Genomic DNA, 71,103 nt, shown 5'->3' on the forward strand with positions numbered 1-71,103 from the left:
CCAATGTAAACATGTACTATGTACACAAACCTTGATGACGTAGTTCACAAAATAAGTGTTTGGGACCTTTTTGCTATATATCTTGCTGCGAGTGGCCAATCATTTATACATGTTCAGAAACACGACTTATGGACTGTGTTTGTTTTTACTTGTGTGTCTCCTGCTGGTTATCTGAGTATTGGCTTTGACCTTTGATCTCTTTGCCATTAAACAAGATCATAGGAGGTTTTTGACTGCTGGTTTTGTCTCTGCAATTTCCATAATTGATACGTGTTTTGTGACTGTTTGTCTACTCTTTTTGTCAGTTAATGAATTATTATTATTCCCAAGATAGACAGATATGGGGGTTATATAGTAGTTGCGTCTATCCCGTCCGTTCCCATCGCGTCCCTGAAAAACCTGTATTGTTGCATTTTACTCAATTGCTTCTTTTTGACGTTTTAATTGATCTAACAAAAGTTGTTTCCCTTGACGTAGTAAAACAAAAGAAAAATAAGAAACAGTATTGCACCTACGCTCAGGAGTGTTAGTCAGTTTTAAGACGCGCATGCTTATGATGTTAATTACAAAAAAACGACATTCATCCAACTCTGTTTGCAGGTGACGTATGTGGGTATTAATGACGTCTGTGATTTGACAAGAAACTAAAAGGACATGTGAACTTCAGAAACTAGGCATTGACAAGTTCTCACGAATCATTGTCCACAACAAATCACTAGCAGTTTATGCCGAACACAGTGAGGTGTTCTGCTTAGTACCATTGGCAATTTTGGTTGTGTTTGGAACATCTTAGGAATTCTGACAATCCCTGAATTCAAAATGCTGATCAATATGGCCTGCACTGTCGGTCACATTAATCGTATTACAGAATATATGTTTATCATCGTGCCTCCTTTCCCCTTTTTATCATATTGGATTATGGAATCTTGATGAATACAAAACGGTGTAGGCGACTATAAAATATTTGCTAGATTTTCATCTACGCTCGACCTCTTTTTTCCACCACCAATTAAGTTTTATTGACTCGAATAAAAAATATGTTGAACTAGGGCTTGTATATATGCGTATTGGTCCGGTACTATTCGGGAAAGGCGTTTATTCAAACCTACGATGTCGTGTTCGTGATTCGTCTAGAAACACATGTGTATGGTACCTTATGATAAAAGAGCATGAACACTTAATCAACGGTCAAAAAGACATCTAAGAAAAGTAAAAAATAAATTGTCACCCCCTGTGGAAACCGCATGAAATCTTTTCAATAAAACGTTAATACTTGTCGATGAATGAAAGGCTTATGCATACTAATTATAATAGCGAAACAATACCAAATAAACGGACAAATGAACGATATCTTAACCTTCTCTGCCCTCCGCTTTCTAATATGTTTTATAGGCATTTATCTTGACAAATCATACAATTGTTTACCCAATGCGTCATATTCATTCAATAAAGATACGGCCGAAATGACATTGGCATTTATTATCAATACCTAGGGGAAACATATCCAACTCGTTGATGTCTAACCCGTAATTCCTGCTTAAGTATATTAATAATGCCTTGTTCAAACTCTACTAATGAAAAGGATCAACGACTTGCATATGTACGTAGTCAAATAGCTGGAGCGTATTTCCTGCTCTAAGCTTCCTACAAAATGATTTGTGTCGTAATTTTTCAATTTAGTAATTTTTGTAGTTCTGCTGCTCTTCCCTGACCGAGCAAACGGGGCAATAAAGAAGAGTGAATGACAATGAGTTACGATCGTTTGTTTCATTACGTAGTTTTTATATTGCAGTATTCACGTGTCAATCTGTTATAATTCTAGTCTTTTTTTATTTTTCAAATGAAATCGTCTTAACGAATACATGTTTCAGCGTCTTTTAATGTCCTGTAAAATACTACGTTTTTATATTTAGTGCGCATTTTTATTTCTTTGTGTCAAAAGTAAACATCTCAAATTCGGTTTACTAATGTGAGAAATGAAAAAACGTATTCATTATATACAGTATTTAATGAATGTTAAACCAACAAAAGTATGAGAAAATTGTTTAATAATTTCTTGGTTAAAACAGTTGTTATTATTGAAAGAACATTAAAGAGTGTGGAAGTCATATATACAGTACCAAAATATTGTATTGGGCTTTCCGAATTTTAATGATTTAATTTAAGCATTTGAGTCAATAGTCAATCGAAATATTTCTTGTAGTATTAAATAACTTGAGTTATGTTAATATGTTCTTCTCTTTCCGTAAGGTAATAATTATTGTATGAATTTTATATTAATCTTAGTGTCAACACTTTTATCGGCATCGCTGCTTGATGTATCATAACTATGTTAAAAAGAAAAAAGGCAAACAAACCTAAAATCCCATCTTGAATCCATCTCTTTAGTATCTTCAATACCCTCCAAAATGTAACGTTCAGCTTCAAAAAGAACTATTTCATAAATACACCGTTCATCGAGTTCGAAGTTCCTAACTTGAAATACCAACGCTTTCCTCTCACAAGTCTATTTATTCTCTAATCTTCACACGGGTTTCACAATGCTCTACACCTTATTCGTGACCCGACACCTTTTCACACGTGACGAGGAATGCTTGGCGCTGGCAGTTGGCAACTCGTCGTCAAAGTGCCGGGCTTAGATCGCGTAATGAGAGATATCAGAAGATCACCGCGCAATCAATATGAACAATTGCTCTACGGCGTATGGAGGTGGAGCCCAAACATGCTTCTACAGAAACTACCTCTGGAAAGCCATCGGTGGTAAGCAATACTGTTCCAATAACAGGAGAGGAGAGGACCCTTTAATAACATGTGTTCTTGCTATTAGTATATCAATATGAATAATGCAAGTAGATATGTAGCTGTTTTGTCGTAAGCTGATGCATGTGTCAATATACCATCGTTAGCTGTTCTTGGTAAACGTTAACCTGTTAATCGATCATGATTATTATTATTATTATTATTATTATTATTATTATTATCAAACACTTTACTTCACAAACTAATTGAACATTGATATACATATTGCAGCGCATATTATTCCTTTTGTTTTGTTCCGTTATGTGAATATTGTTTATTTCCATCGTTATACTAATGGCGCATGTAACATACTGGGTGTTATTTTTTGAATGACACCTTGTTAAAATACCTAGACACATTTTTTCTACCATTATCTAGCTCCATCCTTACATGGTTGGGTATGTAAATCGATATACTCATGTAATTTATTACATAATGCAAACGATATTTATTTATAAAACATATCGTTTGCATTCTCCTAATTATGTGCATGTATGCACCATTTTAAATATGTGTATTTATGGTGTTTGTCCTCTTGGGTCGTATGGCTTATTGGATTTGAAAATGAGCCTTCTTTCATTGCAAAATAATCATTATCATATACTTAGCGTCCTCTTGTGTTGAAATGTGATTGTTGGTACAATTGTTTGCTATCTAAAAGAAAATCCAACTACATGTGTAATACTTATTTGGACTATGTTGCTTTTTTGTTGTCGAAATGATTATCAGACTTTGAGATCTCATAATCATGAATGCATTATGCAATGCTTATGAAATGAGATAATTGAAGAAGTGGCAGATAAGTATCAATGCCATCGAAGAACCCTCGTAGTAGGTTTTAACAGATAAAAAAAAACATATAATAAATATATATACGTCATTGCTATAAAACAATGTTGATTTTCAACAAGTGTAATTATGGATCCATTTTGTCTTGATTTGCCGTGACTCGGAATTTGTGTTTCCGCCACAATAAGTTTTGAATGCTACGGTACTTCTTTTACTGTTCATTAGGAGTTCAGTTCCACATCGGAGGGCAAGTGAAAGTTGGCACTAATTTACTGCGACATTTTCTCATGATTCTGTTCGCCATTCAATCCTACATCATGTTTATTGCATTACCAATGGTAAATCATGGGGAATTGCATTTTGCATTGGATTTCAGTATTCTGTGTGAACTATTTTAATACAAGAAGGGAGAATTAGGATTTATAGGTAGTTTGAGCTTTAATTGAGCTAGTATATTGTTATTTTTGTTCAACTTTAAGACTTGTTTAACTTATAAAAGGTTGCTTTAAAGTTTTAAAGAGAGGAAATAATACAAACCAACATTTGATATTCATGTACAAACACTATAATTGGGAATGAGTACATTTACAAAAATAATACACACAGTTTAATTAATAAATAAATAAATCATGTACACATGCGAGAACGAGATTTCTTGACCAGTAATGTTTCATTATTTTACGGTTGACCTCGGATTAGCCACGTTCACGAAACCTGTTCTTGGTTTTGCATCTGGACTGCTTGGTGAAGGAGCTGACAGTGATCTTGACCTTGTCCGCGAGCCCCCGTTGGAACTTCGCTGCGCTGCAGAATTGGTGTTGAACGGAGAAATAATATTAAAAGAGCTTAATCGTGCACCGATCTTCGATCCTTTACCATTTTCTGATTGCGGTTCATTCGAAATCCATGGGCTAAAATCTCGATTTCTGTCTTTCCTTGGCGCAGGTGTCAATTTTGGACCAGGTAATTTCATATTATGCGAGTCAAAGCCCGGTGTTATGATGTAATCGGTAGGAGACGTTTCCACAGGTGGGGATTTGAACCTGTCAAAATCCTTTAATCTTAAATGAGTATTGAACTTGCTTCTAACACCTTGAACATCATTATCTGTCTTCCCATCCATCAATTTAAGAATGCTATCTATGAAGCTGTGCGTTGGCAAATCAGCAGTATTCTGCAAAAGTCTCGAGACATTGTTTGAAACGTTGGAATTTTTGGCTGATTCGTCAAGACTTATGTGTGAGCTTAATTTTGACGAGCCTCCTGTTCCCGTTGTTTGGATAGTCTCAATTTGCAAAAGACTGGTTTCCTTGAGATGGTTCCTACTTACACCTACTCGACTTTCTTTGCCGTGACTAGAGATTTGCTGTGGTCGTGAGAACCTTCCTTGTGATTTTGATGTAATGGGCTGTAACGGAGACAGTTTTGACGGCTGAATGTGTGTGGGTTTACTTGTAAATGTAGGAGGAGTAGTAGAAGATGCAGTCATTTCCGTGCTTGTAGTGAAATCATGTAGGTCAAAATAATTTACAGTGGAAGTTCCCGATACTTCCCAAGTATGCTGCTGAGAGGTAAGGAAGCCTTCAAAGTAGTGGGGATTTGGTGGTAAAGGTTTTTTAAGCTGATCGTGAATAGCATTGAGGAGAGGAGATATTTCTCCAGTACAAAACATTCCAGTGAAATCGTCCATGTCCAATGATGAAAGCATAATGCCACCGGCGGCATTGTATCTCGCCCAGTTAACCTGGAATTAAGATTAATCGTCAGCCTTAAATTGATAAATCATATTTCTCTTTAAGGCAACTTCAACACTAATGTATTCCATTTAGTATAAAGTAGTGAAAGATAATGTGACTAGTTTGTACGAGACGTAGCAACAATTTGGAGAAAACCAACGCACACACAACAAGCAAGAAGCAGACAACGGACCAAAACAGTCCAATACAAGACAAATAAGTACCATGTTTAAATGTACTCAAAAGCAACACACAATCAAGTTAAGCAGATGCCTTCTTTTGATTATTTTTTTCTTGTTGTTGAAGTTGTTTTAGTTTCCTTATTCGTTGCATTCTTTGGCGAATTCTTTGGAGTTGTTGTTTTGTAAATCTTCTTCGGGGTTTAGGGGGTTTCTTTTGTTTGGTATTATCTTTATTTTGTGCAGTAGGGACTTTCGTTGTATCCTTTTTAATCTGTTCTGCATTTTCCGTTTTTATTTTATTGCTAGATGATGCTTTATTTGAATTTATTTTATTATTTATTTGAACGGAAGCCACTTTTGGTTTCACCGTAGAAGCGAAAGTAGGTTGAGTTGAGGTTGTAGGAGCAACAGTTGTAGTTTTCTCCTGAGTTTTGCTTTTCAATTGTTGTTTATTTTTTTGCTGCCTTTGCTTTCTCAATCGTCGCATTCTTTGAATCCTCATTATCCGTCTTCGCCTTTCATTTATTTGGGCGGGACTGTTCTTGGTCTTTGGCTGGGGTTTTTGAGTCGCCTTAGACGTTTTGTCAACAATTTCTACTTTAGCAGCTGGTGTTTTCGTTTGTATCTGTTTTATTGTAGTCATTGTGGTTGTTTTGATGTCTATTCTTTCTCCCGAGCCTAAATTCGTTTTCGCTTTTTTGTTGATTGCTTTTTGTTGTGGTTTTCCCTTTTTTGTAATAGTTTGCTCCGTGGACGTTTTGATACTTGTTTGCGTGGTAGCAATCGTTACCTTTGTTTTGTTGACCGTGGTTATTTGTGATTGCTCCTTAGTAGCAGCTTTTTGTTTTCGATTAGACTTCATCCTTTCGTTTCGTTTCCTCTGCAAAGCCATCTGCCTTCTTCGTTTAATCATTTGTATTCTTTGTTTTCGAGTTAGTTTTCTTCTACGAGGTACAGTATTTTTGGCCTTTGGCGTTGGACCCGCTTTGGCTGGTTTAAATGTTAAGGGAGTTGTTGTTTTAACTAGTGGTTTATTTATAGTTATTGGCGATTGTTTCGTCGTGGTTGTCTGTATTGATTTAGTAGACGGAGCAAGTGCTATTTGTGTTGATGGTAAAGCTGTTGTCATTGGAAGTGTAGGTCGTGTGGTTGTGAGAGATGTAGTTGGTTTTGTTGCTGGTTTTCTTAATCGACGCAAACGCCTCCTTCTGCCTTTCTTACGAGGAGGTTGAACCTTTTTCGTTTGCTTTGGAATGACTTTTTCAGTGTTTTGATTTTGGGGAACGCTTCTTTCTTTATTTAATTTTGGAACAACAGTTAGTTTTTCATCACTATTTTCAAAGTTAGCTATATCTTCAGTAGAGATATCCGTCACAAAGGTGGTTGTATCAAAATCATAAGGCATGGTCATTGTAACAGTATTATTTATTTGGACTCCGATTTCAAACTGTTTTATACGAACTCCCTCTCCCTTTGGCCATAAATTAGTCGGAGCTTTTTTTTCGTCGATTGCAGCTTTCAGCAACGGAAACGCTTCGTTCCCACATTTCTTTCTGAAGTCATCCGTGTCCAATGACCAGAGCATTATCCCGCCTGCCTGGTATGTTGTCGTCCAATTCACCTGGGATTAAAATGACACATAGACACTCACTATATATGCAACATACGTCGCATGTATTGATACACAGCAAGCGTATTCATACAGATTACTTCACAAACAGTAACATCATCATATGGTATACAAAAACATGCATTGAAACACTTTACCAACAAATATTGTTTTACATATTGCGTACTAATGACAATTAGTGCAACTAACAGCAAGCTAAAAATAAAACATGTTACTCTCGTACAAGGACCGAGGACAAATGTTACCACATGCCAAAGACCACAGTTAATACACAAAGAACATTGCAGAGAAATACTCATTAACATAATTTAAAATAGCTATGAGCCTTTGAATCAAACGACATTAAAGATAGATAAAATGAACGAATAGTCGGTGGCAAAAACTGTTTGAAACTTCTCTCATGTTATATGCATGTCTATTCACAGACTGTTGAATATCGGTGTTAGCTCGAATGATATTTCACCATGCGACCAAGGAAAGCATGTTTTTCAAGAGTATGGTAGCTACGAACGGCATAACCGGCATATTAAATTTGACTTTGCTATCATTAAGCAATACTGTCCGGACAGAAAACTATCAGATAGTGAAAATAGCAAAAAAACAAAATTCAAAGCTGTGAAAACAAAAACAGTTAAAATAAACATGACATTTCGCACAAAAGCATTCAAGAGAGACATAGTAAATGCTGCAATTGTTCAAGTAGGTCTCAATGTTATTGTTTAAATTGATATTGATATAACGGAATAATAAAAAAAAAGTCTAGATGCTATGTTACCTTTGCTCTGACACTGTCGGTGTCCTCCCCGGCAATCCACTGGTCCCCGCTGTACCAATAAGCAACCTGACTGACGGGGTCCCACACTCGCGGCGCGTCCATGTACTGGTTACATCGCTGAATATGGTGATTTAAGAAGAGTGAAAAATTGTTTGGTATTTTTTAGCATTAAAGATTTGGGTAATATTTCTCTAAAAATAAGCAATTAGCATACAAAAAACCTATTCGGTAATATGGTAATAAAATGAAAATCAGAAATAAGTTAACAGCTCTTCTCGAATATCTAAATGACACAGTCCATTTGAAATTGTATACATTTCTACACAAACGATTTTTCTTCAAACAGTTACAAGTCCGTGAAAAGATAAGTCGGTGTTAATAAAAAATAATCGGATTAGTGTACAGTAGAAAATCAGAAGTATAGGATGGCATCAGGTAATACGTATTTCTGACGTACATTATGTCGCTCTAATATCGAACAAACTAATATTCCCGCGTATCGGATAAAGCCTTTGGCTTACAGCAGATGTATAGGTGCATTTATATAACGCATTGTACTATAGCAGAACAGCGAGCAAAGGAGCAATCAGTGCATATCACAGTGGTTCTTAAGCTGCAATAAATGAAAACTACAGGGAAAAGCCCAATAGTCAATCATCAACAACTGGATAAGTTATCCAAAGTTATCTATTGGCGGGTTTAAACATAAGAGCAAACTTGATTGGTCACCTATCATTAAAGGATTCATTTGATCATTCTATTAATGGTTAAGCTAATTTTAAGGAAAACTAAAGAAGTAACCAGTTCTGTACAATGCATGCAGAAGCCTAAAACTTACCTCATAGTACGCTAACATGCCAGTCTGCCGTGTGAACTCGCCTTCTACCCCTGGGCCGGTGGTAGGCACGTTATACTCGTGGTGACGGGACCGGCGTAACGTGAACGTCCTGCCGTATGTTGACACGCCGAGGACCAGCTTGCTTGCGTCTGGTACCAGCGACATCCAATGTCTCATTGAAGCGTCCTGAAAAACATGGTTAGTGTGAAGTTGCTGTATATTTAGTGTTTATTGCTTCAAGGACGCCCACCTGAGCCTAGTTATTCGTGCACTGTACCTTCATTTATTGGGAATGGTGGACATACGTTTTAATACGTCTGTTTTCATATACATTGTATAAAAATTTAGTAACCAGACATTTTGGTCGCATCGAAGAAATCGTTCTAACATTATTTTGGATATTTCATATACTTTGGGAAATTTACTTTTGACGTTCTCTTGTAACTGGGATTTTTATAAACAACGTTTCATACTCTTTGGTCTTAAATAAATTTAGATATGAACGCAACCACATGTACATTGATTGTGTGTATTTCATGAAATGTGTAATTTGTTTTTCTTCTACAAAACAGAACATAGTGTTATATTTTAGGCGTTTTCATTTCGATCCTTTTTTCAACCTTGTCTACCCAATTAGTTTGCCAAGTATCTTGACGAAACTTACAATGTTTATGACTATCTCGAAAATGTTACCAGTTTAATCGTTTTACTAGCTTCTGAAAGTTGAGTATATTTAAAATTCGATCAAATTGACATAGCGTACCAGCTAACTGAACTATGAAGTGCTGAAACTAATGTTGTTATAACCTCATATGTTCTTGATTATAAAGTATCTTTGACGGGTATATATTGACTATATATCTTAGCGGTCTTTTTTCACACTGCAAGAGAGGTGAATTTTGCCTCGTGTTATACCTACAACTTATTACCTAAACTTCAAACACTTTTTTTAACGTTGAACCATCAGCTTTGTAAAACATTGTATCACAAGCATGTCATTATTCCTCAAATAATACTCTTTACCATGGAGACATGTTAACCTGCCTTTCTATACGACAAAGTACAGTATCATCTTGTTAACCGTCCCTTCAGTACTTTTAGTGCTTTGATTATGACTTAGTTCAGTATGTGACTTACTGAATCAATAAATATATTAGGCAACGATGGCATACTAATTGATGAACTTATGAGTTACATAGTCGCATTCGGAGCTCCTCGGTCATTTTTATCGAAAACAACCTCAGATTTATGCGGGTACATCAGTTTAAGTATTTCCTAAAAAATTTAATTATATCATTTTTTAAATGTAGTGTTTTAGAGTTGCATTTATTGATCTAAGTTTAAATTGATTGCCATTGAAGTGTTTTATTGCAAACATAATTAAGATATCCAAGATTTAAGTCATTGAGTTTAACTGCTAAATACAATTACTAAGCGATCTACTTGCAGAGGACATAAACGTACTACTTTTTGAGTATGTAAACCGTCCAAATACAACCGTCAGCCAATGAGGTTTTATTCAGTCAATAAGATGACTTCAAGTAATATTTTTATGATTAAGAAGGGCTCGTTTGCTAGCTTCAATGATAGCGCCCATTCTTAATCAATAAAATATAACTTCATTTCAACTATTACGAAGTTGATTTTATAATATCATAAAATTAAGTTTGATATCAATGCATTGTTAGTACATAGCAGTCAAAAGAAGCAAGCAGTAGAATCTGTTTCTACATTGAAATAAGTTGACTATTTCTTTTTACTTCGATGTTCAAATAAGCTTGTCAATTGTGTGTTTGTGTGTGTGTGTGTGTGTGTGTGCGTGTGCGTATGCTTGCGTGTGTGTACGCGTGCGTGTGCGTGTGAAGTGCGTGTGTGCTTGCGTGTGTGTGATCATTTATGTTTTATGATGTCTTGATCAACACTTGATACTATATCCTCCCTTGATAATAATTATGTATGTTTGTCTGGTCTTTACCATGAAATGATTATATTAAATTTGTAAATAGCCAAAGGCAAATTATGTCGCTTGCAAAAATTAAAACTTTGAATTGAAAAAAAAAAATATATTCATTGGCAGTAATGTTTAATTGTGGCGCCTGGTGGCCAGATATAGTTTGGGTATCATTTGAAACAGAAAAAATAAATTGACTCAGTCACGTAGGCCAATAATCAAAATTGAGTGCATAAAATGATTTGTTATGATTGGCTTGTTTAAATAATTGGCATAAATTGGCTGGTATGAAATCATGAACTTTAAATTTATAAGCAACAGCAGTGGTGCGGACCACACTGTACACAGTACCAGTACCCTTGGTGTAGTTGCCTATTCTTCACCAATAATTATTAAAGTTGCAGTTGTTTGGTTAATTTAAGCTGTATTGTTTTCTGTACTTAGAAGAATCATGACAGCAGTAAAATAAAACAAAATGTTTGTGTTTTAAAGCCATTAAACTGACAGTACAATTAGTTATGTTCAGCTCCAAACAGTTATTTTATTGTACTTAGCCAGTCAAGAACATTTGTACAGTCTCACAAAGTTCATTTTTTATTACATTCCACAATACTGAATAGTATTATTCATCGAGGTAACAACTTTAGTAGATGTTAAACTGACAGTTTCGTATAAGTCATACGTCGAATAGTTTATTTTAATACTGACTTTGGTAACATTCTTGTGAAATTTATTATTCGTATTTGAAAAGAATACTGAAATATGGAAAGAGTGTTTAACATCTACTGAAGATGTGACCTCGATGGATAATACTATCCAAAATGACAGTTTCGCAGACGTGTTACGTTGAATAGTTAATTTTAATAATAAGTTGCGAAACGTTCTTGTGAAATGTTTATTCGTATTTGCAAAAAAATACTGAAATATAGGAAGAGTGTAAAACTCATAATAAATATAACCCTACTGTGTGAAATTATTTAGTAATAAAAGGTGACTTATGCCTCACCCGTGAACATTACCAGTGTGCTATTATTTTACGACGATGTTATGTGGATAAAAGTGTTTTAAAGCAAGAGCAATATCATATTATTTTGCGGCATGTTTGTTGATTTGTGACATGTAGTTATATCTGAATTTCATTTGTCTGACCATTTAACGACCTTTAGGACTGGTTACCTACTTTTAGTTATAGTATTATTGGAATACTATTTTTGGCACGATTTATTACTTAAATGCATGACCATGGCTGGCCATGTCGACATGAATATATATATATATATATATATATATATATATATATATATATATATATATATATATATATATATACTATTTATCTACTTCAATTCTTCAAAAATTGTTATGCATTTTTATGATTTACTTCTCTCAGATTCTAAGAATTAGCTGTCTTGTGTGGGGGGGGAGGGGGTGCGTGCGGGCGTGCGTGCGTGTGTGCGTGTGGGTGCGTGTGGAACAGAAATATAAAAAAACAGAGATCTGATCTTTTTTAAGCAATCGTATATGACATTTTTTTTCAAGTCAGGTGTACAAATGTTTGATCATTCCAAGACAAAACTAATGTCAATACAATTCGTGAGAGTGCAGGTTTAAGACCGTTAAATTCTACGGATGTAATTAAGATCGATTGGAAGGCCCAAGAATAGGACCAAAACAAATGCGTGACTTTGTTGTCCCGCTTTATTTACCACGACTCAATTAAGCCATATGTGTAAGCTGACATACATTCATTTTAATTATTCAGAAGAAAGTTGTAAGTCATTAAAATGCCTACTTTGAAAACAAGAAACGCAAGAATCAACTTAAAATGGGTAAACAACAGATTTTTTTTCACCTGTCTAAAAAGGTCGTAAAAACGATCTCGCTACATTAAGAACTTAAAATAAAGTGCTAGCAGGAACTACCGTTAATTTTCGCCCTGGTTTTAAAACGTAAAAAATGATGGCTAATTGTTCTTTCGTTGGCTTGAATGTTTTAAAACAGAAAAGACACAAGTATGGTTTTGCGAATGGGAACTTACACTTGTAGTATATGAGCCGCATCGCGCGATTATGAGCCTTCATACATAGGTATAACAAATAATATAGTCATTTACAAAAAATGCCAAATATATTTATTTAATACATATGTTACTATATATAGTAACACATTTGTACAGGGATTTCGCGATTATTTGCATGACTCAGCGATTATCAGTTTTGCGGCCCGGGCCGAAATTCTATAAAATATGTTTCTGTTAGATTTTTGTTTTAACATTTTTTGACGGGAAAACAAATCTAGATATTACATTGTTTATATAAATTTGTATAACCTTATTTCAATACTAAACTCATGAAACTCCACAGAACGATTTCTGACAAGCACTGACTTACTTAAAGCTGCTTATCTCAAGAACGATTATCGGGTTGTTTTTTTTTAAAGAACAGTGTTTTAATTCATTTTTAGTCACACCAAACTTCACCGTAAAGTTGAATTTTGTATGAATAGGAAAACAACTTATGCAAAAGTTAATAGAACATGGTATGGAGAAAAGGGTAGTAAAATACGCCCAGAATGCACCATTTCGGACCAGAAATTGTACAAATGTTCTTGGGGGGAATAGCCCCAAACCCACCTGCCAACATCTTAAATAACAATAAATTCGGTTCTGAGCAGAGGGCGGTGCGCCAGTCAAAAGTTTACGCTCCGAAGTTACGCTCCCTCTGACGTCTTATTGTAGATCCGCCACTGATTATCTTATAGACAAGAGTTTTTTGTTAAACGAATATATAACAAAATATCATGAACATACCAAAAACATCTGTTTACAATTTCTTGTCGATTCAATCAATTTTGTACATACATTAAAAACAAATAATTGGCGATACGGAAGATTTATATGTGATAAAAAAAGAGATCAATAAAATGATTGTATTCGTTTGTCATCATAAATGAGCTGTTCAATGCTGAGTTGCATAGAACTGTTAAGAGCTGTTAATGTGTTTGTGGTCTGGAATGTCTTTGCAAATATTGCCTACGGCCACCATATTTCAAGTTTTGTCAAATAATAGAAGATTATCTGTTTTAATTGGGTTTATTTACGTTCAGGCTCAACTGTTTCATCGTTACTTCATCACGCATTCGGAACACCTCGGCCATTTTCCATCGAAAACAACTCGGATGTATGGCGGCTCATCGTTTAAAATAGTTCGTAAAAATTTAAATAATAGAATTAATCAATATTAAAGTGTTTGAACGTTTATTTTGTATTACTAAATTTAAATTGATTGCCAATGAAGTGTATTATTGCATAAATGATTTAGATTCCCAAGAGTAACATAATTAAATTTAACTTCTATATTTAAATTACGCGATCTACTTGCAGCGTAATTAAACTATTAAGATTTCTGACATTGTAAACCGTCCATATACATCCGAGGTTGTTTTCGATGGAAAATGACCGAGGATATCCGAATGCTTCTTCACAAGTTGTAAACAATTTAAGCGACCGGGCCTCAGTTTTACAAGTAACGTCATCCAACTGGTACTGGTGTCGTGTTTGAAAGGCCCAGAGAACCTTCCCCCTGGTGATGTTAAAACCCACAACCTCTGTGGTAAGAAGCGAACACATCTACTACCAGATCACATTTACCCTCCAAGATTACTCTCACATCCCGTATAAGTTATGTTGAAGTTAAATCGTCATCGCTCAGTTAAAGATTTAAGTGACAATGGCTGGTATTCAATGTTTATCTTAGTTGGATCTAATAACGATGTAGCTAATCGGATTACCTGTTTTCAATAACTGATCAACAGAGTGAATGAAGTCAAAGATGTACGACCATAAAATCATGAGGGTTCAAATACCGGTAAATGTTGAGAAGGAAATTACCATGTTGCCTTCAGTGGCGAAATTCATCATGGTGAGTAAAAAACAACAGTCACGCATGACTGGTATAGTTGTTCCAGTACCCATGGAAGTCTTAAGGGTTTCAATGAGAGCGACTTACCACATTGATTTCAGTAGCGGGCCCAAACTCGTCCTGTCGGGGATACAGCTGTGATGGGTGACCGGTATAGTTGTCCCAGGCCCCGTGTAGGTCATACGCAAACACGTTCAGGAAGTCTGTATACCTGAAGTGTGAGACAAAATGGAGGTGAGAATGGAGTACAGTGTGTGTGTGGGGGGGGGGGGGTATAATAGATGCATGTGAAAAATGAACTACAGTCGAACCCCGTTGGCTCAAACTCGTTTGGCTCGAAAGCTTGTTCGCTCGAACTGGATGTAAGGGACCGATTTTTTTATATTAAAAATAAGTACTACCACTTGGCTCGAGGCACGAGGTGTTTTCGCCGGTCCCTGGGAGTTCGAACCAACGAGGTTTGCTTGTAGTTTAATCTACAAAAATCACCTAACTTAGCTATAAGTATCCAGGCTGCCACTCACCTGGTGAGATTGTCCACCTCATAAGCGGTGTCTATGACGTCAATGCTGGCGGACACCCCGGCTGTGAGGAGCAGAGGCGGCAACCCTGACTTTTTGCTCTCAGCATCAAACGCCATCCGTACTTCCTGTAACGAGGAGCGTCTTATTCAGAATTTAGCTCAAATGTAATATGAGGAACAATAGCATGTGCAGTGAAACTACAGCATTATGGTTTCTATTTAGATGTATTTAAGAATTAAAGCTGCACTCTCACAGATTTATTGTTTTGACATTTGTTATTTATTTCTATTTTTAGTCTTGGTATGAGCTCATTTTGCCTAAATGTCTGGAAACCAGTGATATAATCTGCTGACAAAAGAGCATATCGCAGTTTCCTATTTACGTTTATGCTTTATAACTAAAAGCGGAAATAACGCTTTAAGAAAAATGAATAATTTCGGTTGTTTTCCAAACAATTGAGATCTGTTCTGTTGTAACTTATCTTGCATGACTGAATATTAGCGATTGATGCCCAAATCATCTAATTCTGCGACAATATATAAATAAAGGGTTCCAAACTGTTAATCTGTGAGAGTGCAGCTTTAAGATTTCTTGCTTAATCCAAAATCATATTTCCTATAAGTCTACAACCAACCGCTGGGGTCAGCCCGAGGATTTAAACAAATTCAAGAAAGACACCCAGCTGATGTTACATAGCGAAATATCTGAGATCTTCAGAGACTGGCATTTGTGTTAACCAAACACTGTATAAGTCTATAACTTTTATAGAAATTTTGAGCAAACTTTGAGTAAGAACCTTCGCCAAATGTCAAAGAGGTAAGACAATAAGAGAGTTTTAAACTTTTTTTTCTTTTTCTGACTTATCAATGAGCACCGCGTGAAGACCAATTTCGACACAAGGACTCTTATTGAATAGCTGTATTGGGTTTCCCCTATGTAGTTGATGCCACACACTATATATCTATACACCATTCGTCTATGCTTTAATGCCATCAATTTGCAATAGGAACTCCTCGGCCATTTTCCATCAAAAACAACCTCGGATGTATATGGTCGGTTTACAATGTCAGAATTCTTTACACAACTACGCTGAAAGTAGATCGCGTAGTAATTCCAACATAGCAGACTTCACCCTTGGGAATCTTAATGATTTATGCAATAATACACTTCAATTGCAATCAATTCAAACTTAGCAATACAAAATAAACGTTAAAACACTACCATTCATTAATTATATTATTAAGATACTACGAACTACTTCTACTGATGTACCGGCAAACGTTCGGGGTAGTTTCGATCAAAAATGGCCGTGGTGTTCCGAATGATCTATTTGTTTCAAGAATGTTTAAAATCAGTTTTTAGGAAAAAGCAATGAAGCTACAAGGGAAGATTTTAAGTAATGAGCAAAGTTTAAGGATCATTTAATGAAACAAAACAGGTTACGAAACAATACATCTTGCACGTGCTATTCATACAAGTGCAAGTAACAGTTGACATTAAAGGTGCTAGACAACCGATGGTCCAAAAATCGGCATAAGCGTTAAAGCTGCACTCTCACAGATATACCATTTTTACAACTTTTTTTTATTTTTTGTCTTGGAAAGAGCATTTGTTTGCATAAATATCTGCAAACCAATGATATAAGATTACTGACAAAAAATCAGATCGTAGATTTTCATATTTCCGTTCGAAAATTAATGTTTTATGGCTTAAACCGTTAACGGTTTTAAGAAAAATGCATAAAACCTCATTTTTGGAACTTAAATATAAAAATCTGCGATCTAATATTTTGTCAGCAGTCTTATATATCTGGTTTCCATGGATTTTCGCCAAAAATGGCTCGTTCCAAGACAAAAAAATAAAAAAAAGTTGTCAAAACGTTCAATCTGTTAGAGTGCAGTTATAATTCCACAAAACAAGCCTAGAAGTGTCAATCACAGCTAATATGAGGCCGATATCACATCATTTTACATTATTAAAATAATGTTTTGTCGCTGTCTCAGCTGAGTTTACACGTTTAAAAATAGCGCAAAATGGTTTCCCAATTTAAAGTGTGTACATTTAGCACGTGAATAATACAGACTCATATGACGACGTTATTTTGAATTAACTGGGATGTCCAATTTCTTATTAAGCTACACAAAAAAATGCGAAAGTAGTATATGTCAAAAGTGATGTGATACATCAGTAAGTAAGATTCAATGCGTTGTACCCAGTGCTATCAAATTTATGTAAGTTTTTTGACAATTTTCTCTCTTTTTTTGTTTTTGTATCATCCGGTCCTTTTAAAGACGATTTTTAACTGAAATATTTTCTAATTCATGCACTTTTACCGTCTACATAATATCACAGAAGTATTTTTAAATAATTTTCAGAATTTTGGTAAGTTAAACGTATTTTTTGGTAAACCTATCTTTAAACAGAGATTTTTTATTCCTTGCACTCTGACTGTCTGTACATTCTCACAGAAACATTTTACAACTAATTTACACATTTTTGGTATGTGGTTTTCAGTTTTGATATTTTTTTTGATAATCTAAGTTAAAAAAAATCTAAGCTAATGGAAACTACCGTTCGCCCTTAACGAGGCATCTCATACATTTTCTGACTAAAGTAGGTCACATTTTTGGTGGCATATGTTCTGCATAACACGCTTTTTAACTCTTGTACAAGGTACACATATTTTGATGACGTAGCACTCAATAAGCAGTACATGCTTTCACATATCCGTTTAAGTAGCGTTTCGGAACCTCTTTAGTGTTGACCAAGCACGATGTACGTACAGAAGGCGGTAACAATAATTAACCGAGAACACGGATAAAAAGTCAGAGGAAAATTAGTGCTTGGAAGAAGAGACCTTTTCCGCAAACTTCAGCTTAGTACACTGTGCTAAATGAAATAACTAACACATTTCTAGGTGAGATATACGGTGCAAATGAAAAATCGTTAGGTGTGAAAGGTAATAATAAAATTAGTCTAGACCAAGAATATCTCGACTTCACAAAGGCCTCCATATAGCAAAAGATCGTCTGTTCAGCAAAGGTGTCCATGTAGCAAAATGCTCCTGGAATCGTACGAGCGATTTCTACCCTGGGGTAGTAACACATTGCAGAATATCTCCCCTAAGGTACGATATTGCTCTTAGGATTATTAATGTAACGACCACCAGATGAACCTAAACAAGAACGTATAGAACTGTTTTATTGATTTGTGTTTTGATTTTGATTCAGGGTGTTAAACATAGTACTTACTTTTTATGTGTTTAATTGCGTTCTTTAAAAATGAATGGCAATAAATATCAAATCAAAAGCGATCTTTGTACCACGAACTCAAGGCTTTCTTTGTTTCACATTTAATTATGTCACAAGTGCGGAGACATGTTTAAATCACGAGAAAAGGTTTAATAACAGAGTCAGGTTTTTGAGTTGGTAAAATGAAAAAGTTTCCCAGTTGGTTAAACAAAATAGTTTAGCAGTTGGTAAAAAAGAATAGTTTAGCAGTTGGTAAAAAGTTTACCAATTGGTAAAAGAAAGTGTTAACCAGTTGGTACAAACCTTTACCAGTTGGTCAAAAATAAATAATTTACCAGTTGGTTGAAAATAGTTTACCAATAGGTACAAATACAAAGAGTAAAGTATAAATACAACTGAAACTTTAACACGTACAAAACGTGTTTCACCACGTTCCAAGTGTCTAGCACGATGTGTGTACTTCTACAAGATATATGTACTTCTAGTAATGCTTAACATGATTTACTTAAGGAATGAATGCGGGTTTGATGTCATTATCGGGGTATGAACGCAATTGGGCTGGTCAAAGTGTGTTGAGTCCGAAGGACTCCACGCGTACTTTGACCAGCCCAATTGCGTTCATATCCCCGATAATGACATCAACCCCGCAATTCATTACTTATATTTACACCATTGGTTCATTATTTCATTCAATAATTGTTAAAAAAATACTTCATTTAATTTAAGAAAACATTTCACTTGTTCTTTCTTACCCATTCTGTTAATAGAACGACCCGAGTATAACCGGAAACATTTTTTTCATATGACGTCACAATAACGCGGGAAAAGATCAACCACTTGAAATCACTTATAAACGTAAAATTGAAACACTTATGGCAACAATACATTTAAATTATAATAAATTAACACTTTCTAAAATGTTGATTTATATTTTACGGGACCTTCTGACACAATACAAACAATAACAAGATCAATATTTTGCATGTATATTGCTATGCGATGAATTGCGATCCGAACATATCCGAAGATGTTGCGTTTATCGATTGATAAACGCAATTGCCGAAAGGCAGTTCATTTAGGGAATGGAAGTTGAGGTGTAAATATTGGTTGGTATGCGTTCCGTGCTCTTCACCAAAACAACAATGGCAAAGCGCCATGTTTAACGCACGCTTTATATGGCAAGTGGGATTTGCAAATAGCATAACTCTAATGAGAAACAAGATCGTTCCATGGCGCTGTATAATGATAACGTATTAATGATAAGTGTATTGTGCTGTTGATGCGATTAGTAAGTTATACATTTTCTCGCCTACCTTCAATAAAAAAGAGTAATTCTGTCTGTCTCGCGGCCTGCCTCCTCTCCTCGTGGGATGCTGCCAGTCAATGGTCAGTCCATCAAACTTCCGGTCCCTAAGGAATTTTACGGCGGATCTGGCGAAGACCCTGCGGGAGCCCCGGCGGGAGGCGAGGCGGCTGAAGTCCTTGCTGCCCATCATCCAGCCGCCTACGCCAAGTAGCACCTTCATTTCCGGATTGAGTTCTTTAAGGTTAATCACCCTCTGGTACCTTAATTTAAATAATCATAATTGTGGTTTGTTTATGAACATTTTTTTACAATTATGAAGCTTTGTATTGGCGTAGCTTTGAACCAGCTCCAATCATTCAATGAAAATGAGATAAATATCAGTCGATCGACTGTTACTTACTCCTGAAGAGGCGAGCTAAAACCTTCCGCAAAGCATTCAGACATTTACATTTTGCACTGGTTGCTTGAAACCGCCGCTGGGAAGGTAAAAAAAAAGGATACCAAACGGTTGTAAATGCTTTTTGGCCAAAAATTGAATGGTAAAACTGTCAAAGTGAAGTTGGTAGGTGTGTATGATTTCGTTAAATTCGATGTATTGTTTGACAAAATGCGCAAGTCTCCATTTGTTTTAAATCGTTAGCGATATACGTTTTAAAGTTTGTAATCTTGTTAACACAGTCGGGTTTGTACGGTGACGTACAGGCGACATACGAGTTAGTTTTAAGGACTTACTTAGACGTTTTAACAAGATACGCAAGCCGTTTACACGAGATCAGAGGTGATATTCAATATGCGACTTAAGTCACTCTTATGTTCATACATCATTGACCTCATTCACTGTATAAGTCATTTATTTATAACACCACAAAGTCCGATTGGCTACACCATTCTTCCAAATAAGACCAATATTGATTACCAGCCAAGAAGTCGTTTTAACGAGTAAGTAAGTGGTTTTAAAGGCCTAGTTTAATCCTTAAGTGCCCCCCCCCCCCCCGCAAAAAAAAATCGTCTATAGTACACAACTTCTGTGTATTGATCTTTATCTAATTGCATAAATGTCTTATCAGATCTCTGATCTGAGTAACCTTCTGTGCATTTTTGGAGGTTTTATTAGAGAAATGGACCCTAAATGGCCCTGAGCCAATAAACAAATACACAGGAAATTGGCCCCTACTGTGACACCAGTGCAATTAGCAGGAGATGCACAGCAGGGGATTGTCATGCCAAATATTCCTTAAACAAGTTTCGTTAGTCGATATGACGCGATACTAAGTCGTTTTAACGAGTGACTTAGTCGTTTTAACGAGATACATTAGTTGTTTAATCAATGAACGTTAGTCGTTTTAAGGGGGTTAGTTAGTCATTTTAACATGTTACTAAATCCGATAAATAAGATACATAAGCCGGTTTTACCGAGATATAAAAACACACATGTCCATTTGGAACTCCTCTGCCATTTTTATCGAAAACAACCTCGGATGTATATACACGGTTTACATCAGTAACTCAGAAATCGGTATGTTTAAGTCCGCTGCAAGTAGATCGCGTAGTAATTTATTTTAGCAGTTAAACTTACTAACTTTACTCTTGGGAATCTTAATTATGTTTACAGTAATACACTTTACTGGCAATCAATTTAAACTAAGGTCAATAAATACAGGCTAAATCACTACTTTCAGTTAATGATATAATTAAAAAATTTACGGACTACTTCTATTGATGTACCGGCATACATCCGGGGATGTTTTCGATTTAAAATGACCGGGGAGCTCCGAATGCACATAATGCCACCTCTATGCCCATCGTAGATTTGGTTAAAATCTAATTTCGTATTTAAACTACAAAGCCGAACTGATTGTTTAAATGTGTCTCTCGCAGATGGCTGTTGTCAGATTTGTATGGTACATAATTAATGGGACGGGATTTAAATCATTTTTCAAAGAATAAGCCAATAAACTAGTATATGGAGTGATTTATGTAAATTGTGACACAAGTATGCCATTGTGGTGGCTAAATGTTTATCTTACGCCAACAAATCATTTTCTTTAAACAGAGCTACGAACTTATAAAGGGCATAAAACATTTAATGGTCGTACCTAAACCAGATGTTCCCAATGATTCTCAAAATATCTCTAAAGCACTGATGTTTGGGAGTGGGGGGAATAGCTATTGTTCAGAAACAAATATCCACCAAATGGCTGTTCACTGTGGTACGATATTTATGAATTCAATCATAAAAAATAAATACATTAACAAGTATAAACTATAGATATAGTGATAGAGGCAAATTGAAAATACGACTTGATATTGTTGATATGCTTTCAAAACGTTTGTCATCTTCCATGGGATCGTCCAATAGTTTCATGTTAAATTGAAGTCGACCAACAGTATGTATAACGGTGTTGGACGTCTTCATTGAATTACTAGCTAATATATGGGTAGAAAATAGTTATCATTGAATTACGAGCTCATATGTGGGAAAAATCGCTATCATTGAATTGCTAGCTTATACGAAGGTTGACAAATAGCTATCATAGAATTGCTAGCTCATATATGCTAAGAGAGATAGCTATCATTTAATTGCTAGCTCATATATGCTTAGAAAAATAGCTATCATTGAATTACTAGCTCATCTGTGTGTTGGAAAATAGCTATCATAGATTTGCTAGCTCATATATTGGTAGAAAAAGCTATCATAGAATTGCTAGTTCATATGTGGGTTGGAAAATAGCTATCATAGAATTGCTAGCTCATATGTGGGAAGAAAATAGCTATTATATAATTGCTAGCTCATAGATGGGTATAAAATAGCTATCATTCAATTGCTAGCTTATATGTGGTTAAGAAATAGCTATCATTGAATTGCTAGCTCAAATGTGGGTTTGAAAATAGCTATCATTGAATTACTAGCTCATCTGTGTGTTGGAAAATAGCTATCATATATTTGCTAACTCATATATGGGTAGAAAATAGCTATCATAGAATTGCTAGCTCATAAATTGGTAGAAAATAGCTATCATAGAATTGCTAGCTCATATGTGGGTAGAAAATAGCTATTATATAATTGCTAGCTCATATATGGGTAGAAAATAGCTATCATTCATTTGCTAGCTCATATGTGGCTAAGAAATAGCAATTATTCAATTGCTAGCTCATATGTGGGTTGGAAAATAGCTATCTTTGCATTGCTAGCTCAAATATACTTAGAAAATATTTATTATTGAATTGCTAGCTCATATATACTTAGAAAATATCTTTCATACAATTGCTAGCTCGTATATGCGTAGGAAATAGCTATCATTGAATTGCTAGCTCATATATGCTTAGAGAAAAAGCTATCACTGAATAGCTAGTTCATCTGTTGGTTGAAAAATAACTTTCACTGAATAGTTAGCTCATCTGTGGATTGAAAAATAGTTATCGTTGAATTACTTACTCACCTATAAGTATAAAAAAGCTTTTATTGAATTATTAGCTAATACGTGGGTTTAAAAACTCTTTTGAATTACTAGCTCATATGTGGGTTGTAAAATAGCTATCATTGAATAACTATCTCATTTGTTGGATAAAAATAAGCTAACATTAAATTACTAGCTTAGCTGTGGGTTTAAAATTGTCATCATTGAAATATTAGCTCATTCATGGGTTTAAAAACAGTTTTCATAGAATAGTACAAAAGTTTGATTTAATGGTTTAAAACGATTACATCAGTCCTGACTTAAGGGGTCGAACACTTTAATAAGGTTATAATCATCCACTGTACACACATGCCGTCCTTCCACCGCGTTCCTTCATCGTTCCACTCGGATGAATGCAGCTTGTTCCGCTGCAGTTTGGCGTAGACGTATATGAGGTGCGTGCACAGAGTTGGGTCCACGTCTTCCGGCAGGAACTTTCCGTCCCCCGGCCGGTACTGCGACCAGTTTGTGTAGACACACACGATCCGGAAACCAGAAGCGCCTATAAATAAAACAGATTGTAAAGTTTGAGTCGCATGCATAGTGCATAAAGCGGAATATCCCCCGGCCCCCGACCCCAATAGCATTATCACCCATCAAAATCAAGAGCGCTGCGGAATAAACACTAACGTTCGTCCGTAATTGTTACCATACATCGGGAATTTATACATCCTTGCCGTGCTTGAAAAAGGGGCATACCTAGAAATGTACTAAAGCCAGAAATATAGCCATTGCTGCATTCGAAAAAGGGGCATACCTAGAAATGTACTAAAGCCAGAAATATAGCCATTGCTGCATTCGAAAAAGGGGCATACCACGGAAGTTATTTAAACCAAAAGTGTGGCCCTTGCTGCATTCGAAAAAGGAGATACATATCAGAAGTTAATTAAACCAAAAGTATGGCCTTCGCTGCATTCGAAAAAGGGGCCATACACCAGAAGATATTAAAGCCAGAAGTATGAGCCGTGCCGTGCATATTGTCTTCGTTCAGTTATGAGCCAAGTTAAATCATGCCATAATTTTGACGATTTTTGACTCAAAGTCAGGGCTAAAGTCATTGCACAGCAACGACGACGTCGACAACGACAAGGACACCAAGGATATGACTATACTTACAACTTTTATCTCCGAAAACAGACGAGCATATAACAAGCTTGTCTCATGTATAAATATTATCGACATAAAATAATATGACTGGTCAAGTAGAAATCAGAATTATATGAAAGCGTCCTCGGGCCACATTCTGTAATATCTGGTAATGTATTATCTTCTTATATTTGCACCTCAACTTCAATTTCTTACATGAACTGCCTTTCGGCAATTAGTTTAAACATATTTATTTCGGCAATTGCTGTTATCATCCGATGAACGCAACATCTTCGGATATATTCGGATCGCGAATCATAACAATATGCATGAAAATTGGTTATCTTTTTATTGTTTGTATTTTGTCAGCAGCTTCCGTCAAATATAATCAACATTTTAGAAAGTGTTAATTTATGATGTTACGTTTTACGTTAAGTGCTTTCAAGTGGTTGATCTTTTCCCACGTCATTGTGACGTCATTTTATAAAATGTTTTTTTTCGGGGATATGAACGCAAATGGGCTGATCAAAGGATGCGTGGAGTCCACACACTTTGACCAGCCCAACTGCGTTCATACCTCGATAATGACATCAACCCCGCAATTCAGTCCTTAAAGAGGACTGAACAGTTATTCACAATACAAAGTGTAACAAAACAACGCATTATAAAATTTAATTGAGTGAAAAAGTGTGGGCTTTGATGCATTTACGTGCAGGTGAATATAAACAATTAGGATACAAATCTTCATATTACAGAATGAGCAGATAAAGTTAAAACCTGTGGGTTCTTTTTATAAATTACAACTTATTACAACATTAATGGGTTGTTGTTTTTCAGGTAGACTTCTTTGATAAATTTAATACGTGCAGTTTGCAAACTTTAACTATCAGAACATGTTTACAAAGGACTCGATCTCAGAAAATCCATTTCTCATCATTTTTTTCTCCAAAATTTAAAAAAAAAAGTTGACAACATTTTACAATTTATGTGCGTAAATTACAATCCATCGTGTGCCTGTCAAGCTAGAATTCTTTGAAGCATTGTAAAATCGCATAAAAGTCATTCGACATTAAGCGCACGCGTGAGCTATATGAATACGCATTAAGCTCGTAATAAAGTAATGTACATACAATTGCAATTAAATAACTTGATAAAGGAGTGACTGTTTTATGTCCAAAGTTGGCTCATTCCGTAAAAAAGCATAAAACTCATTCCGCATAAAACTCATTCCGCATAAAACTCATTCTGCATAAAACTCAATCCGTATAAAACTCAATCCGCATAAAACTCAATCCGCATAAAACTCATTCCGCATAAAACTCAATCCGCATAAAACTCATTCCGCATAAAACTCAAACGTGAGACATATGAGTACGCATTAAGCTCGTTATAAAGTAAGGAATAACAGTTGCTCCATACAATTGCAATTAAATAACTTTATAAAGTAGTGACTGTTGACCAAAAGTTGGCTCATTCCGTAAAGAAGCATAAAACTTAAACGTGAGCTATTTGAAGACGCATTTGGCTCGTGAAAGAATAAGATAAAACAGTTGCTATACAAACATACAATTAAAATTTAATAATGTAATAAAGAATTAACAGTTCTTAGTCCAAAGTTGGCTCATTCCGTAAAGAAGCATAAAACCCATTCCGCTTAAAAAAATCAAATGTGAACGATATAAATACCCATTTAGCTCTTAATTGAATAATGTATAACAGTAGTTGCTACATACAATTGCAATTTAATAACTTAAGAAAGGAGTAATTGTTCTACGGCCAAAGTTGGCTCATTCCGTAAAGATTTGGCTTTCATTGGCGAATATAGGTGATTTCTTATTCGTTTGTTTTGTTATTTATGTTGTAGACATATGTAGACACGGCTGTGACTCCGAACATTAAATGAATTTGCGGTTGTGTTCTTTCAATGAATACGTTGTAACTACATGTATGTAAAGTATCAATTAAAGGAAATTAAATTCTAATAATTTAAATGTCTGTTCAACAAAAACATTGTTGTAGTTGTTGTAGTTGTTGTTGTTAATGATGATTATGATGATGATGATGATGATGATGATGATGATGATGATGATGATGATGATGATGATGATGATGAACTGTTGTTTTTGTTTCTGTTGTTTTTTTGTAGTTGTTGTTGTTTTGTTGTTGTTGCTGTTGTTGTTGTTGTTGTTTATTGTTGTTGTTGTTGTTGCTGTTATTATTGTTGTTGTATTCGTGGACTATTCCAAAATATATTTAATTAAAACATTGCTCTAAATAACATCGACAGTAGACAATATCGCCTGATCAACATAAGAACAATCAGTTGTCTTCGTATTCGCGGACTATTCCAATGCAATATTTTACTAACATTGCCCCAAATAACATCGACAGTATTGTTGAAAAAATTCTCGCTGAGCATCTTAATTAAGATAAAAAAAAATAGAAGTGGGTCAAGTACTTTTGGGGTAATCAAATATATGATTCGAAGGACTTCTTTCAATTAAAGCAGAATAATAGGTCTTTAATACGCAGTGTTATTCCACGCCAGAAGCATTCATCATATAATATCCCTTCATTAACAATCGGTCAATTTAAAGGCGCATAACATAGGTAGATGCAAACAATATTTCTTTTGTTTTTACGCATCATCATGTTAAACTTATTTGACTTTAATAATAAACAGAAAAAAAAAAAATATTATTTAGGTAAAGACAAAAACTTGCTCTTTATGAATGTTCCTTTTAATTAAAAGCTACGTGGTCACAACTTCCGGAGTTAAAAAGCGCCAAAATATCGCTTATATTTCTGGTATCTTTACCTAAACCAAATGCCTTTTTTGTTTTAATAATTAAAAATCCAATGAGTTAAACACGATAATGCATCAAAATAAAGTGTTAAAAAATTGCATCGAACTATAGTGTGTGCCTTTAAAGTAAACACTAGTCCTTAAAAGCTTGCCCTCTGATTACCTAAGAGAAGACAAAATGTTGGAACCAGATATGAGACTACTTAATTAATGTTTATTACAGAAGATATCGTCAATCTTCATCGTATTTGGGTTCTTGGTGAAGGAATAACACAGAAAACTTGACCTCACATTGGGGAAAACTCATTTTGGCTTTTCGACTAGGTCTTTATAAGAAGACTTTGAACAGCTTTAAATCGAAAACTGTGCTTTAATCTATCTCAAAATGTTTCCTGCAGCAATTCAAAGATTTCAAATAAAAAAAACAGGTCATCCAGTGCCAGCATTTGAGATCACGATTTAAACATTCCAAGAACAGCTCGTTTCCCTTGGCGCAGATTACACCAAAGTGTTGCCAGTTTCTTGTTGATTAATCGCAGCAGCATGAGAAAACATTGTCTCGAGACCCATTCGGTACTGTTGATACATTGCTTTTGTTTGAACAATATTTATTCCAATTAACCATTTTCAATTTTTAGAATCAAAACATTTACTGTTGCAATAATACCTGAAAAAAATAGCCATGTGATATATGCACGAAACATCATAATAACGGCAGAACTGAAAAAAGGAAGCTTTAAAGCTGATTGCTTCTGTCACACTTTCAAACTAATTGTAAAGGCTGTTTGTTGAATGTTTGTGATACTTCATACACTTTCATCGCATAAGTTTTTGTTTTTTTCTGTTGTTTTTTATTATTTTATTTTTTTTTTTAAATTAACTTCTTTGCCTTTCAGGAGAAAATATTGAAAACCAAGAAAAGGAAAACTTAAAATGTACGGCAGAAACCATCGTTAATTTTTAACATGTTGGTTTCTTACCTTATGAATAGCACAGAAAGATTTTCAACACAAAAAGGGAAACGCATTTTTGCGTAATCAAGGTGAGGAATCACGTGATTTCAAAGGGGTTCTCACATAGGTCTCCACGGGTCACAACCGATGTAAACAAACCAGTAAGTGACGTAAATTTGTAAATAACGTTTTTGAAAAGATATTCCTTAGCCTTTAAAATACTATGCCACTTTTCTTTTCTTCTTGCCTAATAGCAACAACATGAGGCAACACTGTCCTGAGACCAATTCGTAACTGTTGATACATTGTTTGTGTTTAAACAATATTTATTTCAATGAATCATTTTCAATTTTCAATTATACGCCACAGTATGAGCATAATCAAAAGATTTACGTTGGCAATCGTACGTGGAAAAATAGCCATGTGATAAATGCACGAGACAAAAAATCACGGCAGAATGGAGAAGAAATTTTTGAAGCTTATTATATGTCCTGCTTCAACTACTCTTTCAAACTGTTGTTTTTTGGTGAAAAGGCTGTTGTGATTTGTAGAATATTTTACTTGTTATGATGAGGTGGATTAGTTGGAAATTGTATGACAAATTATGATAAAGTAAGTTATACATTAGCAGTAGACAAAACGGAAGTAACAGGATGAGGAATCACGTGCCTTCAAAGGGGTTCTTACATGAATCACCACGGGTCATAACCGATGTAAACAAACAAGTAAGTGACGTTAATTTCTAAATAACATTTTTTTACAGAAGATATATGAAAAGTCTTTATTGTCACGTGATTCCTCACCCTAAGGGGAAGATACAGGACGGGCGAAGGTGTGGAATGGTCAGGTCAGTGGCAAATGTTATGATTGAATGTATATAAAAACATCAGAAGCGTGTAGTACTGAACGTGGTTGAATATTGTTTTGTTCTTATGGTACGTAGCTTCTTTTGATCGAAACACTAGGAGTGAAATTGAAAAAGCCCTGAAAGCTGTTTAAACTTATTTATTAAACACTGATTGCGAAACACGTCATGTCCAATGTGTGTATACCACGTGATAAATTACGTCATAAATGCTTCATCAGAAAGCAAAGCTTTTGCTTCGAATTATGACATAAAGTAAAACAAAGATAACGTTTCTTTTTCTAAGCCATATTAAATGAAACAAAGGGCAGTCTATGGTATACACAAACTCAGAATTTCAACACTATATTAATTACTCTCGTTGGCACGATATTACGCGAGAGTGTGGTCCTGTGTTGGGGGGGGGGGGACCGGAGAGCCCTGTCCAGCTACGTGACCACAAACCAAACTCACATGACCCCATAGCAGATAATTTGTCGAGAAGATGATGTCTTTGACCATGATACATTGTGTTGGCACTGTAGGCTTGTTGCAGCAAGAAATGAATTTGATGCATTAAAAACAGGCAGGATATAACCCTGTGAATAGTTTTTTTTTAATATTCAAACATATCCATTAAGTCATGTAAATATATCAATGTGTCTTCTTACACTTTAAATTTAATTTACATAATTGTTCCCTTGACAGGACATTTATTTCGTTACAAATAAATATACGTATATTTAATATATAAATAAAAGAAAACTTAAAAGAAGAAGGTAATCATATGTTCTTTTCAAAAAAATGAATGCATTTAATACATGATATACGCATAAAAACAGTACCAATCATAAGGCAATGTTGTACGTTTATCTGGCTCGTTCGCCAGAGAATCATTTGTATCTTTAAAACATGAGCAGATTGTCCAATCAATTTGAACAAGTATTTGTAGACTAAAACATTTGCCAATTCATCTTATACGTAGCAGCTTATGTCATAATAAAGAACGTATTTGCAGATCGATCAATCAATTAAATTATACAAGTTTTTGTAGACAGAAATATTTGCTATTTCATATAATACGTAGCAGCTCATAATAAAAACATATTTGCAGATTGGTCAACCAATTTGTACAAGTATTTGTAGACTAAAATATCTGTAATTTCATCCAATCACATTAAACTTCAGCCATAATAAAAATAAATACTTGTTTTGTCATGATTCGGTAAATGGTTAAGTCATTCTAACATGCCATTCACAACGAAACCCAGTCAAAAACATGTAAAAACTGTCAATGAAATCAAATGTTCTTTATTTGTATTTTTGGGGTCAAGGGTAGTAAATGGTTATGGTTTGAATTTGATAATGCGTTTCAGAATATGGGGATATGCCCAGTTGTTAAAATGTGACTTTTATCTTTTTTAATGGCACAGCGGCAAGATCAGGATCAAGATGAAATCATGTTCAAACTGTTTACTGAAGAAAACCAATTAACGATGGCAAAATTAACAACAAGGGAAAGAACTATGAATCAGATGTTAATATGCACAGGTTATGTTACACTAATTAACCCAGTGATTTTTTTTGGAATTATTTTTACCACCTGTGCCTTGTAAATTGGGTGGGACTTTAGGAAAAAAATAAAAACAGGGCGAAATAGCTAATATATTGGAAAATATACATGTTTTAACCTTTTTTTGCATACATAATGCTGTGAAAGAGTAAGTCTTGTCAAGAATTCGTTTAAATTTCAAGAAATTCATTGCTTTTAATCATTTACGTAATCTGCATTTATCAAATTGGGAAAAAAAAAAATTGGGGGAAAATGGACAGTTTTTCGAAAGGGGAAACAGTCCTTAGAAGGCAGTTAATTGCACCAAAACAGTCACCAAAACCAATCACTATTTACTGGCGCAAGGCCAAGCAATTATGGTGGCTGATTTCTGCGATTTCATATGAGGCCTTCTCTCTCATCCAAAGAACCTTTCCAAGAATTTTAATAAAAAGAACCAATGCTTACTAAAAAGTGGGCCAAGCACCTTTACTGAAATAACAAATATAATTCGCTGGAGGTATTCCCATTAAAGAAGTGTAATATGCGTGTTGTGTTATTCCAGGTCAGTAGCATTCATCAGACATTACACTTCGTTATCAACAGGTCTATATTAGGTCTACAAGAGAAATTAGTCTTTATAAGATTTCCTTCAGTGGTGGTCTGATCAAGGTTGGAAGGGCAACTAAGTGGAAAAAGCTTTTACGTTGATGCTACCTTTGACTTCTAACACTAGTTTAAAGATGCACTCCTATCCCAACTAAGATTTACCACAGTTAAATCAATTGTTTTAATTTACCATAAACAAATGCATACTTGTCGAAAACAATGGTTCTAATGAAGGATACCAAGTTAAATTTGAAAGAAAGGTGCAGAAAACAGGTATTTCTACCTTATGACACGATAGAAGAGCACAGTAAAGTTTTTAGCATTCACCAGTCACTTAATATTTTTGCGTTTTCAGCTATTAAAAACACGGTGACAATCTTGTTATCAGTAATTAATAATTTTCCATAAATGCATTAGTTAATAAGTATTACAAGGTGTATCCTTCAAAACTTAAATTCACAGTGGGTCATTTTAACTGTGTCAATATTAAGGAACGTTGGAAGATATTATCACGATTTAAAAGTTCCAAGAAAAAAACTATGTTCCCTAGACACAAATTACAACGACGAGTCGGTTTCTATTAATTAATAACAGCTTGCGAAAACAAGTCATTTCTTCATTTCGAGCATTTTTGCTGCCGCGAAACAAAGAACCAAAAATGAAATATTCACAACAAACTGTGTCAAGATTCGACAGTTCAAAAAATATCTCGTTTCCCTTGCCACAGAATACAGCAAGGTGTGGCCAGATTCGTTTTAATAAATTATAGCACGACCACGCTTTATCTAGAGAGGAGAGTACTTTATCCAACAACAACAATATCAACAATAACAACAACAACAACAACAATAATAACAACAACAATAACAACAGCAATAAAACAATGACAAAATCAACAACAACAATAATAACCACAGCAATATCAACAACAACAACAGCAACAGCATCAATAATAAAAAACAAAAATGACAACAACATCATCAGCAGTAGCATCAACAAAGATGACATCTATTTTGTGTATCGGCGATTTTAAGTAGCAACAACCAAGAAATTGATGACATATTGTTTACATGCTTAGGAACTCAAATTTGATTTCTAGACTTCTAGAACAGTTTTGATGAACAATTAAAGTTCACCTACATTAACCACTAAGCAGTAACTTGTGGAAATGTTCAAGGAAATGTCATAACTAGCATAAATAAGTATACGCATTAATTGCCGATCATTTAATATGTTATTTATCATGCTCGTTTGTCTGAGACGCATCTTGTAAATATGAATATTAACAAAAGGACAGTCAAGTTGGAAATAATTTAAGGCAATTGCAAACTAAAGCATTCGTGATTTCACTATACAGAGTTTTAGGCCAAAATAAAAACATAATTGTATTGCAAATATACGGTTAATGGTTTTAATTAAAACATTGAAACTACAGACAAAAGCTTAGCTTTATCTTATTTTATGTCAGATAAAAAGGCTATGTATTTAAGGGCCAAACAGACCAACAAGCGATACGCGAGACAACCGCGCCATGGAATGAGTCACCTCTGTTTAAAGGGGTAAGACACCAGATGGTTAAAAAATCGGCAGATACCTTATTTAAACCAGCCTAGATAAGCCCAAAAAGAGCTAGAAAAATGAGCCCGATAGTACAGCATTTTACACGATTAAATAATATTTTGTCGCTGTCTCAGCTGAGTTTTCCCGTTTAAAAATAGCGTATTATGGATTACAGTTTAAAGTGTGTATATTTAGCATGTGAAAGTCACGTGATTAGTACGGATACAAATACCGACGCTATTTTTGAATTAAGTTGGATTAACGTGGTTAACAAACCCAGTATTTTTAATTGAAAAATACGCATACACTTCGAAAAATACACGTGTCGTTATCGATGTGATACATCAGTAAGTAAGTCCCAAAGCCTGGTACACAACGATAACAATTTTATGTAAGTTTTTGACAAACATTTTTTTGTTGCAATGATATCATCTGGTGACTAGTCCCTTTAAAGTGACTAAGTGTATTGATGTGTTAACATTTTAACTGAAACTGTAAAACATTGTTTAGGCGTTTCTAAATATGAAAAGATATCATGAAAAAAGTCGACCAACATTTTTCAAATTGTCGTCGTGGAGTTCTTAAAAAATGGCGCCAAAAATGGGACAGTCATGTGACAGGAATCTTTTTTTACCACACGCTTTACACTACCTGAGCTAGACTACCAAAAGCTTTCAACTTGTGTTATCCAAAACTTCTTCGATCCCTGAAAAACTAACCATGAAACTGTCGTAATGGCGATTGTAGCATTCTGATATTAGGGAACTTTGTAAGTAGTGTTCAGACAAAGGTTACTCCGTACGCTAGTAAAAATATAAGTACAGTATTGGTTACTAACAGAATTCATACGCCTTCTTTCCGGCATAAGAGCAGAGTCAAATTACCAAAATGCTTGGCATGTCTCTAAGGACCTTAATAGGATTGCCCATTTATATTTCACATTGCACTTATTTCCGGCAATATGATACGATTTCCCGTTTTCTCACAAGGGGGCCGTGTGGCACTGATTTGCGGGATATAATACAATAAACGTCATGATAGGAACAGATGAACATCATATCCGGAACAATGGTAATATTATATATACAAAATTGTATAGACATGTATAATTTTTATAATAATGCATTAGGAAATTAAAATGCATATACTGTGTAAAAATAGAACGGGGGATATAACATTGATGAAAAATATAAAAAATGTACATGTATATTCGAGAAAGGGACTTTTTTAAATTGATGCACAAGTTTTATTTTATTGGAATTAACGAAAACATAAGTTATCGAATGTTAAAATACATTTAATATATATATAAAAAAAAATATAAAAAAATATAAAAAAATAAAAAATAAAAAAATGACAATAGTACAATGATAATTACCCAGACTACTTAGTCCCAAGCTCAAATCAAATATAAATCAAGATAGAGACACAGAGTAAGGGTCCAACCAACCCTGAATGAGAAATACAAGAAGGACATCAGACCAAACACCATCACTATCGCTTTAAATATCAAGGGGGGGTAAACTTTTCTATATGCGCATAAACCTCACATTCGTCTTACCTCTTTACAATAACGAGAAAATTTAATATATACGCCTCATCAATTATTTTTTTGGTTTAACCATTCTGTGCAGAATCTTTGCAGACGTTTGATTTATAATGCATCAAACCACATCACTGCAGTTCCTCATTATATAATATTCCATCAATCACCGTATGAAGCTGTTAGGGTTTTGTTTTTTTAATTACTATTTAAGTATAATGTACATATATTATACACCTGATTGATGGCAATAAAAAAATCAACATGCTTGTTAGGCGATACCAAATTAATTTTTTGTTCTACGGATTATGGATCCGTAAAAATGGCTCGAAAGAGCAAACATATAAAACCATTTCTAATTAGCAGGAGCGGGGAAAGGCGAAAGCTATGAAATGTTAATCCGTCAACAAAATATAAATTTGGTGTGGCGTCAATATATGTCGAACCCCGTTGGATCGAACTTGCTTGGCTCGAACACTCGTTTTCTCGAACTGGATGTAAAGGACCGAATTCTTTATTCTGCATGTAAGCATTGCTGCTTCGCTCGAACTTTTTGGGGCTCGAGGTATTTTCGAGGTAAGTTCCATCGAGCCAACGGGGTTCGACTGTAATACGAATTAAGTATACACTTACCATGAATAAATGCAGCAAACAGCAGTGTTACTGTCAAAAGCATCTGTCAAAATAAATGAAATCATTTTATTAAGGTATTTGATATACAATTATAGTTTGTATTTTTTCTTGTTATATATCAACTGGTATTGGGCTTGTTATATATCAACTTTTAATGGGCTTGTTATATATCAACTGATATTGCGCATGACATACATCAACGGATATTGGGCTTGTTATATATCAACTGATATTGGGCTTGTTATATATCAACTGGTATTGGGCTTGTTATATATCAACATTTAATGGGCTTGTTATATATAAACTGATATTGCGCATGACATACATCAACGGATATTGGGCTTGTTATATGTCAACTGATATTGGGCTTGTTATATACCAACTGATATTGGGCTTGTTATATATCAACTGGTATTGGGCTTGTTATATGTCAACTGATATTGGGCTTGTTATATGTCAACTGATATTGGGCTTGTTATATACCAACTGATATTGGGCTTGTTATATATCAACTGGTATTGGGCTTGTTATATGTCAACTGATATTGGGCTTGTTATATGTCAACTGATATTGGGCTTGTTATATACCAACTGATATTGGGCTTGTTATATATCAACTGGTATTGGGCTTGTTATATATCAACTGGTATTGGGCTTGTTATAAACCAACTTATATTGGGCTTGTTATATACCAACTGATATTGGGCTTGTTAGATAACAACTGATATTGGGCTTGTTACATATCAACTGATATTGGGCTTGTTATATATCAACTGGTATTGGGCTTGTTATATATCAACTGATATTGGGCTTGTTATATATCAACTGATATTGGGCTTGTTACATATCAACTGATATTGGGCTTGTTATATATCAACTGATATTGGGCTTGTTATATATCAACTGATATTGGGCTTGTTATATGTCAACTGATATTGGGCTTGTTATATGTCAACTGATATTGGGCTTGTTATATAACAACTGGTATTGGGCTTGTTATATATCAACTGATATTGGGTTTGTTATATATCAACTGATATTGGGCTTGTTATATGTCAACTGATATTGGGCTTGCTATATATCAACTGATATTGGGCTTGTTATATATCAACTGATATTGGGCTTGTTATATATCAACTGATATTGGGCTTGTTATATGTCAACTGATATTGGGCTTGTTATATGGCAACTGATATTGGGCTTGTTATATATCAACTGATATTGGGCTTGTTATATATCAACTGATATTGGGCTTGTTATATATCAACTGATATTGGGCTTGTTATATATCAACTGATATTGGGCTTGTTATATGTCAACTGATATTGGGCTTGTTATATATCAACTGATATTGCGCATGACATATATCAACTGGTATAGGGCTTGTTATATATCAACTGATATTGGGCTTGTTATATACCAACTGATATTGGGTTTGGTATATATCAACTGATATTGGGCTTCTTTTATATCAACTGATATTGGGCTTGTTATATATCAACTGATATTGCGCATGACATATATCAACTGGTATAGGGCTTGTTATATATCAACTGATATTGGGCTTGTTATATACCAACTGATATTGGGCTTGTTATATAACAACTGATATTGGGCTTGTTATATACCAACTGATATTGGGTTTGTTATATAACAACTGATATTGGGCTTGTTATATATCAACTGATATTGGGCTTGATATATATCAACTGATATTGGGCTTGTTATATATCAACTGATATTGGGTTTGTTATATATCAACTGATAATGGGCTTGTTATATATCAACTGATATTGGGCTTGTTATATATCAACTGATATTGGGCTTGTTATATATCAACTGATATTGCGCATGACATATATCAACTGGTATAGGGTTTGTTATATATCAACTGATATTGGGCTTGTTATATACCAACTGATATTGGGCTTGTTATATAACAACTGGTATTGGGCTTGTTATATATCAACTGATATTGCGCATGACATATATCAACTGATATTGGGCTTGTTATATATCAACTGATATTGGGCTTGTTATATATCAACTGATATTGGGCTTGTTATATATCAACTGATATTGGGCTTGTTACATATCAACTGATATTGGGTTTGTTATATATCAACTGATATTGGGATTGTTATATATCAACTGGTATTGGGCTTGTTATATATCAACTGGTATTGGGCTTGTTATATATCAACTGATATTGGGCTTGTTAAGTATCAACTGATATTGGGCTTGTTATATATCAACTGGTATTGGGCGTGTAATATATCAACTGGTATTGGGTTTGTTATATATCAACTGATATTGGGCTTGTTATATATCAACTGATATTGGGCTTGTTACATATCAACTGATATTGGGTTTGTTATATATCAACTGATATTGGGATTGTTATATATCAACTGGTATTGGGCTTGTTATATATCAACTGAGATTGGGCTTGTTATATATCAACTGATATTGGGCTTGTTATATATCAACTGATATTGGGCTTGTTATATACCAACTGATATTGGGCTTGTTATATATCAACTGGTATTGGGCTTGTTATATACCAACTGATATTGGGCTTGTTATATATCAACTGGTATTGGGCTTGTTATATACCAACTGGTATTGGGCTTGTTATATATCAACTGATATTGGGCTTGTTATATACCAACTGATATTGGGCTTGTTATATAACAACTGATATTGGGCTTGTTATATATCAACTGATATTGGGTTTGTTATATATCAACTGATAATGGGCTTGTTATATATTAACTGATAATGGGCTTGTTATATATCAACTGATATTGGGCTTGTTATATATCAACTGATATTGGGCTTGTTAGATAACAACTGATATTGGGCTTGTTATATATCAACTGATATTGGGCTTGTTATATATCAACTGATATTGGGCTTGTTATATATCAACTGGTATTGGGCTTGTTATATATCAACTGGTATTGGGCTTGTTATATATCAACTGATATTGGGCTTGTTATATATCAACTGGTATTGGGCTTGTTATATATCAACTGATATTGGGCTTGTTATATATCAACTGGTATTGGGTTTGTTATATATCAACTGGTATTGGGCTTGTTATATATCAACTGATATTGGGCTTGTTATATATCAACTGGTATTGGGTTTGTTATATATCAACTGGTATTGGGCTTGTTATATACCAACTGATATTGGGCTTGTTATATATCAACTGGTATTGGGCTTGTTATATATCAACTGGTATTGGGCTTGTTATATATAAACTGGTATTGGGCGTGTTATATATCAACTGATATGGGGCTTGTTATATATCAGTGATATTGGGCTTGAAATGACATATTTTTGCAATCTTTCAAGGCCGAACATATATTTGTACATTATATTATTGTCGGTATTTTTTACATGTTCTTTTTTCAACTCATTAAATCTCTCAAAAGATAGAATGGGTCAGCAGACATCACATATTCAAAAAGTTAAACATCGAATACCTTAAACCATTAAATAATGGCCAAGTTAAATGTTCCTTATCTGATTTTATTCAACCTGGTCTATTGTTGTTTTTGTTTTTTTTATGTTTTTGATAAAGTCATAAAAAATAACAATACAATGAATACATTGTGCTTTATGATTCTGCCACGTTTTAAGTAAACCATAAAGCTGCACTCTCATAGATTTATCGTTTTGACAAACTTTTTTTAATTGTTTGTCTTTGAATGAGCCATTTTTTTGTATAAATGTCTGGTAACCAGTGATTTAAGACTGCTGACAAAAGATCAGATCGCAGTTAATCATTCTTAAGTTCGGACATTGATGTGTTATGGTTAAAAGCGTTACTAACGCTTTTTGATAAAATGAAATTATCGGCAGTTTACCAAACAAATTGAGATATGTTATAATGTGATCGATCAAATATGACACGTTTGATGGCATTGATACAAAAATCAGCCGATTCCGTGACAGAAAAAAAGTGTAAAAACTGACAATCTGTGAGGGTGCAGCTTTAATTTAATATAAACCAATAATCGTTGATCTTGTCCTATTATAATCACATTACGAGGAAGCTTATTTCATATAAACTGATAATGTAATTTTGTTGTGTGGTCGCCTTGTTGTATGTTGGTTTAACCAACTTTATCACAGTGTTTTTTTTATTTAAAATTATCTTCACGTTAATAAATTAGATTCTTTATGTAAAAAAAATAGTGCAACACATTTTGTCGACAAATCTAATATCGACATAAAGTGTTTAATCTAATTTGTCGACAAAAATCAATTCATTATTTCCAGCTCATAACTGACCGAATTATCATTTTTAGACAACATGTCATGTTATAACATGTCAAGTTGGCATAAAACAAGTCAACTAGATTGCATTATTTAATCATACGTGTTTCGATTGTTCAGAACTGTGTTAAGGTAACAACGTGTTTAACAACGTCGAATGGTTCATTATATTCTCATGTATTTTGATATAACAAGTACAAATGAAAAAGCTGTCTGTATACTGCAGGTCTCAAGTATGTCTAATTAACTGGCAAAGCAAGAAATATATGTAAGTTAACAACGATTACGTTAACAACGTCCTGAATAATCGGCCAAGTATGTACAATATACGCTTCCATAACATCTAACTCCATGTCCCTTTCAAAACTTAAGCAAGAAATATCCGCCAAGTTTAGAAATGGTCAATTTTGAACACGTAAAGAACATTATCCTGATACATTTTATATTTTCCAGGTTTTTGCAGGTTTACGACAAACCATTTAATAATCGAGCAAAACTGATTTGAATCTAATCTTGACGCGTTGTACTCATGTATTCAATTCCTAACTATACTAATAAGAAATATGTATTAAGAAAGTCCAGTTATGCGTTAAATTCTCCTTATACTGAAATGCTTATAGTTAAATCGTATTTTATTTTACATAATATACTCTAGTGATATAGTTCATTTCTAAAACCATATTATTATACAATTGGGTTGGGCCACAGATTATAACAACATTAGAAAATGGCCCTCCCCGTATACGCAAATGATTATTAGATAATATATAAGTTTCAATAACTGGTAAATAGTAAAGTATCATTTAAGGAAGTTCATTCAACTATATGTATTATACGTATTTATCATTAAAATTAGCAAATAAATAAACACCATTTTCTTGATGCCCTAAAAACCATTCAAACAGCATTGAAATGCTTATACGGTAATATAAACAGTTTAAATGTGATTTCAATTTATAATCAAAATCAAATCTAATTAAAAGTAAAATTTGTTACCTTTTTTATAACTTTTATCTCGTTAATCCATGAATCAAATAAACATGGTGTTCCCCTAGCAACTGTTATTATATAAAATGTTATATTCGCTTTATGACGGTTTAATAACTTGACGTGACAGCCTCTGTCATGCATGTCCAAACGTTTGTTAAACTTACGTTCAGGGCGTTGATTTGCATAAGTGACGTTACGTTAAAACAACAGAGGTTTTGTTGAAATTTCGTTACATTTGGTTTATGTTTAATTACATGTTTTGAATGCATGAAGCTTTTGTTTAAACATAAACTTAAGTAATTTAGTACAGTACGTTCATTAGGGAGGTCATTAATTATACATTTCATTATCAAATAATTAGTTTTGATTTCTTCTGACGTTTTCTTTGGGGAAGGTATTTCTTTATATATATAAAAGTTCAATTATTCGATCGGGAAGGAATAAATATTATGAACAAGTTATATAAAGAATAAAAACGTAATTAATCATACATTTAATTATCTTTTAATTAGCTTTGATATCTTCTGACTGTCTCTTTATGAAAGGTGCTTATAAATTATATATTCATAAAAGTCTACTTATTATATAGGGAAGGAATAAATGTTATGAAAACATAAAGAACAACAACCAAACCACAATATTGGGCTGATCGTTTAGAGCATTGTTAAAGTTTACAACGATTTTAACTGAGTCGTTGTTAACTCTCAAATCTTTAATACTCTTAAAGTCTCATGGACATCCATGTGGTATTGTACACACATATGAAGACAAGGGACTCAGCAATGCTTGTTTTACTTAAAAACTCGTATATCAGCACATCATAAAACAGTTCACATTTGAACGTTAACAACGACGTTTTTAACAACGCTGTTAACAACAACCAAACCACAATATTGGGCCGATTGTTCAGAGCATTGTTAAAGTTAACAACGATTTTAACTGAGTCGTTGTTAACTTTTAAATCTTTAATACTATTAAAGTTTCATGGACACACATGTGGTATTTTACACACATATATGGAAACAACAGATTCATAAATGCTTGTGTTACTTCATAAATAAGTTCACCTTTAAACGTTAACAACCTTGCTTTTAACAACGCTGTTAACTTTTACAAAAATCTTAGCGATCTGCCCAATGCATGTTACTGAATATGAATTCATTGCAACATCTCTCGCATTCACAAACTTACTCACCGTTGATTAATTAATTAGATTTTAATGTTGCACACTTACTTGATCAGAAAGTCATGAGTAACACCAGAAGATGGCTTATATTTGGTAGACCACAAAATTCACGAATTTCACTTACCGATTTTTGAAAGGTGTGTTCAGTCTCAGGACGTTTTGGTTAGTTATAAACTAGGTTTTGGTTTTAAATTGGTTTCACGAACTGTGTATTTGTTGCGACAGTTTCAAATGATTTGAAAACAAGTTTTATTGTTTGTTTTACGTAAACCGAAACTATTTTGTGAAACTATTGAAACCCCCTCGTCTTCTCGTTCCATCTGAAAACTAGCTAACTTTGAGAAATCCAAATGGCAGACATGATCAACACATGTTTTGAAACACCATTTAGTTAAAACTTGCAAACAAACATCTGCGTTGTATTGTTTGAAAAGAATCAGAAATAATGGCTACGTGCAGAAGCTCCATCATGCTGTTGAAGCTGTACACAAAACCATGTATTTGGAACTTCAAGCAAAACTTTCGAAAGAGGTTTCCAAACTGCCGAAATTATTTATTGGTCCCTATCTTTATTGCCCTATTGTTTGACTAAGTATCGATCAGCTCACAGATCAATGATTATTGATAAACTCATGTTAATGATTATTGATTATATCATATCAATGATAATTGATTATTTCAGACCAATGAATATTGATTTTCTCAGATCAATGATTATTGATAATCTCAGATCAATGATTATTGATTATCTAAGATCAATGATTATTGATTATATCAGATCGATGAATATTAATAATCTCAGATCAATGAATATTGACTATCTCAGATCGATGAATATTGAGTTTCTCAGATCGATGATTATTGATTATCTCAAGTCAATGAATATCGATAATCTTAGATCAATGATTATTGATTATCTCAAATCAATGAATATTGATTATCTCAGATCAATAAATATTGATAATCTTAGATCAATGAATATTGATTATCTCAGATCAATGAATACTGATTATCTCATATCAATGATTTTTGATGATCTCGTGTCAATGATTATTGATTATTTCAGATCAATGATTATTTCTAATCTCAGATGAATGTCATTCAGACATAAGCGCAAAAAAGGCTCATTCCAAGACAAAAAGAAAACAAAGTTGTCAAAACGACCAATCTGCGGGTGTGCAGCTTTTAACCAGGACATTAGTTATTGCATGGCATTAATCTTTACACATTTTGTCACTCTGTTCGTTTTGACTCAAATACAAACCCTTGTTTCCCGCCGTCTTTCTCTCTTTGCCTGCCTGTTTGTATTTATGTATGCGTCACCCAGTCAATTCATAGCTTATAACTCCAATATAATCAGTAGCTCAAGTTTTAACTAAGTTTATTCAAACATACATGTAGGCATAATGTTCATGAGTATACTTCTAAGAAAATATATTAATATATGTACGCAGTCGATCGATCAAAGAAATATTAATAATAAGCATATAAAGAAAATTGCAATTCGTAATCATTTATTACAAAATCAAATACGTATAATATATCGAGTCATAGCAATACGATACATGACAGTTTATCAAATATGTGACAGCGAGAGAACAGCGTTCATAAACGTTATATCTATATTTTAGTATAGCAATGTAACGTATTTCTCAAACTAAATGCATGATGAACATGGATTGGTATTTTCTATTCAGTTTAACGCTGCACTCTCACAGATTGTTTTGACAACTTTTTTGTTTTGGAATGAGCCAATTTCTGCGTAAATGTCTAGAAGTCAGTGATATAAGACTGCTGACAAAAGAGTAGATCGCCGTTTTCACAGTTACGATTACAATTGATGTTTTATAGCTAAAAGCGTTACTAACGCTTTAATCAAAATAAAAAGATCGGCAGTTTACCAAACAATTGAGATCTGTTCTATTGTGGGTGATCTTTTACGACTGAATTGAAGGCATTGATCTATGCCGAAATGAGCTGATTCTGAGACAGATTTAAAAAAAGGTTAAGCTGTCAAATAAGTGAGAGTGCAGCATCGAAAACATTTCCGGATTGCATTGATTGAACAAACTTAGTTCATTTGGTTTTATCCAGAAGTGTTCATTTAAATATATGTTTCTTAAGTCTTATACACAGGGAATTCAAGAACAAAATGAAATTCTTCAACATGTAATGCATAGCACACGATTCAATACGAATAGCATTGCGTGGGTTACGTGTACCTGATCCCCGTAAAAGACACCACGAGCATTTGAAAGAATTACGTCAGTATTACGTCATATAGACCTCCGTTGTGCCAGATCTCAGAGAGATTTCAAACAATGTCAATTATGTCTCCTTTATAAAGGGGGGGGGGGAATTGTTTCGCTCGAGTTGTCCGTCTGTCTGTCACAAATTGTGTCCGCTCTGTATCTCGTGAACTGCTTGAATTATTTTGAAATAACGATCCACAAATGTTCACAATATTTAGACAGTGTGTAGAGCACATGTTACAACCAGCTCGGTTGGAGGTCAAGGTCACACTTAGAGGTCAGAAGCCATATGACTTTATTTTGTGTCCGCTTCATATCGCTTGAACCGCTTGCAGGATTTTTGAAATTACTAGCCCGAAATGTTCACCATATTGAGACGATATGCAGAGCGCATGTTTCAACTAGCTCGGTTCAATGTCGCACTTAGAGGTCAACGGTCATATGACTACATTTCGTGTCCGTTCCATATTTCTTGAAAGTTTGAAGGATTTTGAAATAACTCGTCACAAATGTTCACCATTTTAAAACGATGGTCACGGCGCATGCTACATACAACTCGGGTCACGGTTCAAGAGAAAGATTACATGTAGAGGTCAAAGATCATATAACTATAATATGACTCTATTTTGTGTCCGCTTCATATCTCTTGAACTGCTTGAAGGATTAAGTATAATAAGTACCCACAAATGTTCAATATATTGCGACAATGTGCAGATTGCATGTTAAAAGAGCTCGGTTCAAGGTCAAAGGTTTTAAGGCTATGTTTGTGTCCGCTCCATATCTCTTGAACCGCTTGAAGAATTTTGAAATAACTCGACACAAATGTTCACAAATTTAAGACAACGTGCAGAGCCCATGTAACAATCAACTCGGCTCAAGGTCATACTAAGAGGTCAAATGGCGTATGAAAACATGTATTGCCCGCTTCATATCTTTGACCTGCTTTAATTATTTAATATGAAATAATTAGCCACAAATGTTCACAATATTCAGACGATGTGAGGAACGCATATTTCAACTAGCCTTGGTTCTATGTCAAGGTCACATTTAGAGGTCAAAGATCATATTACTTGAATTTGACTCTACATTTGTATTTCGTTTCCGCTTCACATCTCTTGAACCGCTGGAACTCTTGAGCTGGATTTTACTCACCACCAATGTTCACCATTTTGAGACGATGTTCAAAGCGCATGTTTCAACCAGCTCGGTTCAAGGTCAATGTCGTACTAGGTATTTTTGTGTATGTCCCGCCGTTTCTGTTCCATGTGTTCTAAGCTTTTCCATACATATTTTTTTTTCTGTTTTCCAATGTCAAATGTTCTGGAGCTGAATGCGACACATATGGGGAGACGTCAGTTTTTGATTCCAAAAATAACAGTCTAGTTTTAAAACGGCAATTTTCTTGAAAGAAGTGTTCTTAAACTTTTTTTTGCTATTTTTTTTAACATTTTGATAGTTTAAGTTGGATAAACGTTTCTTAAGAATTACACGACCACACTTTTTATTGGCTTAGAATGAAGGTAACAATTTGCATTGTAAGCAAATGTTTAGTTGTCATTAACTACATTCGCAAGAAAAAAATCTTAAAATTTTGGTCAAAGTTTGTTTTTACAAAGAAATGTATAGGAAATTGTAATAGTCGTTCAATCGGAATGCATCTGTAATTTAAAGAGGGACTCTTACTCACAAAAAAAGATTGGCCACAATTAATGATATTGTGTTAATATTCCAAAGAGGATGAATAAATGTCGAAAACAATGGTTCTTATGAATACTATTAAGTTTAATTTGAAAGAGATGAGCATAAAACACGGTATTTCAATCTTATGAGACTATAGTAGACCACACTAAATCTTTTAGCATTCACCAATCATTTAATATTTTTTGCCATTTCTGCTATTAAATACATGGTTACAATCTTGTTATCAGATTGTCGCTTTAAGAGAAGTAATTGTCAACAATGTATATGGATTAGTACATGAAAAGTAGTTTGATGCATTTCCAATTTGTGTTAAAGCAATAGTGTATTTTACCAGCTATCATTCTGTTTACAAGCACCTAAATGTTGGCTGATGGGTTTTTTTAAGATGCGAGTACGTGTAGAAAACTAGTCAGAGAAGACAAGAAGGTATGTCAAATAGGAAAGGAAGGGCATTGATGTTAGTGTATTGAGGATTGTTGTAAAGCTTTCGACTGCTTGTTGCAAGACCTAGTCCACGACGGGCAATTATTGGAGCCAATCCTATGTGTAACTTCTCCATTTTGTTTAATTTACTCGTATAAACCTCTAAAAATGAAAAATAAGAAACCATACTCATTGATTACATCCATATTCCACTTATTGGCACTATAACGGAAGACGCGTTGGAGCATTTTCAACGCATAACAAAATGTTATGGCTCGCCATGTAGTCGCTAGCGGATCAAAGCGTGAACATCTTCTTTTATTTGGTGCATATGGGTTTTCTTACGGGCTATGCGATCGTATTTTCGGCTTCAATGTGTGGAAAGCGAACAGTACATTGCTTTAAAAATGAACAGGGGTTTTCATATTTTAGATTTGGGCAAATACTGTCAATAGTTCTTTACCTTCTCATATGTTTAAATTATAGTATATTTTGTGTACTGTTCATTAGCTTGGTAGTTTTTGAACGGACTACAGAACCGCTACTGTAAGCCCAATATCTGACGTTGTTTCATGCTGATGCGAATTAAAATAGTTTCATGTTTTTATTGAACAAAATAATAGAGTATTCAAAAACCAAAATGAGACCTTTAACATTTGTAAAGACAATTTTGAGCATCTTGGCCTTTGATTCTTGGATAATTACAAAATGCACTGGATGCATTTGTCTTAAGTTAATGCAGATCAAGGAACAGTTGTGTTTAGTTGCTCAGGCATCGCCAATATGTTTAACCATTTATTTCCAACGTTTTTTGTTCAACATTTTTCATCCAGAAAATGGGTTCTCTGTCTACCATTTTAAACATTTTAGAACCCCATGAGCAATTTGGTTTATTTCATACTGCCACCTGAAGTAATTAATAGCAATGTTAATCACTTCCCGAGGGGAACTTTCCAATGGGTTGATGTTGTCTAAGTTAATGTAGTTACACAGAGAAAGAGAGAGGGAGAGAGAGACAGAAAAGGCGGGGGAGGAAGAGATAAAGAACGGAATATACAGATGGAATTAGACCGAGGATGTAGAGAGGTCTAGTGAAAGTTATATGAAGGGAAATATTGGGGATATATGCTGCAATCTATGTTTGTGAGAGAGAGAGAGAGAGAGAGAGAGAGAGAGAGAGAGAGTGAGGGGGGGGGGGGTAGGGGTATTAAAGAGACAGAGAGAGAGAGAGAGAGAGAGAGAGATAAAAAACTACAAGGAGCGGTGAGATGAAAATAATAGGAGGTTTAGGGAGGTAGGAAGGGACAGAGGGGCGGGTGGGGCCGTAGTAAAGAAATAAGCGGGTTGAAGAGAGGGACGAAAAAGAGTGGGATTGAGAAAAGGCGGATAGAGAGAACGCAAAGGAGTGAGCAGGAAGTGTGGAAAACAATGTTGGTTTTAATAAAGAAAGTCAGTTGGATAGTTCACGTAACGTGCGCGACCACCTACGCATGTACAATAGCGGCTCTGAGAGCCAAGTGGAAAGAAAGAAAAGAAAACAGAGTTCACACCATGCACGACCATACGTACGAGCGGTGGCTCTGAAAGCTGGGTTCGAAAACAGGCACCTCCAGTTCCGATATTTTTTTCATAAATGGTAATATTTTCTTATACAGGATTTAAATCCCTCGGAAGTTGTGAGAATACTATTATAGTGGAGGCGGGGTTTTACATAGCAGATTGTATATCTATTTCCGTGAAAATAATGAATTGTTTAAATGCAGGAAGTGATAAACAAAAAAAAACATTGATGTTATTGTATCTTACTTGAGATTTAACTCAGGACTGCTTATTCATCAAAATCGTGTTAATTGCCGTATTTCAGGAAGATTTTAATAGTTTTCTGTCTTCCGGTCTATGGGTCCGTATGTAATTAATATTTATTATATAGTTTTTATTAACATAACCATGCTTAACTGCCACGTGCTTAGTTATTTGGAACAGTAAAAGGCATGAACGACAACAATTATCCTTCTATTCAAATGTGTTTTGGGGTTTTATTACAGTTTAAGTGGCGGAGCTGTGGTCTCGCATATGCACGTCAATCCCGGGGTCGCTGGTTCGGTTCTCCGCCGCATCACTAAACAGATACTTATCGTCACCCACGAGAGCCATAAAAATATCGCGAGACCGTGCTATGTGCTCTGGTGCATGCTAATGAACCAGGGTAGCTCTAACCAGGGTTACATTCAGGCTGTGCACTATGCTTCAAAACCCTGATCTGACTGACAACAGTATCGGAACACTCGCCAAATAAACCTGCAATCCTTCACACCCAAGTCCCAATTTAAAATACAACTCTTTACGCACGCATTGCGCTCTATTGCTATATTTAACTTGACAACATATTTTTTTGTGTTTCTGTTCTTTTTTCCCTTTCAATATAGAAGTTGGCTTTTATCAGTTCCCTACGGTGGCATAGAGATGACATGTGGGACTTTTCGTGGCCACGACTTACTAACTCGGTCCCACGAGTTACCATTTCAAGACCACGACTTAGATATAAATAACTGATCTACCCCTATGAAAAAAGATGTTATGCTTGTCCCATAATAATATTTTACATTTTGAAGAATTTTGAAGACTTATCCACACGTAGATCTTGAACATATCGTCTATGTGGTTATACATGTAGCCTTAATCTTAATTTATAGCGATTATTCAGCTTTGAATGCGTGTATGCTTGGTGGCTTGGTTATGCTACATAGTTTCGTTTATATTAGTTTTTGTATGTATATTATATAGAGTATACTTGTTTGTCTCAGTTTTAGATTGCAATGTATTATAATTCTTTCCTGTGGTTAATTAAGATTCACCAGTGAAGAAACACTAAATTGTTCATTATCTAAAACTACTAATTACCTATGGTGATCACAAGGTGAAATATATTGCGATCTTACACTTGAACAAAAAGACATATGTTCAACATATGCCTTAAAGGAGATATAATATTACTGTTTATAATTCAACTATTACGTATTTGACGCGATACGGGGACATTCGCGGTACCAATACCAGACAATTGACAACAATATATGCCAAAACCTTTTCGGGCTTGGGCAAATACAGCTAACCTCGAACAAATAATTAGACCAATATGAAATCAACTTATTAATAACATTATATAATTGTAGTTTTTCAAAAGGCGCTCTGAATTGAATGCGACCGTAACGTTATTTCGAAAATGGCGTCATTGAAAATGTTGCCCAGCCCTGTACGCTTTGGAAATGACAGCAGGTTAAACTTTCAAAAAAAGTAAGAGAAAACGGATTTAGTGAAAAAAATATATTTCACCCTCAAAGCTTTTTAAACCTCCAGAAAGCACATTTTACATTAGGGTATAGCATATGAACACAGCCAACTCTGCTAACAATACCAGTGGAACCACTCTAATGAAATAACAGCCAAAAAACAAACATTCCCCGGTCATAATGTTATTTAACAATGTTGTTAGGAGATTTCCGAAATAAGATATAATGACTGACTCACGTACATGCAATTTGGGTAATTTAATATTGTTGAAACAATTGTGCACTAATAAAGGATTGTTTTAATATTACTTGTTATGGGATTGTTTTAAGTTTGCTTAACTGCATTGGTTGATCATAAACATGTTGTTGTTGTGTAATTTCTGTAATTGAATGTGGTATCGGGGGTCGTTGGGATGGGTGCCTGACGTAGGATTGGTTGACAACCGGTGGGCACCACTACATCAGCCGCGCCCGAGTGGGTGTCTGTCTCGATGACTTAGTTGGGATGCAAGTTATAGCAGGAGTGTTTTGGGGAGTTTATAGGATCGTGTTTAGTATTTATTACAATGAGTACTCTTTAAAACCCTTCTATTTCATTTCGAAAGGGTATTTAATGCATGCTACGCATTCAAACTTATAGTTCGACTTGTACTTCCTTTTTTCTTTACTAGTTTATATTTTTGTATGGGTGTTTGTATCAAAGTGTACTTGCTTAATCGATGATACCATTGCTTCTTTTTCACATTCGTAATACACATATTTGTTGTATTGAGCCTTATGTTATTAGAAAATAAAATATTGAACTTGAAATTGAGTTATTGTTTTTGAAATTTCTTACCACTCACGCTGTTCGTAAAACGTTGGGTTTTTTGTGAAATGTTGAACTTTAAGGTAAGTCATCGATCATTAAGAGGCAAGGTGTTATATATAATAACAGAGATTTTATTTCTATTTATAATATAAATTAATTAACATTCATATTATTTTTGTATAATTACATTTTTTGAATAACGCCATATATTGACACTAGTTTTATGATATAATTTAGAAAAGGGAACACAATTTTACTACGATAAATCAATTTTATTAACTTGTTACTTAGAAAACATAACGTATATATCAATAAGCTCTCGGTAAAAACGTTTAAAAATCAAAAATCAACATGTGTAACTTAACAATGAAATTTTACCAGTAAAATTGTCTTGTATTAAGGATGGATGGATTACCCTAAAGCTGCACTCTCACATATTGATTGATTCGACATTTGTATGTCTTGTAATGAGCATTTTTTCGTTAATGTCTGGAAACTGGTGATATAAGACTGCTGACAAAAGAACAGATCGCAGTTTTCATAATTATGTTTGAAAATTGATGTTGTATTATTAAAAGCGTTACGAACGCTTAAAGAAAACTTAAATTTATGAAACAATTGAGATCTGTTATATTGTGAGTTGTCTTTTATGACTGAATTTAAGACCCTTGTGCAAAAATGAGCTGATTCTGAGACAAAAAGATAAATTAAAAAGGTCGAAACTGTCAATTTGTGAGAGTGCAACTTTAAGAGCGAAAGCCATTCAATATGGATTCCATTTACTTCCAGTAAATGCTCAATATAATTGATGGCATCAATGTAGAAATCTGAAGTAATGACACAGAAACATTGTCGTAAATGTCAATTACCGAAACGAGGGACTTAGTATTGTTATTATACCGAGCGCTTTTTTGAATTATGGGACGACTGAAGTAATGGTAAAGTGATGGCTTACAAATGATCGAGTTTAATGGTCCTTTAGGGAATACAGACGGATAGAAAAGTTTAAGTACGTTTTAATTTCGTATCATTTGCGACGCATAAAAGAAAAAAAAGTGTTAAGACCAGGTAACTGCAAACCACATTAATATCTTAAACCTGTTAGATATTGATCGTCAAGCGGATGAGTTGCAAACCACAATAGTCTATTAAACCTGTTAAATATTGATGATTACGCATGAGTTAAATTAATGGTTAAAGATAAGCTCAAGCGACATCGACAGTAAATTTGAAAGGAGAAACGCTGGCTTTCTCTACATAACATCTGTAATAATATACACATGAAACAATTATTAAATGTTTGGAGATAAACTATGTTCAATGCACTTTGTCTAGAATAGTAAATTGGTCATACTTCGAAATATACAGCATTTTAAAAATCCTGAAATAGCCATTAGTTAGCCTGGCCCCAATTTCTCGAAACTTCTTAAGCTTAACAGGTTTATGTTGCTTATTTCAAATAGCCAAAATACATACATATAGTTATTTTTTATCAATGAAAAATGGTTTATTGCGATAATCGTAACGATAATTCATATCTTAAGTATAAATCATTTAAAGAAGTATATAAAACGCAAACTATTGAAAAACAAAAATATTGGGTTTAGCTTAATCCTGTTATAAGAGACTTAAGAAGTTTCGAGAAACTGGGGCCTGATGTTTAAGAATGACAAATTTGGCTTAAACGTTTTCACCTGTATGAAAAATATATATTAAATTAGTAGAAAATAAACAGAATGTGTTGTTTTAAATAATTTATTTAATTCAATTTTATTTTATTTCAGGTGTTTTGATGAAAATAAATTCGGGGAAATTATTTTCAATGTTACATAAATGTACCAAATCTGAATAGTAAAACAATAATAACTCAATATTGGACACCTAGACATCAATGATTGAATATTTGACATTAAGACAACACTGACTGAATATTGGACAGGACATCAATTATTGAATATTTGACATTAAGACAACACTGACTGAATATTGGACAGGACATCAATGATTGAATATTTGACATTAAGACAACACTGACTGAATATTGGACAGGACATCAATGATTGAATATTTGACATTAAGACAACACTGACTGAATATTGGACACTAAGAAAACAATGACTAAATAGTCGACAACAAGGCAACAATGAGGCAACAATGACTGAATATTGGACACCAAGACAACACTGACTGAATATTGGACACCAAGGCAACAATGAGGCAACAATGACTGAATTTTGGACACCAAGACAACAATGACTTAATATTGGACACCAAGACAACACTGACTGAATATTGGACACCAAGACAACAATGACTTAATATTGGACACCAAGACAACACTGACTGAATATTAGACACCAAGACAACAATGACTGAATATTGGACACCAAGACAACACTGACTGAATATTGGACACCAAGACAACAATGACTGAATATTGGACACCAAGACAACACTGACTGAATATTGGACACCAAGACAGCACTGACTGAATATTGGACACCAAGACAACACTGACTGAATATTGGACACCAAGACAACACTGACTGAATATTGGACACCAAGACAACACTGACTGAATATTGGACACCAAGACAACACTGACTGAATATTGGACACCAAGACAACAATGACTGAATATTGGACACCAAGACAACACTGACTGAATATTGGACACCAAGACAACACTGACTGAATATTGGACACCAAGACAACAATGACTGAATATTGGACACCAAGACAACAATGACTGAATATTGGACACCAAGACAACACTGACTGAATATTGGACACCAAGACAGCAATGACTGAATATTGGACACCAAGACAACACTGACTGAATATTGGACACCAATACAACACTGACTGAATATTGGACACCAAGACAACAATGACTGAATATTGGACACCAAGACAACAATGACTGAATATTGGACACCAAGACAACAATGACTGAATATTGGACACCAATCCAACAATGACTGAATATTGGACACCAAGACAGCACTGACTGAATATTGGACACCAAGACAACAATGACTGAATATTGGACACCAAGACAACAATGACTGAATATTGGACACCAAGAAAACAATGACTAAATAGTCGACAACAAGGCAACAATGACTGAATATTGGACACCAAGGCAACAATGACTGAATAGTGTACACCAAGACAACACTGACTGAATATTGGACACCAAGACAGCACTGACTGAATATTGGACACCAAGACAACAATGACTGAATATTGGACACAAAGACAACACTGACTGAATATTGGACACCAAGACAACAATGACTGACTATTGGACACCAAGACAACACTGACTGAATATTGGACACCAAGACAACACTGACTGAATATTGGACACCAAGACAACACTGACTGAATATTGGACACCAAGACAACACTGACTGAATATTGGACACCAATCCAACACTGACTGATTATTGGACACCAAGACAACACTGACTGAATATTGGACACCAAGACAGCAATGACTGAATATTGGACACCAAGACAACAATGACTGAATATTGGACACCAAGACAACACTGACTGAATATTGGCCACCAAGACAACAATGACTGAATATTGGACACCAAGACAGCAATGACTGAATATTGGACACCAAGACAACAATGACTGAATATTGGACACCAAGACAACACTGACTGAATATTGGACACCAAGACAACAATGACTGAATATTGGACACCAAGACAGCAATGACTGAATATTGGACACCAAGACAACACTGACTGAATATTGGACACCAAGACAACAATGACTGAATATTGGACACCAAGACAATAATGACTGAATATTGGACACCAAGACAACACTGACTGAATATTGGACACAAATCCAACACTGACTGAATATTGGACACCAAGACAACACTGACTGAATATTGGACACCAAGACAACACTGACTGAATATTGGACACCAAGACAACACTGACTGAATATTGGACACCAACACAACACTGACTGAATATTGGACACCAAGACAACACTGACTGAATATTGGACACCAAGACAACACTGACTGAATATTTGACACCAAGGCAATACTGACTGAATATTGGACACCAAGACAACACTGACTGAATATTGGACACCAAGACAACACTGACTGAATATTGGACACCAAGACAACACTGACTGAATATTGGATACCAAGACAGCACTGACTGAATATTGGACACCAAGACAACAATGACTGAATATTGGACACCAATACAACACTGACTGAATATTGGACACCAAGACAACACTGACTGAATATTGGATACCAAGACAACACTGACTGAATATTGGACACCAAGACAACACTGACTGAATATTGGACACCAAGACAACACTGACTGAATATTGGACACCAAGACAACACTGACTGAATATTGGACACCAAGACAACACTGACTGAATATTGGACACCAAGACAACAATGACTGAATATTGGACACCAAGACAACAATGACTGAATATTGGACACCAAGACAACAATGACTGAATATTGGACACCAAGACAACACTGACTGAATATTGGACACCAATCCAACACTGACTGATTATTGGACACCAAGACAACACTGACTGAATATTGGACACCAAGACAACAATGACTGAATATTGGACACCAATACAACAATGACTGAATATTGGACACCAAGACAACAATGACTGAATATTGGACACCAATACAACACTGACTGAATATTGGACACCAAGACAACAATGACTGAATATTGGACACCAATACAACAATGACTGAATATTGGACACCAAGACAACAATGACTTAATATTGGACACCAATACAACAATGACTGAATATTGGACACCAAGACAACAATGACTGAATATTGGACACCAAGACAACACTGACTGAATATTGGACACCAAGACAACAATGACTGAATATTGGACACCAAGACAACACTGACTGAATATTGGACACCAAGACAACAATGACTGAATATTGGACACCAAGACAACAATGACTGAATATTGGACACCAAGATAACAATGACTGAATATTAGACACCAAGACAACAATGACTGAATATTGGACACCAAGACAACACTGACTGAATATTGGACACCAAGACAACAATGACTGAATATTGGACACCAAGACAGCAATGACTGAATATTGGACACCAAGACAACAATGACTGAATATTGGACACCAAGACAACAATGACTGAATATTGGACACCAAGACAACAATGCCTGAATATTGGACACCAAGGCAACAATGACTCAATATTGGATACCAAGACAAAACTGACTGAATGTTGGACACCAATACAAAACTGACTGAATTTTGGACACCAAGACAACACTGACTGAATATTGGACACCAAGACAACACTGACTGAATATTGGACACCAATACAACACTGACTGAATATTGGACACCAAGACAACAATGACTGAATATTGGACGCCAAGACAACACTGACTGAATATTGGACACCAAGACAGCAATTACTGAATAGTGGACACCAAGACAACAATGACTGAATATTGGACACCAAGACAGCACTGACTGAATATTGGACACCAATACAACACTGACTGAATATTGGACACCAATACAACAATTACTGAATATTGGACACCAAGACAAAAATGACTAAATATTGGACTTAAAGATAACAATGACTGAATATTGGACACCATGACAATACGAGTGAATGGTGGACACGAAGACATCAATGGCTTATTAGTGTACACCAACACAACAATGACTGAATATTGGACACCAAGACAACACTGACTGAATAGTGGACACCAAGGCAACAATGACTGAATATTGGACACCAAGACAACACTTACTAAATATTGGACACAAAGACAACACTGACTGAATATTGGACACCAAGACAACACTGACTGAATCGTGGACACCAAGCCAACAATGACTGAATAGAGTACACCAAGACAACACTGACTGAATAGTGTACACTAAGACAACAGTAACTGAGTATTGGACACTAAGACAACAATGATTGAATATAGGTCACCAAGACAACAATTACTGAATAGTGGACGCTTAGACAACAATGACTGAATATTGGACACTAAGACAACAATGACTGAATATTGGACACCAAGACAACAATGACTGAATATTGGACACCAAGACAACAATGACTGAATATTGGACACCAAGACAACAATGACTGAATATTGGACACCAAGACAACACTGACTGAATATTGGACACCAAGACAACAATGACTGAATATTGGACACCAAGACAACACTGACTGAATATTGGACACCAAGACAACAATGACTGAATATTGGACACCAAGACAACAATGACTGAATATTGGACACCAAGACAACAATGACTGAATATTGGACACCAAGACAGCAATGACTGAATATTGGACACCAAGACAACAATGACTGAATATTGGACACCAAGACAACAATGACTGAATATTGGACACCAAGACAACAATGCCTGAATATTGGACACCAAGGCAACAATGACTCAATATTGGATACCAAGACAACACTGACTGAATGTTGGACACCAATACAACACTGACTGAATTTTGGACACCAAGACAACACTGACTGAATATTGGACACCAAGACAACACTGACTGAATATTGGACACCAATACAACACTGACTGAATATTGGACACCAAGACAACAATGACTGAATATTGGACGCCAAGACAACACTGACTGAATATTGGACACCAAGACAGCAATTACTTAATAGTGGACACCAAGACAACAATGACTGAATATTGGACACCAAGACAGCACTGACTGAATATTGGACACCAATACAACACTGACTGAATATTGGACACCAATACAACAATTACTGAATATTGGACACCAAGACAACAATTACTAAATATTGGACTTAAAGATAACAATGACTGAATATTGGACACCATGACAATACGAGTGAATGGTGGACACGAAGACATCAATGGCTTATTAGTGTACACCAACACAACAATGACTGAATATTGGACACCAAGACAACACTGACTGAATAGTGGACACCAAGGCAACAATGACTGAATATTGGACACCAAGACAACACTTACTAAATATTGGACACAAAGACAACACTGACTGAATATTGGACACCAAGACAACACTGACTGAATCGTGGACACCAAGCCAACAATGACTGAATAGAGTACACCAAGACAACACTGACTGAATAGTGTACACTAAGACAACAGTAACTGAGTATTGGACACTAAGACAACAATGATTGAATATAGGTCACCAAGACAACAATTACTGAATAGTGGACGCTTAGACAACAATTACTAAATATTGGACACTAAGACAACAATGACTGAATATTGGACACCAAGACAACAATGACTTAATATTGGACACCAATACAACAATGACTGAATATTGGACACCAAGACAACAATGACTGAATATTGGACACCAAGACAACACTGACTGAATATTGGACACCAAGACAACAATGACTGAATATTGGACACCAAGACAACACTGACTGAATATTGGACACCAAGACAACAATGACTGAATATTGGACACCAAGACAACAATGACTGAATATTGGACACCAAGATAACAATGACTGAATATTAGACACCAAGACAACAATGACTGAATATTGGACACCAAGACAACAATGACTGAATATTGGACACCAAGACAACAATGACTGAATATTGGACACCAAGACAACAATGACTGAATATTGGACACCAAGACAACAATGACTGAATATTGGACACCAAGACAACAATGACTGAATATTGGACACCAAGACAAGAATGCCTGAATATTGGACACCAAGGCAACAATGACTCAATATTGGATACCAAGACAACACTGACTGAATGTTGGACACCAATACAACACTGACTGAATTTTGGACACCAAGACAACACTGACTGAATATTGGACACCAAGACAACACTGACTGAATATTGGACACCAATACAACACTGACTGAATATTGGACACCAAGACAACAATGACTGAATATTGGACGCCAAGACAACACTGACTGAATATTGGACACCAAGACAGCAATTACTGAATAGTGGACACCAAGACAACAATGACTGAATATTGGACACCAAGACAGCACTGACTGAATATTGGACACCAATACAACACTGACTGAATATTGGACACCAATACAACAATTACTGAATATTGGACACCAAGACAACAATGACTAAATATTGGACTTAAAGATAACAATGACTGAATATTGGACACCATGACAATATGAGTGAATGGTGGACACGAAGACATCAATGGCTTATTAGTGTACACCAACACAACAATGACTGAATATTGGACACCAAGACAACACTGACTGAATAGTGGACACCAAGGCAACAATGACTGAATATTGGACACCAAGACAACACTTACTAAATATTGGACACAAAGACAACACTGACTGAATATTGGACACCAAGACAACACTGACTGAATCGTGGACACCAAGCCAACAATGACTGAATAGAGTACACCAAGACAACACTGACTGAATAGTGTACACTAAGACAACAGTAACTGAGTATTGGACACTAAGACAACAATGATTGAATATAGGTCACCAAGACAACAATTACTGAATAGTGGACGCTTAGACAACAATTACTAAATATTGGACACTAAGACAACAATGACTGAATATTGGACACCAAGGCAATAATGACTGAATATTGAACACTAAGACAACAATGACTGAATTTTAGACACTAAGACAACATTAACTGAATATTGAACACTAAAACAACAATAACTGAATATTGACACCAAGACAGCAATGACTGAATATTGGACACAACGACAACAGTGTCTAAATAGTGGAAACCAAGACAACACTGACTTAATATTGGACACCACGACAACAATTACTGAAAATTGGACACTAATGACTGATATTTGGCACTAAATATTGGACAACAATGCTTCTTAAGGAGTGGACACAATAACAATAAATATCTTTCTTAGATCAACGCATCAAGGCTGGCCACACCAGTGGAATTCCTCAATTAGTCTTAATCGAACCAATTATATTTTTGTATGTTTAATAAATAAATAGGAGAGACTGCTGAGAATAATTTTAGAAATAAATGGTTGAGGCTAATGCGATGAGAATACCATAAATAGGTTGGTGGTCTGATTTGTTGCAAAAATAAATGTTAAAACTGTGGTTGGTAAATGCTTTGCATTGACAAGATTTTCTTATTAAAATCTTTATCGGCAAAGTGCATCGCGAGATATATACTTAAAGGCGCATAATATAAATTAATGCAAAACAAATATTAATTGTAATGTATCATCATCGTTGATTAATTCGCCTTAAACAATTAAACAAAAAAGATAAGATGTGAGCTTTCATGAAAAAATGATTTAATATCGACGTTGACACGAATTTCATTGACAAAAAGCGCATAAACATCAGTCAAATGTTATTTTTATATGTATCTAAATCATACACATTTTTATAATTTAATTATAAAGTCGAATGAGATAAACACGAAAATGCATTAAAATAAACATATGTGCATCCATCTAAACTGTGCGCCTTTTAATGTGACTACGTTTCACGGAATTTCAGTAAAACATGTTTTTGTTTTTGTTTATCTATTGTCTTTTTGTACTTTTCTGTAAATGTATGATTGTCCTGAAAGTGTTCCGTATCACATATACATTGTCTGTATAAATTTTAACTACAATGTATGTATGTTTAACTGTTGTGTTGCTTTTCTCTCATATATATATATATATATATTATTATTATTATTATTATTATTATTATTATTATTATTTTAGAGGTAATAAAGTCATTGAATTGCAATGGAGTCAGAAAGGAAAGGCTTCTTGAGTAAATGATTGCACTCATGAATAATTAATTGATTTAGCCGCTTGATTGGTCGCATGATCATGCCTCATGCGGTACGGAAATGGCCGAGACTATACGAAAGAAATCTCAATGATGCGAATGATCTAATGAGATGGCAGTTTTCAAATTGATTTAGGCAGGAAGTCAAATATTTTGTCAAATTTGCTGCTAGCTCTATACAAAGGAGTTTCTTACCTGTTTGTTATTGGCTGTTTCATTGGTCGGAAAATGCTTATGAATAGATTTTCGCTAGCCGATTGCCCAGGGTAGATATGATCATATATCATGTATGATTACGCTGGGGTATCGAGGATGGTGTAACACATGCTAGTAACATGCCGTAAGTCAATGTGTGAATAAAAAATAATTGAAGAGAAACATCATTATGTTGTATTTTGTTGTTGTTTTTTGTGTTTGTTTATTTGGGGTTTTTTTGTTTGTTGTTGTTGTTTTTTTTCGGGGTGGGTAGGGGGTATTTAAGATGTTTAGAGGCAGTATTGTGCACCTTGTTCGCATCCATCATTCAATCAAATAGAGAAATACTATGCTCAATAAGAACACTGAAAAGTATGTGAAAAAATCCGTTTTCCCTTCCATAAGGTATCCCACCAAACAATATTGGATTTTTAGATGCCAGGGTCTCCATTATCATTGTGTTATTTGTTAAACGGATTTTGCGTGCAGAGAAAACCCAATACAAACAAATACCGAAATTATTATTATAACGGTTGTTTAGGCCTTCAACTATTGCAAAAAGGGTAATTTAATGTCCGATTTCAGTTGAATAATGGGTTAATAACATGTGGATAGTTGACCTAGTGGTAAGACGCTGGACTAGCATGTCAGATGTGTCGGGTTCAAACCCGGTTCTAGCCTCACTAATTTCTGGAATACCTTCAGGTATTTTCCACCTAACAACAATAGTAAAAGCTATCGCTCAACTAGGAAACTGCCTGTGAAGTAGCCGCAAACGTCTCATTGCTGACTGTTGACACGGCAAGAACGGCTTTGGATAGAAAAGTAGGACGCTTTTTAAGAGCGAAGACATCAACATTACGGCCACCTGAAGTATTACGAGGATTGACGCCTCGCCTTTCACTAACAGGCGAATGAAAGAATATACTGGGAATGGCGGAACCAGTAGAGGATCCACAAGATAATCAACTTTCAGGGAAGCGCATCAATCCTCTAAAAGGGGAATCAGACCAGTGCTGTGCTAGGGAAGCCTAGTTGACACGCTAGTAGTACCCTAACAGTCAAGTAACCTTCCGAAAAGCAACCAGATCCTGTGATGACCAGCGTTAGCCATGGTGTGGGCGCGAAAGGCATGCAGTTAAGGACTGAGAGGTTGACGAAAACACAAACAAAAACACAGTAAGAGTTTAATGCACTTTTGGTTATTAATTTTAAATGTATGTAAACAGTAAGAAAATACCTTTCAAATGATACAAACAAAATACATGGGGTCACAATGCATCGGAATTCCACATTAAGATATATAGAAATTCTAGACAACTAGCGTATTTATTGGTCGGATTACTTAAACGATGAAATTACTGATGGAATTAACACATGTGGGTAGATTTTCTTTAACGAGGCAGCCTTCAAGTTCACTTAATGTTCGAATCTATGTCACGCAATTCTCACTCAAGCTTAAAGATTGCAGTTGACACTAATTCAAGTTAACTTTAATTAAGAGGACATTTATGCCTTTGATAATAAGGCTATCAAGAGAAATGTCGCAAAACAGAAATTGCTGATACATGTTTTACAAATTAAATAACCATATAAATATTGTTTTTTACAGTTGTATCATAACTTATCAATATATTATCATTAATCATGTACAACTAACATACTATTTTATACATTGAATCAAAAGATGAACCCATTTGGAAAAACAATTTATCATACTCAATTGCACCACAAAACAGAGAATTGAAATAAATGGGTTTTACAAATTATATGAACACTCAAGGGGAGGTATTCATAAAACATCTGAAGTAATTTCCTACCTTAAGTCAATTTAATAAAATGTTTGTAGTCAAATTTAAAGAAGTGCATTTTCACATAAAAGTATGTTTTTTAATCACATCAATAAAAATAAAGTATTTCAGATATTATGTAGTGCTTATATCATATGATAAAGGAGATGCTTGAAGTGACACTCTTATTCAAAATCAATATATAACAAACATTAATTTTGAGTAATACAACTTTAACTTCTTATTAAATAATGCATTTATGGAAAATAATGATAACAAGATTGTAACGGTGTATTTAATAGCTGAAAACTCTTAAATATTAAATGATTGGTGAATCCTTACAGATTTATTGTGATCTACTTTCGTTTCCTAAGTAGATATACCATATTTTATGAACCTTTCTTTCAAATTAAACTCGGTATCCTTCATAAGAACCATTGTTTTCGCCATTTATTTTCCTTTAAGTATATCAAAACGATTGTATTAATTGTGGTAAATCTTATTTGGGAGTAAGAGTGCATCTTTAACTTTAATAAATTCAGTAAGAAAATAACTAAAAATGTTAAGAATACCGCCCCAGTCCAAAAGGACGAGTTATAAACATTCACACATACAGCAACATTTGCATAAGTATACACAACGTCAACCTCGTCAACCTATTCCGCCGAGAACATCTCTTAGAGAGGCCGCAGTACCTATGGTCGGCCTATTGTTACTGATCAACACCACGCCTCTGCCCGTTCCCGCATTACGGACCACGTTCGCGGAAAATCTATTATTATTATTTCCACCTAATGTTGCATCACCAAAGCCCGTTGCACGAGTCATTATCGTCCTCGGCTGCGTTACGGCTTGGCGCGCATTTTGTGGGAGAGAAATCTGTCTAGGTCTCTCTATGTTAGGGGCAAGGGATAATCTCCCGCTCGTTATTAGACGACGTAGTGTCGCGCCGTCTAAATTGTTAATAACTCTTCTCAGCTGCGAATCAGACATCCTTCCAACGTCAACTGGACGTCCTTGTCGCTGTGTTGCTTGTTGTAGTTGTTGTTGCTGCTGCTGCTGTTGCAGCTGCTGCTGTTGCTGCTGAAGACGACGTCGCTGTAAAAGCAGCTGTTGTTGTTGCTGCTGTCGTTGACGCTGGCGTTGTAGTAAGAGTCTCTGTCTGGCCCTTTGTTGCGCCAACAGCCTCGCCCGTCTTTCCGCTGCTGTCACAAGTTGCTCTTCCCTCGTCCCACCCTGACCTGGAAAATTATTTAGTTTTCTTGTGAAGATAATGTTTGTTTTCCTTTTAAATCAATTATCTGGATGCCTATGGTTAATATACATATATCCAACATTTTTAAATTGCAAAATGTTTTTTTTTCCATTCATGTTAAAACATTGTTTGTTGAAAATCAACATTTTTTATAAAGTCAAATTTAAGACATATCTTACCTGTGGCTGCCTGCTGCCTGGCCAACAACTGCCTCAACAACAGTTGTCGTCTAAGCTGGGTCTGATCTTGCTGAGTCGGCTGTCTTTCCACAACTGGGCTTGGGTTGAATGTTTGCCTTCTTGGACTCGATATGACATGGTTTAAGCCCGAGTGCGACGACGTATCTCCGTGTGGAAGAATGTCAATGCCACCGAAAAGATCATTTAAAGTGACCTGATTACTGGTTGGGGCTAGGTGCGGCTCTTGGTGCATGGGGTCAACTCCAAGCATGCTTAAATCCGGTGTAATAGGCTCTGTGTGCAATGTATGAGACGGAGACGCGTTGATTTGAGGTACAGAAGAGGCACCACCGAGTATATTGCTTAAGCTTAGTTGTTGTAAGACATCTCCCGGATTAAGTGAATTTGCTCCATGGCTGGGTGCAGAAGGAGCTCCAGAGCCGAGGCTGGCTAAAACTTCGGCAAGGTTATCTATTGAGTTTATTGGTATAACGGCTTCAACAGAAGAACCTGGAGGGACGGTAAATGTCCTAGGATTATCTACCACTTTCACCGGAATGGAATGGCCGTGTCCCATGTGTCCATGTGGTGACACTCCTCTACCGCTTGATGACGCCGCAGAAGAGGACGAAGACGAAGCTGAATCTCCTCCATGGCTCAATAGATCGTGCAATGTCGGACCAATGGAGTTTAAATTGGGTGATCCACCGATGTTGATTGTCCGACTGTTTGAAGACGATTCGGAAGAAGAAGAGGACGAACTGCTGCTGCTGTTCGACGAAATTTCTATAAACGGTCTTGATGGAGGAGCCGGGCGAACATCCTTCAACGAAAAGTTCGGACGGCTGTTTGGTTGTGACTGGTGGATGGCCGCGGCCACCGGAATGTCGCTTGCGGCGCGAGTCAGTAAAGAGATGTCAACGGGTGGAAGACCATGAAGACTATGGGACGCGTCGACAGCTAGAGCTTGGTCTAAAGCTGGGTTAACATGATTGGCATGGTGGATATCAACGTTTGGGGTTTGGGGAAGACCAACCGGTGAGTGGGCCACGTGTATCTCAGGACCAGGTGCATGGTGTCCCATTGTGTCGACCACAATCAGAGGGGTGTCGGTAACAGGCTGGGCGTGATGACCGATCATACCAGGTGGTCCATGGTCCATCACTGGATGTATTTGTGCAACGGATGGCGGTTGGTCATGAGCCAAATGCAGTGGTAATAATGATTGGCGGCTGTTTCCAAGAGCATTTCCTAAACCAAGCTGGGTCTGAGGGGGATCTGCGACAGGTTGAGCGTGATGACCTATCATGCCAGCTGGTCCATGGTCCATCACTGGATGTATTTGTGCAACTGATGGCGGTTGGTCATGAACCAAATGCAGTGGTAATAATGATTGGCGGCTGTTTCCAAGAGCATTTGCGAAACCAACCTGCGTCCGAGGGGGATCGGCGACAGGTTGAGCGTGATGACCGATCATACCAGCAGTGCCGTGGTGCATCACCGTATGTGTTGGTGCAACTGATGGCGGTTGGTCATGAACCAAATTCAGTGGTATTGATGCATGAGAATTAGACAGGTTGAAGTTTCCAAGAGAATTCGTGAAATCAGCCGGGAATACATTTCCAACACCAACATTTGAAAGACTACTTCTGTTAGGCCTGTCTTGGACTTGCTTATTCGAATTGATCGATATGGTAGCTCTGTTACCCGGATCACTTACTATAGCGGGCATGCTGTGTGTTTGATGGCCTGTGTCTACCGTGTTTCCTACAATGATCGGTGACATAACTGTCGGCATATTCTGTATGGTGACATCTGGGGTTACAATATGGTTGCTTGTGTGGAGTTGATGGGGTGTATCTATTGTGTGTGCATTTGACGGGGTTACAATGTGGTTGCTTGGGTGAAGTGGATGCACTGAATCCATGATGTGTGCGGTTGATAGCGCAGCAGGTTTAGCACCGAGCTCTACATTTATTGCCGTGAGTAGCGGATATGGTCCTTTCTTGCAATAATGTCCACCAAAGTCGTCTAACGCTAAGGACCAGACCATAATTCCACCAAAATGGTTATTCTTTACCCAGCGCACCTGAAAATAAACAAATACTTTTACTCTCAACGATCACAGAATCAGCATTATATAAATCAATGTTAATACAGTTTATCATGTAAATCGCCATTATGCTTAAATATGCACTCTTACTCCCAAATAAGATGTAACATAATTGACGCAATTGTTTTAATTTACCGCAAAGGATGGATACATATCGAAAACGATGGTTTTTGAAATAAAGGTGCAGAAAACACGGTGTTTCTACCTTATGAGACGATATCTAATCACTGTAAATCTTTTATCACTCACAAATCATTTAATATTTGTGCGTTTTCAGCTATCGAATACACAGTTACAATCTTGTTGTCAGTAATCAATAGTTTCCATAAATGCATTATTTAGTAAAAAGTGAAAGGTTTATCACTCAATATTTATGTTTGTTATACGTATACATCTGTATGTATTGATTTTAAATACGAGTATCACTTTAAATAATGATTATAAACCAGAATAAGGTAAGAATATGAAATTGTACAAGATTTTCACTGGGACTGTTCAGCTGAGGGTCTTGTGAAACTCCATCTTCGGCACCCACGGTACTTTCTTCTATTACACTTCATGCATACCACGGGAAATGCCTGACTGAATATCGTTTTAATGAGTCATGGGAAGCAGTCTGAGCTGATGTTTAAAACTTGGTGGTGACTAGGCGAACTGAGTTCATTTCGAACTTTGGCCAGAATACTGTGTTTCTACGGGAAAAATAGTATGAGTTTATATGCATAATTCCGCATCGGTACCTTGCGGAGCCAATAAAATTGCCTCATTAACTATTCATGATAACGATATTTTCGTAGCCAAATCTAAAACGGTTTGCAATGAAGCATAGCACAGTAATGTGTCGGGGGGTATCCGACGATGGTGACCCTCGTGATTGTTAAACTGGGGGTCCTTGGGGGTTTTAGCGGGCCCCATTTAATATCGCTTACTAGTATACTTAATAAAAGTTTAATTTTGGAGTCTTTGTGTTTCTCTGTAAGTTGGAAATATGAGTCATATGAGGCAATAAATATTGAGTCAATGATTCAGGTTTTCTGCGCCAGAGAAATCCCTGCTTTGAGAAACAGGTTTACTGTGTAAGGAAAATCCCTGCTCTGTGTAACAGGTTAACTGCGTAAGGGAAATCCCTGCTTTGTGTAACAGGTTTACTGCGTAAGGGAAAACCCTGCTTTGTGTAACAGGTTTTATGCGCAAGGAAAATTCCTGCTCTGTGTTACAGGTTTTCTGCGCAAGGAAATTCCCTGCTCTGTGTTATGGGCTTTCTGCGTAAGGAAAATCTCTGCTCTGTGTAACAGGTTTTCAGCGTCAGTGAAATCCCTGCACCTTGTTACAGGTTTTCTGCGTATGGGAAATCACTGCTACATTTACCTTTTCTCTGATGCTCTCTTCGTCATCATACCCCACCCACAGGTCGCCTTTATGAATATATGGAACCTTGTGTTCATTGTTCCACACTCGCACTGCTCCTGTATTCAGCTCCTCGCAAATCTGGAAAGGTGAAATTAGTCAATAAAAGATATTGACATGTATGTAATATTGAAGGCCGGCAGTTTTACTTGTAATCGAAACAAGCTGAATTTTCATACATGTACGTTGTAAGTTATTAAAACCTAATATATCTGTTCAAATATATACATTTATTTATGGAGGCGAACCTATTTCAACATTATTAACCTTTTTTTACAATACATTCGAGGAATTTACATAATTTTATTAATTCAAGAAGGTGTTATGTGCATACCCAATTTAGGTGTTATGTGCATAAACGATTTTATCCTATTTATTTAAGCTTCCACCTTTCAACTCGACTTACCTCATAATAGGCCATGAAGCCCGGTTCGTTGGAGTATTTACCAGGTCGGCCACCGCCCGTAGTCAAAGCCCCAAACCCGTGGTTGGCGGGGTTCTGAAGAGTGAAACTCCGCCCATACAGACCAAAGCCGACTATCAGCTTGTGCTTTGGGGCCCCCATTCTCTGCCAGTATTTCACTGACCAGTCCTGCAATATATGCATATAGTTTTACAGTAATTTTACCAGACACTACATCATTCGTCCCTGTTCTTCTGGTGTTACAATTTTGAAGATAGTTAGAGCTGATTCGTTATTTTTCTTTTATGTTTATTTGGTGTTAATGATGAATATGATGAATATGATGATGATGATGATTATTATTATTATTATTATTATTATTATTATTATTATTATTATTATTATTATTATGATGATGATGATGATGATGATGATGATGATGATGTAGTCTAAAATAATAGACGTGTTATACGGGATTCTTCCAATCCCTAACGTCTAAACGGGAATGTGCAAAAAACGGGGGTGTTTTAAAAATATTGAAATTGTTTAAAGTGAAGTATTTTATGGTTGAAATTGATCATAAAGAGTTATATTCATATTTTACCATGTAAGTGAAATGTTATTTTGCACTAAACAAGCATTAAGTGCATTAAAACAAGTTGTTTACCTTTCCAATAAAACGAAAGTTGACTGACACAGACAACAATTATGCGAAGGGGAACAACTCAATACAATCGTAATAGCTCGGCCTCCTCCGACAAAGCTTCGAGATAGACCTCGTTATACAATCGTAACAACTCGGCCATGGCCGAAATGTTCCGAGCGATTTAAAACTGTGCCCTAAAACCTTGCAGGTGCCCTTCATGTATATATCGTTATGTTTTGACAGAATGAAATGAAAAAAAGCCGTCAAACTCATAATTATAAGTTGGATATTTATTTTTTTGTGTACGGAACTAATATAAAATAACATTGTCTGGTAATATTTCTTGTTTTTATGATATTTTATAGACGCTATATGCTTTAACCCGGAATCCTGATCGGAACAACTACCCACTTTTGATACTAAACAATTTGTACGTGAAGGATTTGCCATATCAAAAATCTAAAAAAAATCCGTCAACGTACAATTATTTGGACTAGATGATGATGATGATGATGATGATGATGATGATCTTTTATGTTTCTTTTGTGTTGATGATGATGATGATGATGGTTGATGTTGTTGTTATTATTATTTTTGTTATTATTATTTTTGTTATTATTATTATTATTATTATTATTATTATTATTATTATTATTATTATTATTATTTTATTCATTATTACTATTTTTTATTTTTTTTAGGTAACTATTAATCTCAAAAAGCTTTTGATATTTGTTTTCATGTTTCAAATATTGACTTAACAGATCAGAACAGAACTGTTACCATATTCAACAGAGAGTCTTCTGGACTTTCTCCAACTCTGCCGTACAATGGGCTGTTATGGCCTGTCATGTGATCCCACGAGCCGTGAAGATCGTACGTCATTATGCTTATGAAATCGAGGCTGCGAGCTACATTTGGTACGTCATATCCGGCATCTATATTGGATTTCCCCGCTGGCACGGCAGCAGTCAACAACAACCGTGGAAGGCCTGTCTGGTAGGAATCCTGCTCAAACGCGCTATGGAGTTCCTGGTAAATAATTTTATCGTAAATATTTTAATTCCCAAGTTTCAGTAATGTGATATCGTTTTAAAGATACTCAAATGTGTTACGTCTATTTTGATACACAGATCAGTAGCCAGAGCAACGTATGTATCTTACTAGGGTTGTTTTGCGAGTTTTTCTTCAGTTAATCCATTGTTTAATGCGAAAGCAATTAAAATCGGTCATCATATTGTTTGACAAATCACTAATGACTTGTCAATTGTGACTTTATACAAAGTTCCAAACTCTAATAGAACAGTGTGTGTATACCACGTGATAAATTGCGTCATAAATGCTCCGTTTAGAAAGCAATATTTTGATTTGAAAAAAAGACTTTAAACAAAGATAACTTCACTATTTCTTCACCATTTTCAATGAAACAAAGCGCAGTCTTCGCCGCTTACGGAGCCCTGCCTTCGGTCTTTTACCAGAGTCTGGTTGAGAGTTTAGTTTCTTAAAACACTTCGACTAACCTTTTAACAATACGGCCGTCTGACGGAGCACCGTCAAAACATTATTGGGAAACAGAATTGTCGGAGTGTCTGATGAAACTAATGACATTATCAAATTTCGGTAATAAAACAAATGCGTGGCTCTTTAAGCGGCAAAGACTGTCCTTTGTTTTATTTAAAAACGTGTAGTAGAAGAAAAGTTATCTTTGATTTAGTCTTCATTTTAAGCAAAATGTTGCCTTCCGACGAAGCATATATGACGTAATTTATCACGTGGTATACACACACTGTAGAAAGGCTACCTAAAGTTTGACATCGGATTTCAATGATACGCTACTTTGATTTAATATCTTATTTTATTTCACCTACCGACAGTAGAGCAACAAGATTTGCTTTGTCTTCCGGTTTCCCTCCACGTCTAGCAGGGTATTCCCAGTCCATATCGAGCCCATCGAAGTTACGATCACGGAGGAACCGAATAGATGACGTAACGAATACCTGTCGTGATGCAGGTGATGACGTCATATTGCTAAATATTTCACTCCCGGCGCTCCAGCCACCAATGGCCAATAATGTTTTGAGTTTGGGGTTTGTGATCTTGTGTTTGTTAACTTTGGCATACCTGCGAATCAAATATGGAAATATAGCGTCGGATATTCTTCAAAAAATTATATTCAAATAATTATTAAATGAAAACCTAAAAAAACAAACATCTCCTGTTAAAAGTGAATTTCACGCAATCAATAAAAGTTATTTTTGCAAGTTGCTAAAACACTTAAAATAGTTTGTTGGTTGCAGTTGCATAAGAAAAAACAATAAAAAAAACAAACAAAAAACTTATCAATCCTTTTTTTCAAGTATTGTCTTCTATATCACTAATACTGAATATGAATGTTGTAATGTCTTTGTAAGGACCCATGCGGAGGGAAAAGGCCCCAAACAGACTAAAAACATTTCTATCAAATAAAAAAATAGTTTGTTTTATTAATCTTAAAAAGACAATGGGCCTATTGTTCCAAAATTTGTAAAAGTTAACAAATTGAATAACGAGATAGTTGTTAACCTTTAAACATGAATAGTTGATGAATTGCCGATATGTTTAAATGAAACAAGTACAGCTGAAACAGTCGTCTCAACACTTGTTAGAAATACTGCATATCACACGTGTATCCATTCAAGTTTCAGAGCATTATTTGAGATATTTGAAAGTCAACAACGATGACGTTAACAACGTTGTTAACTTTGAAAAAAACTCTTAACAATCCGCCCATTGATTTTGAACCCAAATTAGAATGATTGACTATGACAGATACGCACATCATTAAATGATATCATTATTCATGTTATGGTTCGTTAATATTCCTGAATCGGTAATAGATCAATCATGTGTCAATACTTTTTTGACCATTAAACTGTGACATTTCTGATATTTGGTGATAAATGTAGCTTTTTGTGTCATTTAAGGTTTGTATTTTAAGAATATGAATTATAGTTTGACACTGTTATTGTGAAAGCGAAAATATTTTATTAGTGAAAAATGTTATGACGTATTTGCTGTAACAGTTTAATAATAACATTTGCTCACTGTAAATAGATGTTGTTGCTGCTGCTGCTGCTGTTGTTGTTGTTGTTAATATTGTTGTTGTTGTTGTTGTTTTATATAGGTCATAGAGTTGAGTTTACATGGATTTTAATGTGACCGATCTACGTAGATTTCTATTATAAATCAAGTCATAAACGGTATTTGTTTTCACTATTTCAGTTCAAATATTAAAAAACAGCCCATGAACCATGATCTTTGAATACCAAAGACAAATGTTATCGGATTTTCTACTCGAGTTCCACTCAATAAAAAACGCATTTTTTTATTAAAAGCATCATTGTGTTTTTCTTATTTAACTTTAAGGATAAAAAAACAAAATTGATATGTTGGCTAGTAATGATGTGGCCACGTAGCTATCAATTGAAAAATCCCATTACTAAAGGCTAATATGTTTTGATTTGTACACAAATCA

General features: G+C 35.2%; 2 protein-coding genes across 3 annotated transcripts in view; both read right to left on the minus strand.

Annotated features, from left to right (window-relative positions):
* LOC128225117 (uncharacterized) overlaps window positions 1-2,598 on the minus strand; it is an 11,879-nt gene extending 9,281 nt beyond the window's left edge. The window contains exon 1 of the mRNA XM_052935151.1: window positions 2,358-2,598. Coding sequence (XP_052791111.1) covers window positions 2,358-2,380 — 23 coding nt within the window. The 5' untranslated portion in view covers window positions 2,381-2,598. The remainder of the gene's footprint in view (window positions 1-2,357) is intronic.
* A 1,539-nt stretch (window positions 2,599-4,137) lies between these two features.
* LOC128224244 (acidic mammalian chitinase-like) lies at window positions 4,138-40,183 on the minus strand. 2 transcript variants are annotated; one of them, XM_052934041.1, is made up of 10 exons: window positions 40,031-40,183; window positions 34,746-34,788; window positions 23,469-23,661; window positions 19,709-19,961; window positions 15,145-15,269; window positions 14,708-14,831; window positions 8,750-8,935; window positions 7,912-8,028; window positions 5,549-7,127; window positions 5,195-5,332 (listed from the first exon to the last, which is right to left on the minus strand). In XM_052934041.1, exons 1-9 carry the CDS (start codon window positions 40,163-40,165, stop codon window positions 5,586-5,588), a joined length of 2,718 nt encoding a protein of 905 aa, XP_052790001.1. In that variant the 5' UTR covers window positions 40,166-40,183; the 3' UTR covers window positions 5,195-5,332; window positions 5,549-5,585. The 2 variants fall into 2 exon arrangements, with proteins under 2 accessions (XP_052790009.1, XP_052790001.1); XM_052934049.1 differs by lacking the exon at window positions 5,549-7,127 and having other exon boundaries at window positions 4,138-5,332.
* Window positions 40,184-71,103: the final 30,920 nt, after the last annotated feature.

This window comes from Mya arenaria, chromosome 2 (assembly GCF_026914265.1).
Source record: "Mya arenaria isolate MELC-2E11 chromosome 2, ASM2691426v1".
Classification (NCBI taxonomy): domain Eukaryota; kingdom Metazoa; phylum Mollusca; class Bivalvia; order Myida; family Myidae; genus Mya; species Mya arenaria.

Bases quoted from the DNA above. Each gene is read 5' to 3' on its own strand.
- LOC128224244 (XM_052934041.1), bottom strand. From the start codon at position 40,165: ATGCATGACAGAGGCTGTCACGTCAAGTTATTAAACCGTCATAAAGCG. The intron at 8,029-8,749 runs GTAAGTTTTAGG...CACCATATTCAG, and splicing joins GCATGTTAGCGTACTATGAG to CGATGTAACCAGTACATGGA. The intron at 7,128-7,911 runs GTAACATAGCAT...TTTTAATCCCAG, and splicing joins CCGACAGTGTCAGAGCAAAG to GTGAATTGGACGACAACATA.